The following is a 71,894-nucleotide window of genomic DNA, read 5'->3' as shown; positions in this document are numbered from 1 at the left end:
CCCTACTCCGTTTCAGAGTTTCTATCAGTGTCTGCCTTCTCTTCGAGAGCCCTGTTTCAGTGGGCATCTTCTCGAGCCGTAGGTGTCTTCCAAATCATCCCTGTCTTCGTTCCTCTGGTCCCTCAGAGCGATATAGGTTAGTTCCAGCACCTTCATCCTTCTTCCCACCGCCTAGGGACTTCTTCTCTGTCACTATTTTTTGCATCCCTCCGAGTTAGTTTCCTGTGGCCTCTCGTCCCCCATCCTGTCTGTCTTCTTAGGGACCTTTAAAGCCCTCCTTCGAAACTACCCGAAATGTCGTCCGGCTCTTCCGCTCCCTGCAGTTTCAGGAGCTCTTCCGTCCCACACCCCCAGGTCCCCTGCTCTGTAGACGAACCTGCGTCTGGGGCTGGGCTCCGCCCGGTTTTTGCACCGGGCGCCATTCCATGTTCCCTGACCTCGGAGGAACTCCTTCTGATAAGGGTTCAGTATGGAGTTCCTCCGGAGTACGACCTGGAGCTGCCTGGCCCTTCTGACCGGGCCAGCACTCCCCCATCTGGTCATTTTTGTTTGTACCAGGAAGCGTTCCGTGCCGGACTCCGGCTTCCGCTTCCTCCCTTTGTTGTTGCCCTCTTCCGCTTTTTAGACATCTCCTTGGCTTCCGTGGCCTCGAATTTTTTTAGGTTTTTGATAGGATTTCTCTCCCTTTGCCACGTAGTCGAGGTCCAACCGTCCCTCTCCCTGTTTAGGCACTTCTATACTTTCAAGCACTATCCTTCGGCGAAGGACTGGTGGTACTTCTCCCCCCAGTTCGGCAAGAAGGGGTTGCTGAAAGGCGCCCCTTCTTCAATCTACAATTGGAAGGAAAAATATCTCTTCGTCCACTGTCCGACCTTGAGACTGGGCCTGCCCCATTGGGGCTCTCTGAGGAATTCTGTCCGTCGGGCCACCAGCCTGGGGAAGGATGACCTCCAGGCTGCCCGGAAGCTTCTAGCTTATTCCGCTCCTTCCCTTCCCAATCTTCTGAGGGAGCAATTTCTTTTCAACATCGGCCTGAGTCCCCAGGATCCAGCGAGTATTCATCTTTTACCTTATCTTCTCTTTTCATGCCTTTCTCCTTTTCCTTTCTCTTTTTACCTATTCTTCCTTCTCTCTATTTTTTCCCTCTGTTTCTTTCTTTCTTTCTTCCCCTTTCTTCTCTCTTTTTTTTTCTTTTTTTTTTTTTTTTGACTCTTGATTGATTGGTTTGCTTTTTTTTCTTCTTTCCTTTTCTCTCTCTTTTTTTCTCTTTTTCTTCCTTTTATTTATTTTTTTTTTTTTAGGAATGGACGTCGAAGCAGCGCGGATGCTTGCCAGGGGCCTTAGGGTCCACAAGAGAAAGGGCGCTGCGACCTCCGGATCGGTGAAGAGGGCCAGGGCGGAGGAGTCGAGCTTAGCTGCACCCGTCCAGGTGGCTCCGGTCATCGACATTCCCTCGGATGCCGAGCCAACGGCTCCCCGGGCCTCCTCGAGGAGCCCGCCGACTGGGGCCCCCATTTCGGGGGTCCGCTCCACGGAGGCGCCCATAGCCGAGAGGAAAAGAACGAAATCGGTGGCCCGCAAGGCGAATAGCCGCCGAACTGCTGCGGACGAGTCCCTCTGCTCTGAAGAGGGGTCGGAGAATCCCTTCAACGATAGGGACTTGATCAGGCGGCCGATCGACGGCTGCATTCTGCCTGACGTCGTTGAGAGGATCGACCGCGCCGATCCTGAGCAGCGGGCCTGGGACTCTTTGGGGTCCTTCCTTGAGGTAAGCGGATCTTCATTTACATTGCTATTCGGCCTTTGTTCTAATTCCCTAGCCGTCCTTGCAGATTGGGCACCAGCTCCTCGCCTATATCGAGGCGGTGAGCCGTGCGAGGAGGGACATCCTCCAGGTGGAGGAACGCTGTCAGACCGAGGTTGCTCGCCTCCAAGCAAAGACGGCCGAAGTAGTCGCCCTCCAGAAGGCCCTGGAAAGAGAGAAACGAGCCTGGGAGGAGGAGAGGCAGACCTTGGAGGAATCGGCGAGAAAGACGGAGGCCGAGGTCGCCAACTTGGCCGAGCAAACTCCGGCCCTGGTCTCGGAGGCCAGAGTCCTTGCGGTAGAGGAATTCAAGGCCTCCGCGGAGATGAGAGACCTGAAGGTCCAATTTGGCCAGGAAGCGTTCATAAAGGGGTTCGAGCTCTGCCAAGAGAAGGTGGCCAGAAAATTTTCAGAGCTCGACCTCAGCTTCCTAGGCGAGGAGTTCCTAGGCGAGGAGTCTGAAGACGAGATCGGTCCCTCGCCAGCCGCCACTGCTGTCGCAGCCCCCTTGCCGGGGACGTCGAGTTCTCCAACCCCCGCCCCCGAGGTCTGAGACCTCCGATCTTGTACCTTTATTTCATCGCAATTTTTCTTTTCTGTTTGTCTTCAAAAATCATCCAATCAATAAAGTTGAATTTCTTGTTGCGGACGGCTTCTCTTCCCCCCCTCTTTCTCTCTGTTCTTTTTTCTGCAATGAGTCGTGCTTTGACGCTTTTGCCTTCCGATGGCAGTATCCTGCAGAAGCACTCCCCCTGCCCCTAGGGGTCCCGCTGAAATCGACGATCCAGCGGCTGAAGAAGGAAGTCCTTCACCTGACAAAGAAGTTAAAGAAGATGAAAGGTGAGCTCCGCAGATTGAGAGAAGGTCATTCTGAAGCCACCGCCGAGGCCACCCACTTTCGGAATCTCCACGTGAAGGAGATCATGGAGTATAGCCGGAGGAAGGCGGACTTCGCGAAGGAACTCGAGGAATGCAAGAAGAGCGTCAGCGACCGAATTTGGGCCCAGGCCGCCAGGATCAGCGCCCTCAAGGTGGAACTGTCAGCTGCGAAGGGGAAGATCGGTCAGCTGGAAGGAAATTCATCCCGGCTCTTGGCCCGGGTCGACGGTGACCAAGAGTGGTCGAAGAAGGTCTCCGACCTTCAGCAGCAACTTCAGGACGCCGAGGTGAGCCACGACGTGCATCGGGCTAGCTGGCACAGGCAGGTGGAAGAATATAAAGGGAGGTCCAGGGCGGCGGCCGACAAAGTCGTCCGTCTCCAGAGGTAGCTGGCTAGCAGGGCACAGCTTACTTCCGCCCGAGATTCTGATGAGCTCCAAGCCCTAAGAGGCACCGTTGAGGAGATTTCTGTCTTCCTCGGGGAAAAGATAGCTGAGCTGCAATAACTGAAGATCCAACTGGCATACGAGCAGCGGGCCGTCGCGGACGTGGAGACGGAATCCGAGGTCTTGAGGAAGAGGCATCGAGAGGCGGAGGCCGAGAGCCAGCAACTTCGTCGGGCGCTCCAGGATGCGCTGCAGAAAAGGGAAGAGCTAGAAGAAGAAATTGAGAATCTAAGGCAGTCCTGGTTAAGGGATGGAGTAGATAATTCTAGGTCGGAGGGAGCAGGGCCTCCTTAGAGCTCTTTTCGTCTTTCTGTCTTTTCATGTATTTACTTCCTTTTTTGTCGTTTTGCCTTTCTTTCCTTGACCTTCCGGGCTTTGTAGCGTGTATATCGGAAATGGAATGAAAAGGGCATTTTGTGTTACCTCGTCCGCGCGTTGTACTAAATTGCCGTCCGCCGAACTTTTCTTGTCGTTTGACTTGTCTGATGTAGACGTCGTTGGGGGGTGCCCGGTCGTCGATGCGTTAGCTCGCCTTTCTCATCGTACATGGCTGCAAGCCCGAGCTTGGCCGTCCGGACTCCGCATTATTTCGGGGATGTCGTTGTCTTCCTAACCGGTGTCGAAAGTCTTTTTAGAGGCCAGGGGTGTTCGGTAGGAACTCCCCGTTTCAGTTGGGACGAAGTCCTTTAGGTCTTTTGGTGCGGTTCATTCTTCATCTGTTCCCGTCATAGTTCGTCATCCTTCCTTTTTAATTTTTCTCCTCTTCTCAGAGTGAGGGCCCTCCTCCCGCTTTTCGCGGGGTTGCATAGAAGCGAGGAGGTGCCGCTGAGGGGCTTTTTTCTTTCATCCGATCTTGTTGGACAGCCGGGTTTCGCCGCCATCAGCCCTTGCTGCAGAAGTCGCGGGTGGAGCCCGGCTCCCGTAGGAGTCCGGGTGGGGTCTTCTTTGGCGTCGTGGACGGAGCCCGGCTCCCATAGGAGTCCGGGTGGAGTCTTCCTTGGCATCGTGGATGGAGCCCGGCTCCCGTAGAAGTCCGGGTGGAGTCTTCCTTGGCGTCGTGGATGGAGCCCGGCTCCCGTAGGAGTCCGGGTGGAGTCTTCCTTGGCGTCGTGGACGGAGCCCAGCTTCCGTAGGAGTCCGGGCCTTCTACTTTGCTCGAGCCAGGGCAAGGTTCTCCTCCCGTTTCTGGCTTGGCTGTGGGGGTGCGTTAGGGCACTGTAAGGCCTCTCCCCCCATCCGGTCTAAAAGAACCGGGCCTTTGACTTTGCTCATGTCAGGACGAGGTTCTCCTCCTGTTCTTGACATGGCTGTGGGGGCACATTAGGGTGCTGTAAGGCCTCTCCCCCCATCCGATCTAAAAGAATCGGGTCTTTGACTTTGCTCATGTCAGGATGAGGTTCTCCTCCTGTTCCTGACATGGCTGTGGGGGCACATTAGGACGTTGTAAGGCCTCTCCACCCATCCGTCTAAAAGAACCGGGCCTTTGACTTTGCTCATGTCAGGACGAGGTTCTCCTCCTGTTCCTGACATGACTGTGGAGGCACATTAGGGCGCTGTAAGGCCTCTCCCCCCATCCGGTCTAAAAGAATCGGGCCTTTGACTTTGCTCATGTCAGGATGAGGTTCTCCTCCTGTTCCTGACATGGCTGTGGGGGCACATTAGGGCATTGTAAGGCCTCTCCCCCCATCCGATTTCGAGATAGTCGGACTTTCATTTTAGGTATGTTAGGACGGGGTTCTCCCCCGTTCCTAACATAACTTTGTTTCAAGCGTTTGGAGGGGTCATATCCAGTCGTAACAAATCCACGCCAGATGGGAAGAGTACGTCAAGTAGAAAGAAATTTAGATTCAAGGTAAAATCGTAAGTGATACATTTACAGATTTTTCGAGTTCCACGGTCGCGGGTGGTCCGCTCCTCCTTGAGGCCCTCCGGTGATGGAGTCGATGGTCCCGATGGGAGGTCGGTCCCCGGGTTGCTCCTCCCTTCTTGGCGGTTCAGGCTGCGGAAGGGCCCTTGGCCGATCTCCTCTACCCTCAGGCCTGCGTCGGATGAACCTGTCGAGTCGACCTCGCCGAATGAGCTCCTCGATCTCGTCCCGGAGCTGGATGCATTTCTCTGTGTCGTGGCCGTGGTCGCGGTGGTAAAGGCAGAACTTGTTGGGGTTGTGCTTCCCGGGGTGTGTGCGCATCCTCTCCGGCCTAGGGAGCTGCTCCCTGACCTCCATCAATACCTGAGCCTTCGAGGCATTGAGGGGGCCGTAGTTGCGGAATCTCCCTGGTGGGGAACCCCGCCGAACCCCGCGATCCGGGCTTCTCTGCCTGCGCACCCGGGGTGGAGTATGGGCGCGCTTATGCCCAGAAGGGGATCGAGAACGCAGCCGGACTTCCTTTGGCCTTTTTTCAATTGCGGGCTTACTCGAGTCTCCCGCTTGCCGCTCCCTCGTCATCTCTTCATCCTTCATTTTGAAGGCTTCTTCCGCTCGGGCGTATCCTTCGGCCCGGACCAGCAAATCAGTAAAATTCCTGGGATACTTCTTCTCCAGGGAGAACAAAAGATCATTCTTCTGAAGGCCACCCTTCAGGACGGCCATTGCGACTGATTGGTCCAAGTTTCGGACCTCCAGCGCCGCGATGTTGAAGCGGTTGATGTAGGCCCGAATAGACTCCCCTTCCCTCTGCTTGATGTTGATGAGGAACTCCGAACCCTTCCGGGGGCGCCGGCTGCTGACAAAATGAGCCACAAATTGGTGGCTCATTTGATCGAAGAAAAAGATGGTACCCGATTTCAAAGTCGAGTACCAGTTCCTTGCCGCTCCCTTCAAGGTGGACGGGAAGGCCCGGCATAGAATAGCATCAGGAGCACCGTGAAGCAGCATCATCATCCGGAAGGCCTCCAGATGATCAACCGGGTCCGAAGTCCCGTCGTAGCTTTCGAACTGGGGAAGCTTGAAGTTTGGCGGGATCGATTCCTGCATGATCATTTGGGAGAAGGGAGGGTCAGTATAAATATCCTCACCATAAGCGGGAGGCGCATGGCGGAGTTCTTCGATCCGTCGATTCATCTCCTGGAGCCTCCGGTCCAGGAAATCCTCTCGACTTCGAGTCTCGAGAGTCCTCTGGCAGAATGGGGGCAGAGATCTTCCAGGGGTGGAGTCATGGTCTGATTAAGGGCTCTCTACCCTCGGGTTCGTTTTCCCAGGAAGGACGGGGCGGCTGGCCCAGGTGGCCCGCCCCGCCGTCGGATTCTGGTGTTCCGGGGATGCCCTTTCCGAGCGTACCGATGCCTGCGGCTGCTACTGCTGCATAGCTTGCACAGCTTCGGTGAGGCCTCTGACCTGCTGCGCCAGCAGGTCAAACTGCTCCGCGCCGACCGTCGCCGTCGGAGGAGGAGGAGGAGGTTGAGAAACAGGAGGGGAGGTCAGAGCCTGAGATCTGACCGCGGAGGCCGTGGACCGTCGCGTTGACGCCTTGCGAGGAGGCATCAAGTATGGATCCCGTGGGGGAACAAGGAGTGGGTGTCGGAGGAGATGATCGGGGGCGGCTCCGTTGAACGCTCCTTCAAGAACAAGGGTACTGCGAAGACACAGTCCCTTCCTCTATCGTCAATCCTGTTGGTGCAAAAATCCGCTTGCGCCTGAGAAGCTAGAGTCGAGGAAGTCGCGGTCGCCGCCGGGACCTGTAAAGGAAGTCTAAACCGAAGGTGGGGTTGCTCCGGTAAGACCCTCCGACGCTCAAGTCAGTTCTCTGCCTCAACAAGAGTGGAGTGCTCGAACAGAGAATTTAGCAGAGTTTTTAGATGAAAGATGAGAGCTTATCGAATAATGTATCTGGAGCTCCCTTTTATAGGCAGAGAGGGCAGTAGCCTGACAGCGACATCTGTAATCGTCTGGCAGTGGGCTGCCCAGGGTCAGGCGGAGTTTGCTGCGAAGAGTAGTGGAGTGGACCCGTGGCTATCATCGGGGTGTGCCACGTGGAGTCTGTCGCGGGGAGTGGAGCGGCGTCTGTTGCCGCGACTTGCCAGCGGTGGGAGAATCGCGCGGTATCCGTCACAGAAAGTGGAGCAGGATCGTGGCCGTTATTGTGGCCAGCTAGGGAGTAGTGGAGCTGCGCGAGATCCGTCGTAGGAAGTGGAGCAGTGCTGTGACTGTGACTGCGGCCTGTCAGGGAGTGATGGAGCTGCGCGGAATCCGCCGCAGAAAGTGGAGCAGGATCGTGGCCGTTATTGTGGCCTGCCAGGGAGTGCAGATCCATCGGCTGAAGTTCGGCAGCGGTCGGAGCTGATGATGGAGTCTGGCTCCCGTAGGAGTCCGGGCGGAGTCCTCCTTGCGGTTGGAGTCGTGGGCGGAGCCCGGCTCCCGTGGGAGTCCGGGCGGAGTCCTCTCGGAGTTGAAGTCGCGGGCGGAGCCCGGCTCCCGTAGGAGTCCGGGCGGAGTCCCCTGCAATCAAAATCAGGTGCGAAGTCCGGCTCCCGTAGGAGTCCGGACGGATCTTACCGGTAGTCGAAGTTGGCGACGGAGCCCGGCTCCCGTGGGAGTCCGGGCGGGGTCCCCCTTGAGGTCAGAGTCGTGGGCGGAGTCCGGCTCCTGTGGGAGTCCGGGCGGAGTCTTCTCGGAGTTGAAGTCGCGGGCGGAGCCCGGCTCCTGTAGGAGTCCGGGCGGAGTCCCCTGCAATCAAAATCAGGTGCGAAGTCCGGCTCCCGTAAGAGTTCGGGCGGAGTCTACTTGCGGTTGAAGTTGTCGGCGGAGTCCGGCTCCCGTAGGAGTCCGGACGAAGTCTGTCTGCAGCCGTTGGAGTCGAGGACGAAGCCCGGCTTCCGTAGGAGTCCGGACGGAATCTTCCTGCAATTAAAGTTAAAGGCGAAGTCTGGCTCCCGTAGGAGTCCGGACAAGGCTTACCGGCAGTTGATGTTGAGGACGGAGCCTGACTCCCGTAGGAGTTCGGGCAGAGTCTACTTGCGGTTGAAGTTGTCGGCGGAGTCTGGCTCCCGTAGGAGTCCGGACGAAGTCTGTCTGCAGCCGTTGGAGTTGAGGACGAAGCCCGGCTCCCGTAGGAGTCCGGGCGGAGTCTTCCTGCAATTAAAGTCAAAGGCGAAGTCCGGCTCCCGTAGGAGTCCGGACAAGGCTTACCGGCAGTTGATGTTGAGGACGGAGCCCGGCTCCCGTAGGAGTTCGGGCGGAGTCTACTTGCGGTTGAAGTTGTCGGCGGAGTCCGGCTCCCGTAAGAGTCCGGACGAAGTCTGTCTGCAGCCGTTGGAGTCGAGGACGAAGTCCGGCTCCCGTAGGAGTCCGGTCGGAGTCCTCCTGGAGTTGATGCTGCGATCGGAGCCCGGTTCCCGTAGGAGTTCGGGCGGAGTCCTCCTTGAGCTGATTCTGCTGAGGACTTCGGCTGTGGGTATTTTATACCCAACAAATATATTTTATTCCCAAAGTCTTGTACTTTATTTTTGGGACATTTCGAGTAGGTTATTGTATTTTGTAATCCTTTATGAAATGAGAAAAATTTTCTCTAAGTTGTTAGTAGTAATGATTATTATAAGTGCTACATTGTTAATGGTACAACATACTTACAAGTTTCAATGAACACCCTTAACATTTTACTGCTGTTATGTTTACACCCCTTATATTATCAAAATGTTGAATATACACCCTCTGTTTTTAGAGAAAAAAAAATGAACAGAAGCATAATATCTTATGCAATTTCGAGGTACCTGTAAGAACTTTTTTAATCACACACATCAAAATATCACAATTTTTAACAAAATTTCATAGAAAATATATAAAATTTGACTGACAAATCACAATGTATCAGTGCATAGATAGAACAATCCAAATACACCCAAGTAGATTCAAAAAGATATATAGAATACAATGAAGTCCCTGATACATCTAAAATGGCCTTGATACAACTAAAATGGCCCTGATACATCTCATAGTTGAGATGAATGGGATGCTACTATTTGAGATAAATGATCTGCTCTGACTGGGAGAGAGCTCGCTATGAGAAAAAATGAGCAGGTTGAGATGTAGTAGCTCCTGACTGGGAGGACAGAGGCTGGAAGAGAGCTAGCTGGTAGGAAGTAGCTCCTAGTTGTGAGGACAGAGATTGGGAGGGAGCTGGCTGGAAGGATGTACCCACTAAAGTTGCTGTCTTCTTTCTTCTCCCACTGTCATTAGCCTATAAAAAAAGTGCAGAAAGATAAGTAAATGTTTGTTAATTTCAATATTAAATATAAACGTACATGTGATCTCTCTTTTTTCTTACTAATTTGGCTCCCAGTTTAACTAGATGCAGTGGTATCTTATTTCATCTTCGTCTTGTCCTTCCTTGGGCTTTTGCAAGTTCTGGAGTTATAGCCCCACTGTTGGTAATTCTTGCACCTTAAGGATGTACCCCTTCTTCTGTATCTACTAGAATCTTTTGGCTCATCCTCTTCTTTTTTTCTTGTCTTCTTGGGTCTACCTAGAGGAACCCTTAGGAGAGGAGAGATACAATGGAGTATTCTGTCCTTGGCCAAAATTTCATGCTTGGTACCGGCTCAATGATATGTTCATAGGCCAATGCCCACGTTGCTTTTGTGTGCCATGCACTAACAAAATATTTTGCTTCCTTCCTAACATACATAATAGCTGCTGCTGCATGGTAGCATGGGATGCCAGTTAAATCTCATACCCTATATCCATGTATACTCTCCTCTAAATCAATAATAAATCTATCATTGGGATGCTCAACTTCAAATCTGTGGCCTCCTCCCCATATGCAGTGGTAGTCCATAGCCTCCAACTTTATTTTTTTCAATTTTCTTTGAATCTTAGGACATAGAGATCCTATAATTTTCTACAAGCATTGTCTTTTGGATTGAAACTGTTGCATTAATAGCCTCCAAATAATCTCTATCAAGGTGATAATAGATTTGTCTCGAGCATCAATAATATACTTATTAAATGACTCGTAAATATTGTTCAAGAGTATGCTAGACTTGCTTCTAGTGTTGGAAGCATGCCTCGACCATAGCTCTGGTGGATATTGTCGGAGCCACTGCCATACTGTCTTATCGAACTGTCGCAACTCCTCTATGGCAGCCTCAAAGTCTGAAAGTGTGTTTGCCCTGGCGCACTTTCAAAGGGCATCTCTATAGTTTTTGCCCTTAAATCTAGTGGTTTTAAAATTAGCATGCAAGTATCGCACACAAAAACTATGATCAGCAGTAGGAATAATACTCTAGAAGGTCTCTATAAGACCCTATAAAAAATTGAAAAAAAAATACATTACATACAAAATTAAATATATTAAGAGAATTGAATAAGTTTTTTAACAAGACAAACAAACCTTCTATTTGTCAGATATAAAGGTCCATCCATGCTCTGTTAATGGATCAATATCCTGTAGTAAGTAAGTTAAAAATCAATTCCAGCTGTCTTTCATCTTGACCTCTACAACGGCCCATGCAATAGGAAAATATTTTCATTTCCATCCTTCCCCACTGCAGCTAAGAGCTGTCCTCCAAAAGAGCCCTTCAAGTGGCAACCGTCCAAACCAATGATAGATCTACAGTCTTTGATGATGCCCCACCGGCATGCTGCAAGATAACAATATAACCTTCTAAAAATGGGCTAGCTACTCTCATCGGGCCTACTAATATCCAATAACATCATGCTCCCAAGATTAGTTTGTCTGATTATCTAATAGTATTTTCACAAATGGGCATACTGCTCCCTGTGGCTATCTTGAATAATCTTCAATGCTCTGCTTTTGGCCCTATAGCACTATGCCCTCGAAACAGAAACTTTCACATCCCTCCCAACTTGCTCTCGAAAATTCTTGATATTCTATTTTATGTCATTTCTAATCTCATCAAGATACTTCTCTGCTAGAAAGGTGGATATGACATTGTGATTTTCAAATTGCCATCCCCAGTCATGTATAGGTTGGAATGTTTTTATTTGATAGGTGAGCTCCCTCTATACAAGAGAAGCATGAATCCTCCACCCATATGCGAGCTTACATACAGCAGTTATCTGATTGGCCTTGTTCTTCTTGTACGTATAATCAAAACCCTCATGTATACTATAAAGTTGCAATATTTTTCTAAACTGTGTGGCATTCCTGAAAGTCATTCCAACTAAAAATTTAATATTTCTCTTAACATCTATGGGTTTATTAAATTTAGAATATTCAAAACTTTGAATACTAGTATCTGAATCACTGTCATTGCTCAAGCTGTGGAGATGAGAGCTACTACTACTATCGATTCCCTACCACCAGTAAGCTACTGCTCTCAAAAAAAAAAAGCTCCCTCATGAGATGGAGAATGATGTACCCAAGATCTCAACTCGTCAAGTACATCTCTATCTACATAATCATCGAAAAGGTCATCGTCATCCGAATCACTTAGCTGACTAAGTGATTCATCACTACTGCTTTCACTGGCAACTATAGACTTTGAAGTGGCAGCTTCAACTCCTTTCAATTTCTCATCAAGTTTAAACCTAAAACCATCTACACTTTTCATTGTCAATCTCTTTATCCGAGGTCTTGGTGTTGATGCAGTTGTATCTTATTTAGTGGGCATCTCCTCCCCTATGACTGGGATATACACCAACGGGCTCTGTTTGCGTGTTTCAGATGAAGGAACATCACCTGCATCTGCTTAGTGCTCAACATAGACCTCAACCATATTAGCACCTCGCATTGAATCCAACATCTCCAATATGTTGGCATCACACCTTAATTCCCTCAAGCCATTTTGTAATGTCTGTCCTGGCATTAAGTGATAAAAGTGGATACAATTTGTGTACCTTAACTGGCTCATCGTGTCCTCTATCTATGTAATACTAAATCTGTCTTTATCACAATTATCAAAGTATCGACTACTGTCCTGACTGTAATGGTAGATTGGATGGTATTTGAAAGATCCACCAAGTGATTTATACGGTAAATAAGTTAGAGTCCATCATTACACAATGAACAAGAGACACAAAACACTAAAAAATATGTTATGAGGGTCATAATTAGTTCCATTGGCTAACATTTGTCAATTAAATAAGTCAGAGTCCATGAGAGGTATGCTACAGGAGAATCTGACCTTTTTCTTGATAATTGGATTAATCTGATATAATAGTCATATGGACATATACAAAAGATAGAGGACACTAAAAAATACTTGGTTAATCAGAGTCTATCCCTGCACAATAAACAAGAGACACAAGATACTAAAAAACACTGCTTGGCTAAACTAAAATATTTCTAAAAAGGGAATGGCATTTGACTGTGAAAGGCTTCTTATGGATCCCATCTGTTATGCTCACGTATATCAAAAACAAGACCATAAAATATGCGAGGATAGAGGGACCACAAAAATTAGAGAAAAAAATTTTAAAAGTGTCGGTTTACAACTATAAAACTCTAAAACTATCGATCGGCTACTAAAGAGACATACATCGATAGAATAATCACCATAATCATAATTTTATATGAAAAATAAATTGTTAGAAGATGCATTACTGGCAAAAGAAGACGTAGGACTCATCCGCGGATGGAAATAAGGTATTCAAGAGACTATCACACTCGTGCACGAAAAAGGTAACACTGCTCGATCGAAATGGAGAGTGAGATGGAGGTCGTCGTCAGAATTTCGTCAGAAAATAATAATCGAAAGTAAGAGATGCCAAACAACAGATATTGAAATAGAGAGAATCGGTATCTTAACAGATTTTGAAGGAAGAGATGGGCATTTTCATCTTTTCGAAGGATAACATAATGGCCTTATCACTTAAATGGATAGAAGGGGCGTATTGAGATATTTCGATAATTTAAAAAAATTAATTAAAATATTTTAAATTTAAAAAATATAAATAAAATAAAAATAAATTTGAAATGATGTCCATATAATTTTTTTAAAAAAATTATCTACCTGCAGATATCATGCAAGGGCTTGCATCCCAAGAAACCATGGAGGAGTACATATCCGACACCGAATCGAGTTTATAGGCAAAGAAAAGGACCGACCTTGGATAGAGCCAAAGTCCAGAACTCTGAAAAGAAATGAAAGTGAGGTCACAGATTAGGGCTCTAAGCCTCACGCTCGGCTTCTAGAATAAAATATTTTTCAACAGCGTAAACAAGAAGCAGTTGATTAATAAAGGACGACAATATTACATCATTCTCAATAAGTGGGTATACAACTAAAGCGAATGCGATATCATGATTTATGATTTTTTTTAAAAAATTTTTTCGAGATAAATTTAAAATTTGAATAATAAATTTGAATGTGCTGGCCAGTCAAAATACAGAGGCATCGGAGTAAGAGAATCTTTATTGCATTGTCTTAATTGCACATGACATGACTTCTCCGATTGGTACACGGCAGTGTTTTTGGGGCGCATATTTTGTACCGCATGATCCAAAGTCGCTTTAAATAAAAAAAAGATTCCTTCCGTTATCACTTCAGCGGTCGGCAAGGCCTCGTTCAGAAAAGCTAATTTAAAATAGTTCACCTGAAAGAAATTAAGCATTATCTTTTCAATTTATTAAGTAGGTATATATGAAAACAAGCAAATGAACAGCGAATACCTGTCCAGATGTTTACGTGGTGAGGCACAAGTAGCTGGCCCCGCATAGTGACAGGGCTGAATGGCTCCGAAATTAGAAACTGAAACTCTCCCCTAGATTAGGAAGTTAGGCTGATGCACAATGCAAGGATAATTAATTAATCTGTCTTATATATATAAAAAAAAACTATAGGTGAGATTAATAATTGCACTGGGTTTTTCCTTAGAAACAAAACGATTCCCCAATTTCCTCCTATAAAATTAACAAAAAAAAAACACAAGATTCGGTAGGCTACTTCTCTATTGCCTTTTCCTGTCAGGTGAAGTATTAAACATGAAATGGAACTTGCCCTCTGTCTCTCTAAATTCACTAAATGCCCCTAGAATCTCATGCATAACCGCACATGAGGGTGAACTAGCGTATGAATGCGACCTGACGTTGAGATCACGGCTTAAATAATGCTACATCATGGCGTGGGTCACGGCTTAGCATTGCACGCTCTTGGACTGGGTTCAGGATCATAGTTCACACATTTCAATTGACTTAGTTCGGTAGGTATAGGTGCCAATCGTTCTTTGAATCGATATGTTCTAGTACCAAATTTTGCTCGCCTCGTCTAAAGTTCTTGAAAAGCAAATGAACAAAGATACATAAGAGAAAAGACAACTTGGTTAAGAGAAAGGAGATTACTGTGACAGGACACAGGTTACAGGCAAGAGATTCTGACAAGATATCCAATTACAACTTTTCAGTTTAAGACACTCTTACCATTGCACCTAGTCATGCAAATCGGCAACTCTGCCAAATCAAGTGACGTAGGTACATCCGACCTTACACATGAAAGCACTTTTTTTTTTTTTGTTTGGTGGGGGACCCAAGGTTGATTGAAGCCACATGGAATCAATATCAGGAGTTTCTCCGTTCGCTCTCATCAGAAATTAGACACTATCAGAACATGTTTCTTATTTCACAAATAGGAAACTTGATGTCGACCGTCCACCAAATACCCACAGCCCAATTGAAGAATGACTACCTCCATATCCATCACATTATGTCTGTGTTCTATGTATGCCCTTTTTCAGGTAAACTCCGTGTATGCCTTTTCGTAGTAGCCAATTAGATGCACATGCAACTGTTCTGGAAAGGTTACAATCTCTTGGCAGGACAACCAGAAACTCGCTCCACCACCTTTCATAATTATCTTCCTTCGTTGCCATGAGCGAATGGAAATATATCTTAAAACCCACTAACAGGATGTGACAACGCCTCCGGCTACCTCATTCGCATGACATCCTGTTCGCAAGGTGAAACATGGTTTTAACTTTACAATAGACTGTGAAAGAGAAGAGACTGAAGAAAAAGGCTTGAGGTACCAGAGGGGTCATCCATCCTACAATAAATCATCAGCTATCTGGAACAGGGATGTGTTGGATGGGGACGTGGTTGGAGCCTTTATGGCTCCAATTCGAAGTAAATGACTATATGTAACCTCATCACACCACTCCAGAACCTTAGTTGTCCAGATATGGGGTATATTCCGGATACCATGCGGGAATACTGTGGAAGCTCCACCAGACAATATTGCTCCACATCCTACAGGCTCCCAAGCAATACCATCTTGGTAGCAAAAGAATATCAGAAATCATCCAGTCTGCACTAGTTCCGAATCAGTTCCAATTTTCCTCCCTTCAATTTTATAAATGCTGCTGCTACGTGTCATTCAAGCACAAACACCCGAGAGCTCCGTAAACGAGTGCGAGAGAACAAGTGCTGAACCTGTGCAAATGAGATTTGTTTGAACCGGTAAAAAGATGCCGTAATAAATCATGAAAAGAGATGTAATTTTGATGATATAGTAGAGGTAAAAATGTGTCAGAATAAAACCAAATTGTCTATGCTAGCAGAGCCACTGCTGACTTGATGTATCAACTGAGAGAGGAAAAAATATATGATTTTATGTTCTGCATCAATGATTGCAGATCTCCTATCGGTAATTTCTTTACAAGAAAATGACATTTGGGATAATATGCTAAAGAAAATACAAGGGATTTAATGGTTCGAGGAGACTGAGGACTTAAGCAGGAACGAGAATCGACCGTATGACAAAAGGTTCGTGTGGAAACAGTTTAGGAATAGCATGGCATGTTCTGAAAGTATCCATGGCACAGACAAAGCTGGACTTAAACAGTGTTTGCAGACTGAAGGGCTAGTTTCTCACTATCCACCCATTGCCAGTCATGTCATCTCATAGGAGATTCGGTAAGGCCACTGGTGACTGATATTACACAAAAAGTTTAAATTGTAAACATCCAGGTGCACATGAAACATTCGAAAAATGGTTGCATTAACTTGTCTGAGTAATTTTAAGCTATGATCCCAGCGGTTCTAAATTGAAGCCAAAGCAAGTGGAGTCCATTTATTCAATTGCAACAGCATCTTGAGAAACATAGAGAGAATCTTACTGGAACCGACTGACAGAAAGATAAGGAAACAGTGATGCCAATCCTGCACTCTAAACTTTATGCCAGGCAATAATTGAAATTTGCAGGAACTTTGAGTTACTGTAGCATGAGTTGACTATAAATTGCTGTACTTGTATGCTTAACAAAGAAGAAAAGAAAGTAAGGAATATGCATATCTTTAGCAGAGGCTGGTAAAGAAAGAGGCTTGACAATATGTTTCATAAAACCAAAAAGAAAAACAAGAAGGTTATCAAGCTAAACTTTTATGAAATCAGGCATAAAATAACACCATCAAAAACCAGCATAAGCAACAGAAAGCAACTTTTAGACAAAAACCTTGTCCAGCGAAGGGTTTATACATGTACAACAGATTCTTTGGTATCACATCAAATAGTTTGTTACGTAATCAATTACAAATACAGATTTTGTTTTTACTATCATTAATATTCCAGTTGCACATTACCCATCCTGGTTATACAAGATATAAAGGAACTTGTGATGCTAATTCAGATTATATGGCCTGTTTCTTGACACTTTGATTGGAATTTCCTTGTCCCAAGGACCAGTTTGAATTAAAAAATGCAATACTTCAACATTAATAATATAGCTTTCTTCATGGAACTTCCACAAGCAAAAGCTAGCACCACATAGACAAAGACAGTTGCCAGTAAATTCTGATAATATGCACTGATCAATTCTATAATACCGTCATGGGAGTCATTGGAGATACAGTATCCTTTTTATATAAGATTCAACATTTTCATATAAATACTTTGGATTCAAACCCAACATGGCGGATCAGAAAATGGTGTTTATGCTCCTGCCACAGATTAAATGGGCAATTACAGGCTCTAGGAAACCAACATTGTGTGGGTATACACCTATCTACTACTCTAAACAAAAGATAGAGTGGATAAGGCCTCAAATAACCATCGCTTGTGTGACTGATGAAGCACTAATAACTGACCCTACTTACTGATAGGGTTGGCCGGCTCAGAAACTAACACTGTTTCTACTCTACTGAGATGTGAAAAGTGATGCAGTGAACTCTGCCGTTTGCACACAAAAAATCACAAGTTTGAGTATGTGACATAAGACTATTTGAATATGTGACAGGAGGCCGTTTTTCCAAAAATACTAAAGTTGTGTCCGATTCTTCAGTTTGAGATGCATATCTGCCTAAAACTGCAGCCTGCTCGACTTTGGTCCAGGATTATAATTCATACTTTTCAAGTGGATGAGTTTAGTAGAAGTGTATCATTCTTTAGATCGAACAGTTCTACTACCAAATTTTGCTGCAGATGATCTGCTCAAACAAAGTGATGATAATGATAGCAGCACAATTGAGATGTTGACAAGAATTCCAACTTTAAATTTTCAGTTATATGGCACCAATGCGTTCCCATTGGCAACTCTCTGCAGGATATGGTGAGTTCTCTAACCTGGACATTGCCTGTTAGAGGCATCTAAAATCAAGACATCGAGAAGCTTTAGCTTATCTAAGTTGGTTTCAAAGATGTCTTACCAGAAGCAAGCAAGAGAAGGCTAACAAAAAATTGTTAAAAAGAGTTTGGGCACTAAATCATACATCTGTCTCAATAAAACGAGTAAAAATAACAAGTCAACACAAGCCAGAATATGTTGAGTCCAAATTTTTCTATCGCAATTCTCCTGGGAAACCAGGTCCACTAGCAGCACAGATTTTTCCTACCAACTCATTTCATAGATTAAGCATCTCATGTGGGAACATTTTGTCAACTTGATGTGGACCCTCCACCTAATCCAACTCGACATCCTCATTGAAAGAGTGGCAACTTCAAGATCTGCCATATGTGGCCCTATAGAAAAGAAAATGTTCCATGCAATTGGACTAAGAAAGTTTACATGGTCTCAATGTGCTGCCAAAACTCATACTCCCTGTTGGGGATATTTTTGTACTAGCCGAAGGCGTAGAACAGATTCCAGCCACAGCCGCGTTACCCACCATACATATGCCTTGGGTCATTTGGATCTGACAAGAAGCATTAATGCCTCTCCCCCTCTTGTCCCATCATGGGCAACACAACAAGACAATGGGAAAGAGGAAGAAAAGGGAGCAGATCCACCGGCGTGTTCGGCCTCCGCTCGCGAGTGGCCCCACTCCCCACACGCATCCAACCTCTTCCGCACACCTCCGATAGTACCGAACCTTGCTGGATCCATGGATTCGAAGCTCCTTCGCGCACCCACGCGCCTCCCCAGCACGGCCGAAGTTGCTGGCGACAACGAAGCTTCCCAGGCCTTCCTGCGCACTTCCAGTGCAGCCGAGGCTGCACCCCAAAGTAAGCTCGATCGAGGCCGGTCCCCCCGCACGTCTCCCGTGCAGCCGATCCTTCCCCACACGGCTGATCCTTACTCCTAATTGTGTGTCACATCCGTGACTATTTTAAACTATTATTCTAGAGAAAGTTAACCCTCTGTGTAGTCTTATCAGGCCACATAACTTTACTACGCCACCCTCAAAGTCTTAAGCTATCAACTTATGATATTAATAGGGATGGCCCTTACGTACTGTGAAGTAACAATACTCACCAACTCTAAAAGCCATAAGGGCCAGACGTAGTGCTCAAGAACGTGACGAGGTGCAAAAAGGTCCTTTACGACCTTCCCACTCGTCAAGGCTCCCACTCCATCTATAAAAAAGTCATCCGGAGGCCCCAAAAAAGGTACGCAACCTTTCTCTCTCTTCAACGCTTCCTTTTTTCACCTAATGGCCGGATTTCTGACTTGAACGTCGGAAGGTCCCCGCTGGAGCCACCTCCAGTCGGAACTTTTCTTGTAGGTCTCACCCCCGACGGTCCGACACTCCACCGACTCCAGCTGCTCCGACGCTCGACGAAAATCTGCATCAACAAATTGACGCTAGAGGAAGGACTCCATGTCCATTTTTGAAAAAAGAGCACGCCGTTCAATACATGCCGGTTGGTGGAAGCTCTGGTCGGAAATCATGCCCCGCACTAGCTGCGAAGGCATCTCCACCACCCTCTCTACTGGCTCCCATGAAGAACCAACACCAGTTGAGTGCTCTTCCCATCCGGACGCGGGCACTGACTGCAGCGGTCTACACTGTCTGGTGATCAAACCAGCATAGGAAAAAGGTGTCCACCCGCAGATGGTCCTAAACTCCGTGGGAACCATCGGATCCTTGATGCCCTTCGGGAGACACTTGAGATCCCTGCGACCATGAACGACACAGAAGTTTGAAAAAGAAAAAGGAAAAAGATAAAGGAAGAAAGGGGAGAAGAAAAGCCCCCCACGCATCTGACCTCGGCCAAAGTCACCTATGCACAGCCATCCATGTCCTGTGCGAAGAAAAGGTGCCATATTATTCCTTCATTAATTCTTGATTTGCATGTGTTATGTGAATTGCCATGGGCCACTTGTGCATGGCATCCTCCCTCCTCTTGTCCCATCCTGTCACAAACGACAGAAAAGATGGGAGGAATAAAAGAGAGAGGGAAGCGGGGCAAAAGAAAAATGAATGAAGAAAGAGAAGAGGATGGGAGAAAGGAGAAAAGAAATGGAAGTCCGCGAGCTCCCTCTCTATGCACGTGCCATGCCCCCGTACAGAGGCAGCCCGCGAGTGGTCGCACTCCCTATGCACATATACCGAACCAAAGTCAAGCTCAAGGCCAGACAAATATCATCGAAGTAAGATCCAAGGCCGAGCCAAGGTGGAGAGCACATCGAAACAAGGCACGTGATGAAAAAGCCAAGAGCCTTTCATGATGACGGACAGGACAAAAAGAAAGAAGTGACGCTCGAACCTACAAAAAGGGGCGGTTTGGTCTTTTCTCCATCTCCTTTTTTCTTCTCCTATGCTGCCTCTTCTTTTTGTTTCTTTCATTGTTTCAGAAGAAAATGTAGCAGCCTTTGGATGGCGTTAGAGAATCAATGGCCCTTATGTGCCCCACCGGTACTGATTGGAGTAGATCAAAGTACGCTTTTGGAGGCAAAAGCCAAAATCCACTGCTCGGATCGTCAGCTGAGTCGGAGTAGGCCAGAGTACACCCCTGGAGGCGGAAGTCGAAACCCATCGATCGTCAACTGAGTCAGACTAGGCCAGAGTACGCCCCTGGAGGCGGAAGTCAAAACCCACTGATCGTCAACTAAGTCAGAGTAGGCTAGAGTATACCCCAGAAAGTGAAAGCCAAAATCCACTGTTCTGATCATCAGTTGGGTCGGAGTAGGTCAGAGTACGTCCCAGAAGACGGAAGCCGAAATCCACTGTTCAAATCGAGATGGGTCGGAGTAGGCTAGAGTACACCCAGGAGGTGAAAGCCGAAATCTACTGGTCGAAGATCCCACTCTTCAGTAGGGGAGAAGAAGACCTCACTCTTCAGTAGGAGGTAGAAGACCTCCCTGACACAAAACTTAAGCATATTTAAGCTTGAAATACAACGACACATGAAAATCGAAGCAATGGATATAGACATAGGAGCGATTACACGAAAAAAAGAATAGAGGCATCTCCTAGTCCGACCTCAGTGTTATTCACATGCGGTCCCCTGCGAACAGCTTCTTCTGTACACGTGAGCACCTACAAGCAGGTCCGATCTTTGACGATGCAGAAGCCTCCCGCATGGGGCCCTATAGCTCCCCCCCATCTTCATGACCATCGTCATCGAAGTCACCTACGGATGGTGCCGAAATTATCGGACTCGTACCATGGAATCCACTCTCAACACAGAGCACGTCAACATTCTTTATTGCCTCCACATCACGTGCACCAGAAGGTCACTGATGGTCGGAAGGGCTTCGTCCACCGACTGCGAGACCTTCGCGCCCATGCGGGCCTCCGATGGGTCCAAAGCCCCTTGGGAGCGGCTTCGAAGACCCCCCACGTGCTGCACCTTGCCTTCATAGGCACCGAAGCCAGCCACGGCGGGTGCGAAGTCTTCTTCCACAGCACCAGCACGTCATAGGTGCCAAAGCCCCCCGCACTCCTATGCACATATCTGGTAGGATTAAAGGCCCCGACGCCATCGGATCGACGGCCCCAAGGCCTCTGCACGTCAAACCGGCAAGATCGACGGTCCCAACCCCAAGTCCCGCTTGCCGACTCCACTCGCCTTTGTCGCCGCCAAGATCGGTGGCCCCGAGTCCATGCACCTGTGCCTCCACCAATCCTCCCCGACGTGCCTCCAGACGACCTCCCGCACGACCAATCCTTTCCCACGTGCTTCCATGCACGACCAAAGCCGCCTGCAGTGGTCCTGAAGTCCGACGTTTTCGTGCATCTCCCTCATGGCCGAAGCCACCTGCGATGCCACTGAAGCCCCTCGGACCTCCTCCACGCACTCTCTTGATTGACCTCCGTGCGTCCCTCCTCCCCTCGGAGACGTCCGCGCACGTCTCCTTCAACCGACAATACCTCTGCACGTCCTTCCAGTCGAGACCAGCTTTGACCGACACCTTCGCGCATCTCACCTTCAATCGAGCCCCTTTCGATCGACACCTCCATGTGCACCCTTCCATTCGAGCCCTCTTCTGCCGATGCCTCCACGTGCACGTTCCTACAGACGAGGCCGACTTCGTTGAGGCCGACCCCCCCCAAAAGAGAGAGAGAGAGAGAAGGTAGGAGAAAGAATGAAGAAAAGAAGGGACAAAAGAGCCTGATCCGAGGCACAAATCAACCCCAAGTCGAATAACAAGGAGTCGAACATAACTCACAAGCCTTCAAACAAAACTCATGGTAAAAAGCTCTCAAGATACCATCCACTATTCTCTTTTTTTCTTCTTGCAAGACCACAGGACACCAAAGTCAGATCTGAGCAGAGGACAAAAGCAAAACCAAGCAAAGGAGCAGACCAAGGCCGAGGAGTGCCAACAAAGATCCAAAGGCCTCTCACTCTTCAGCGAGCAGCACCAAGGCCTCTCGCTCTTCAGCGAGCAATGCCGACGAAGTCCCAAGGCCTCTCGCTCTTCAGCGAGCATAGCCAAGGCCCTCAAAAGCCACGGTTAAAAGGACGATCTTGGCATGTCTTTGGCAAATTTGTGATACTCCCTTCGTCCGATCCAGTTATGAATCAAACTCGGGAGTGGGGGGCTAATGTTGGGGGTATTTTTGTACTGGCCAAAGACGTAGGACAGATTCCAACCGCAGTCGCGTTACCCACCATATATATGCCCTGGGTCATTTGGATCTAACAAGAAGCATTAATGCCTCTTCCCCTCTTGTCCCATTATGGGCAACACAACAAGACAAAATAGAAAAGAGGAAGAAAAGGGAGCGGATCCACCCACGTGTTTGGCCTCCGCTCATGAGTGGCCCCACTGCCTGCACGCATCCAGCCTCTTCCGTGCGCCTCCGATAGTACCGAGCCTTGCTGGATTCATGGATTCGAAGCTCCTTCGTGCACCTGCATGCCTCCCCAGCGCGGCCGAAGCCACCGGCGGCATCGAAGCTTCCCGGGCCTTTCTATGCGCTTCCAGTGCGGCCGAGGTGGGTCAGGCCGAGGCTGGACCCCGAAGTAAGCCCGACTGAGGCTGGTTACTCTGCACGTCTCCCGTGCGGCTGATCCTTCCCCGCACGACTGATCCTTACTCCTAATTGTGTGTCCCATCCGTGACTATTTTAAACTATTATTTTGAAAAAAGTTAACCTTATATGTAGTCTTACCAGGCCACACCACTTTACTATGCCACCTTCAGAGCCTTAAGCTATCAACTCATGGCATTAATGAGGACGGCCCCCGCATACTGTAAGATGACAACACTCACTAACTCCAAAGGGCATAAGGGCCAGGCGTGATGCTCAAGAACATGATGAGAGGCAAAAAGTTCTTTACGATCTTTTCACTCTTCAAGGCTCCCACTCCACCTATAAAAAAGTAATCTGGAAACCCCAAAAAAGGTACGCGACCTTTCTCTCTCTTGAACGCTCCCCTTTCCCACCTGTTGGCCTGATTTCTGACTTGAGCGTCAGAGGGTCCCCGCCGGAGCCACCTATAGCCGAACCTTTTTGGTAGATTTCGCCCCCGGCGGCCCGGCGCTCCACCGACTCCAGCTACTCTGGTGCTCGACGAAAATCTGCATCAACACTCCCATTTATATATTTTTTTTTAAAAAAAAAAAGAGAGAATCAAATTGATACCTAGCTACCTTATTTTATGATATCTTTTTCATGGCAGAAAGCACATCAATTTTAAAGCTCATGATTCAGTTGACAAGAGGAGGCAGAGGAGGGCTGTATTTGGAGTGATTGTAAGAGCCACAGGACCTACAGTTCAAGATCTGGGACACCAATAATCACCACAAAAATGGAACAGGGGTATTCTCATACAAGGATGCAGCTAAACTCTCCAACTCCAACTTGATAAGTATATAGATATCCTCTCCAACATAGCATTTAGAGTCTCTCGTCCAAATTTGGCATACACAAACACCTCTGAATCCTTCGCAGGATCCAGTCCAAAGCTATCTCACCACCGATGCAGCAACGAAGTATCAACTATCATTCAGACTGCCCCATAGTTTTGCACAAACACCTCTGTCTCAATTGTAACTTGTGCTGATGGTTCTCATGAAAGGACAAAAGGCAGTATTCTCTTACTGTTACATGAGCAGAATGTGCTGAATTTATATAGTTGCAAATACAATGTAAGATTAGTATTAGTTGGTACTAATAATGGAAGACAAGTAAAGATTTATGACAACAGACGGTAATTTGATGAACTTGAGTTAAGAGAAAAATATGGCTCTCATACTGGCACCTGTGCCAACTCTAAGTAATAATAAAGCAAGGTAATAAATTACAAGTTCCAATTCATAATTTTTCTTGCAAGAAGAGAAGATAGGGATTTTATCCTGAAGAAAGTAGTACAGATTTAATAACCAAAGGACATGAAAAATTCAAGAAGAAACAAAAGTTGGCCATGTTATAAATGACTGGATGCTGTATATGTACATAAGCAATGTAGCAAAAGTAATTTTGCCCTTTGTGATAGTATCTACATCAGAAATGTGTTTATGTACATAAATGTGTGTACATATTTATGCATGCATATATGTATGTATTTATGTATGTCTATGTACACATATGCATATATACACATATGTGCATGTGCACACATACATGCATCATTAGTCATAGTGGACAATGAGGGGATTTGATATGCTCGGACTGATTTTGATAATTATTTTAAACAATAAGCTTATAGATACATTACCTGAAATATTAAAGAGATAATAACATTAACTCATTACAATAATCCCGATCTCTGATTCTACTAATCATGACTTGAAGCCTAAGTAAGAAAAGATGCAGCAAGACATAATACCATTATCATAGAATTACTAAGCAACATGCTTAAACTCTTAATTTGTCTACTAGATTTATATCATGAAAACAATAGAGATGGAATTCAAATGAAAATTAACTGACAGAAGCATAAGGCAACAACAGCATCCATCCAGCTCTTGAAGATAGCATAACAGGCAATACTTAGCATGAATTGAATAAATTGCTTGGTTCACATGCGAAACGACAAGGCAAAGAAAGTATGCAGTGGGTGCATCTATACCAGAGACAGGTAATAAAGGAAGTCCTTAAGTTTGTTACAACCAAAAAGAAATCATCATATCATTTATCGAGATTCACTTTATGAGATCGTACATAAAGCATCACAATCAGAAGACAAATATAAGCAAGAAAACAAGCAATATTTAGACAAAAACACTTATTACAGTGGTAGGTTGATTACATGTACCCACAGATTCTTGGGTTTATGATGTAATTAATTAAAAATTTAATTATTGATTTTCTATAGCATTAACACTGTGATGGCTCATCATTCAGCATGTTTATATAAGATAACAAGGAACTTCTGATGCTGATGCAGACTGTATGGGCCTGTTTATATTAATTGCACTTCCAGTTTACCCAGCCCACAAACCAATTTGCATTAAAATATAATTCTTTGCTAAACTTTAAATAATATTACTTTATTTGCTAAAATTTGGAAAACATCATCATGCACAAGCAACAGCAAGCACCATGCAGACAGATGTTTGCCAGTAAACTCATTATTTAACAGGTGCAATATTTGATACTCTCAGAAGACACTAGAAATCCGGTTTCCCTTTTCTATAGCATTTACATAGTTAAACCATACTTGAATGACCCAAAACTCAACATGGCATTGTAGAAAATTATGGAATTCATGATACTGATAATTATTCATGGAACTGCTACTCAACAATTTAGAGCAACATATTGTATCTTTGCAAAATCCTGGGCCCAGCAACCAGTTCAAAATAAAAAATAAATTCTTCATTTATATTTTGACCAGACATCCCTTTTCCAAAATTAACCAAAAGCTTATAATATCTAGCAACCTCACTTAATTCAGTCTTGCTTGCGTAAGGAATGGCTTAAGTATCATTTCTGCAGTTCTGTTCACAAATTTCTGGTTCATGCTCTTGCCCAACTCAGGATGCCAATATTCCTTCTTTATCCATTAATTTTCATAGAAATGAAAAAAAAAATTAATTAATTAGGGACCTGAATTTTTTCGCAAGTACTATACAGATTCTAAGAGTGGGGATTCCAAGAAAGTTGAACTTTACATGAAAATAATTCTTATTTCATGTCTCTTATTTTTTCTCTCCCCATTTTAGCATAGCATATAGCTGGAAGAAATGAAGTCCATACAAAAGGATTGCAAGTGAAAAATCTCATAAGGTGGAAAAACTAAGCCCTACTCAAACCAGAACACGAGTTCTCCACCAACAGGTCATACACCAGTGCCTACTTCTCCTTAAAAAAACATCAACTGGCAGATCTTAGATATCTAATTGCCTTGAGCCAGGAACAATCATCCAATGTAAGTTGTTTGAAAAGTGGAGGATGAAATGCATTTGTAGTTAGTAATTCTACCATTTCTTTCTCTCCAAACACCACAAGGAATCATAATAGAGCAGAATCATTACTCCACTTGAGAGGTACACTTTAAAGATAGCATAGCCGACATGCTAAGGTGTTTTCTGGCTTATGAATGAAGGAATACTCCAAATACAATTAGCAACAAGTAAACCTAGGCATGAGTCATGCTCCATGTAAAAGTTAGCCAAAACTAAAAAAAAAAAAGACTGTGAAGATAGCTATGGTGCATTGTAAATCACATAACCTTAAAAATTGCCAACACCATGCATGGGTTGCTGACAAGATTGTTTCCAATATATCGCAATCCCTATCCAATGGTGAGTAAAGACATAGGATTCTGTTAGAGCAATTATCAAATGGTCATTTCATGAATAATTGCAGTTTGCAGTCGCTAGCATCTTGATTTTAAAACTTTGTTTTCCCAAAAACTAGAGTTAACATCAAATTGTATCCTAAGAGTTGGCATAACTTTGAGGCCTAGCCTCAACCAATTTAGGCATAACAGCCAAAAGTTGGTGGAGTAAAATTCAAATTTACTAACTCCAAGTATTGGACTCGGTATAGGGTTCAGACCCAGGTTCAAAACGCTCATCAAATGGTAATATCCGATTTCAGCTCTTTCATATCCAACAAGATATTGGAGAGCTTCCTTTATAAAACTCAAGGTTACAAGAGAGCAAGCTCTGTACAAGCAAGAGCTTGGCGAAACCATTGCTCTACCAAGGATTTACTTCTCAAAACAAAACATCCCAGATTTGGTGCCAGAAACCTTCCAAAATGGTTGGGTGCCATTCAGATCATCCCATTCTGGTGGTATTTGAACCTTGTACTCAACCACATCTAATTAACTTTTCATATAACCAAAACACCGAGAATCAGCTGACCTAGTATCTGCAACCTTCTTATTTTTTCTTGGAAAAACAACCTCAAATATTTGCATTTGCATCCAAATAATCTATAATACAATCATATCTATGATCATTTTTACTTGTTTGGGTTAATCATAAACCGTAATCTTCATATAAAGTTTTCAGTTCAACTAACTGATTATTGCACTGCAATAACAATGGCTGCAATTTTGTAATGGAAGCCATGCAAACAAAAATGGAACTACTGCAAAATAAAAAGAGCGATACAAATGCAAACATTCATTTCTTTTATTTATTTTTTTTTCTTAAATCATTGGACGACCAAAAGATAAACTATTAATCTGCACAAAACTTGTCAACAAAAATGTAAAAGCAAACCCTGGTCAGCTTCAGAATCTACTTCACAGGGCCTAAAAATCCATCTCCATAAACGGGGAGCGTTCATAGAACTGCAATACCAAATCAAGCTGCAATTGAAGCAAATAAACACGATTTTGAATGGCTTTAACTACGATTTCAACCTCCAAACACCGCAAAATTTTCTACATCTCGTAAAACCTAGTCTGGATTTGGCTCGAATGTCCCATACCATGACGGAAATTGAAGACAACTTTAGGTAAAGACCAGACTTACCTGCGTTCATCACCAAATAGCGATCGATTTTAACTAATTTTTTCAAATCGATTTTCAATTCGTAGCGAATCACAGAGACCACTTATCCCGAAGATGGAACTAAAAATGGAGAAATGATGCCCTACTTATCCCGAAGATGGAACTAGAAATGGAGAAATTATACCCTACGCCTGGTGTACAACCTAAGCCGTACACCAAGCCAATCCATTTTCACCACGTGGCCATTCCGACCACCTCAGCTTTGGGGAAGGGAGGGAGCACTCAAACGAAACCTTTGCATGTCTCGGTGGGCGAGGTCCCTGGCCTCCATGGGTCAATTCTGAAAGAGATCGGATCGGACGGTCGTTCTAAGTCCCAGATTTTGCATTGGTGTTTCAATGAAGTACAAAGATGATTTTATATAATATTATAATAAAAAAATAATTAAATAAATTAATGATGAATTTTATGTATTGTTTAACGAATATATTTATAAAAAATTATTACATATAAATTAATTTTTTAATAATATTTAATATTTAAAATATATTAATTTTTAATTAAAAAGATCTTATTTTTTTCATTTGGCTTCGGGTCTAAAAAAATATCTGCCGGCATGCCCAGGTGCAAATGGACCGCGTCAAATCCCACGGTGGATGACACGCCCCGCTATTCCTCGTATTTCACCAATTTTCAATTGCACGCCAGCCACCGCCCCGGTTTACTTGCACCTGGTGCATGCAATAATTTCTCGGTACCCTGCCGGTAGGACTTGACGATCGCCTCCAGCGGCGGGAGCATCACCGCAGCTTCTAGAGTGAATTCCGGAATACAGTAAAATGTCGCAGCAAAGTTAAAGAAACAGTGCATAGGACCATTGTTGAAATAGGAACAGCAGCTTATAAGTAAATGACAGACCCAATCCAAAGGATCCTTGGCTAAGCAATATGCCTTCATGCGGAAGTGTGGTGCCAATAAATATTAACTCGTGTGATGAGAATTGGACAGTATCCCAGCTGATCGATTCGAATAGAACTTGGAATATAGACCTGCTGAACCAATTGTTTTCAAGGGAGTTTGCAGCTACAATCATGACCGTTCCCATCCCTATAAGTCAGCACATTGTAAACTCAAGGTGAAAGATGGGTATGTTGATATATGAATAACCATGATATCAATCCAAATCAGACTTTCAGCTGGATATGGCGCCTAAAAATTGCTCCCAGAGTTGAAGTCTTCTGGTGGAAAGTGTGCTGGGGCCGTTTGCCATGTAAAGCTGTTCTTCTTTCAACAGGGCTCATTCAACAGCAGGCTGGCATTTGTGATGGGAACATTGAAGACATGGAACACTGCTTATTTACCTGTCCCCAAGTATCACCAGTTTGGAGTGAGATGAGACAGAGATACCATTCAATTCTATGCAACAGATCATTGAGTTCACTTCGCTTCGAGGTAACATGGATTACTAGAAGAGCCTTATCTGCTATACTGCATGGACTATATTGAACTCAAGAAATGCGCACCACTTTCAAGGCACCCGGCATGATCCTATCAAAATTTTTAATTCAGCTCGGTGCCACACCGACGAATACAGTCGCGCAGCTCTGAAGGTTAATAAAGTCATCGTGAGGCAGTCCTGGGGTATCGGCAGCTCCGTGAGCTCAGAAACATACTCCTCAAGGTTAAGTGTCTTGCGTAGCCCCACCCTGGTGAAAATAAATTTTGATGCTTCTTAGTCTAAAAAATCGGTTGGCTTGGGTTATCTTATCAGAGACCATATGGGAGTTGTTCTTTTTGCTGGGTCTACAAAATCCTATGCCATATCTATTCCGGAGGCTGAATCACAAGCTGCTTGGCAAGGCCTTTCTATTGCCATTCAACAGTTTGGATTCAAAAGGATCTGCCTTGAAGGGGACTCTCTAACGGTGATTCTTTGGATTTGCCAACTACATGAAGCATAGTAGTGTGGCAATGCCTTTCCAGCCAATCCACCCTTCACTCCTTGATATTGTTCATTGGGCTTCAAACTTGGATTGCTTTCTTGTCTCTCATGTCTTTAGAGAGGCCAACCAAACCAACGTGCAGATGGCTTAGCTCATCTTTTGAGGAACTTGACATTTCTCTCTGCTTCTGCTCTTCCTGATCATGTATCTGCTTTTATCAGGGCTGATATGTTGGGCACTCAGTTTCCTCGCTTATGCTTGTACTTCTTTTCTTCTTCCTTTGGGCTTCAAGCCCCCTATGTAACCAAAAAAAAAAAAGACCCAATTGTACGGTAGGTGACACTCCCAAACCAAATAGTAAAGCCTAGAAGCAACCCAACAAGCAATGACCCAATTGATAAGGCAATTAATAAGCGGGAGCTACGACCAGTCAGAGCCATTTGTATGGTAGGTTTCTATTTCTCATTGCTTGGAATAAAGGGGCACGTTGAAAGAAAAGGATTTGTGAGCCAACATTGGCATGGGATCCCTTTCCAATAGCATGGTATAATCCATTGGCATGGGATCCAATCGAGGTTAAAATAATCCTTATTACGAGCAACTTTAAAAGAATTAAAGTGTTTCGATTTCTTATTCTCAACTAATAATCAATTGGCATGGGATCCTTTTCCTTGTTCCAATGGATTTCAATCTGTTACAAAATTTTGATCTCGACCCAACTCATAAGGTTTGGGCCAGGGCTATTTGTGAGGTGCAAGCACCAAATTGGTTGGTCGACTGGAAACCGATCCAACCCAATCCATAGTTTGTGGGCTCGCCTGTTAGGTTGGGCTTGTTGCTTGACTTGGATTTGGATCAGTAAACGGGAACATCATTTGAAAGCCGCACTGGATTCTAATATTAGAAGGCTCATACAACGGGATCCAATCCATAACTGACTTATTTCTAACCGACTTATTAACATGTTAGACTATAATACTTTTTTGTACGGTTCAAATTATTATATTTCAATGTTACAGTATCTAATTTGCAATTGTGCCGTAATATTCCACACGCCTTACCATTTTCTCTCTCATTTTCATATAATTTATAGCCATTCAACATTGAGTGAGAAATGGATAGTATGTAATCTTTCATGATTTTTCCTTTTTAAGATGTAACGAAGGTTCACCAACCAACCATTTTATTAAAAGTTATAAACACTTGTGTAATTTTAGATTGAATTCTCACTCTTCATACCATTTATTTTTTTCTCCTTTTTGTTTATCATTTCTTATACTTCTTAACAATCTAACGCTGGATTATGTTAGACAATTTGAGTTAGGATGGGTAGAACAAGTTGAGTCAACACAAGATGGATTAGGTTGGCAATTTAAATTTAGGTTCTAATGGCCATAACGTATCAAGTCTAGCCAAGACAAAATGGACTAAGATAAATTGTTTGGTCAATTAGTTGACTTGACTATTGAGTGCTAAGAAATAAATTGGATTGAATCAGATATCTTGGAAGGTTAGGTCAACTTGAGTCCTTAAAAACAAGTTGGATATTTTGAAGGTGCTATGACTTTGGAAGCAAGGATGATATTGGTGACTTAGGACAGTTTGGAAGTAATTTATGTTTGGTCAAAAAGGTGATTAAGGAATTACCTCTAACCAAATTCAAGTTGTATACAAAATAATTTTTTATTCTATTATACCATATCCCGTCTAAAGTATTATTAACCAAAAAGACTATTATAGCATTTTTTTTTAAATTGTGATTATGATAGTTTTAGTTTGTTCCATCCGTCCCTTCTTATTTAGTTACAATAGCAAAAAAAGGATTGCTAATATTGGCTATTATTTATTAGAATAATATATTATTAACTTATTATAATGTTGTACAAATGACTATGCAAATAACTCAGCCACTAAATTAGATTTTTTTTTTTTTTGAAAATAAATATAAATGACACTATGTTATGCTAAGCTGAATGAAGTTAGTTCAAATTGATAGTAAAAAATGCTATAAAAATAAAAAAGACAATCTGTACTATGGTAAATATATTAATAACATAATCTACTCTAGCATTATAATAGTGGGAATAATTACCAAGTGAGTAAATTGACCAACTATATCAATTTTGTGCTAAAATTGTCAAATATAATATCAAATATAATAGCATAATAAAAGTCAAGAGATCGATATAGTAGATAGGCATGGAGTATTCAAAACCTTTGGATAATTACTTCTAGTATATTAGCACTAAAATGTAGCTTAAAGTTGAGGTTGATATGATCTGATCTGATATGTCCTTAAACTAAAGCTTTCGCATTGACTATTGGTCTTGGTTAACAAACCATCCATACCACCCTACCTGGAATATTATGCAAATGAACAACTCTCCTCAATTTTATAACCTTGATCTTTCATGCGATCCAGTGGATTATATCCAAACCTGGACTGGAGTCATTGCCTCATCCTTTTTTTTCTCTATCATATGACTTTAATAGCCCGAATAAAAATAATCGCAATACAAAATGTTTAATATAATATAGCAAAAAATATTTTAATAAATAAGAAATAATAATCATATTAAAAAGGAAGCAAATATACATCACTGTCAATTTTAAATATACTGATATAAACTTGACGAGACATAAATGATCACAACATTAGTATGTGTTTGCCAAGCATAAACCATGATATAATCATGAATTCTATAGTTCAAAGCAACTGGCTTTGCATTATGGAACAATGTTAGTTATCAACTCCGTCACATGTAAAAAGAAATAATAACTATATAACAATATACAAAACATAGAAAAGCAATTAATTTTAAGCTCATACCCAGAAAATCGAACTTTTCATGAAAATTGATCTCAGACATACACTTATATGTACTTGAGGCAGTGAATGCTTATTATAGCAACATTCAAGGATGAGGGATTTTGTGATGATAAAAATGTAAAATTGTGGATCGAGAAAGTGAGAAATTTGCCGAGCTAACATGGCACTTGAAAATCAAAGTATAAAGGCTAAAAAATCTTGTTTCATTTTATTTTTTTATAGAGAAAAGGGATTTCTTTGCACATCTCCCACTTTCTTGCTTTTCTCATTTAGTTACATGATAACATACTAGAGGATGAATGGAATTTTTTTTTTGTTTCTCTCACGTCTGGTTTATTAATTGGACACTCGTAGTCAAATCGACACAACTCACTCACCAAGGAAAAGAAACGAAAAATTTGCAATTGACCCTCCAATCATATATCAGTTGACCCCGTAACTATTATGTTACAGAAGAAGGCCGATACATAAACCTTCCAAATGTCATGAGAGTCCAAGTCAAACAAGATAGAACTACATGGGCGAGTCAAACACTATGTTCTAAGTAGTTGATTCGGATCACTTCTCTTACAAACTACACTACGGAGCATGGACGGGCCCTCAATCCCAAATTGCCTCACCGTTGTTTGATTGAAGCAAACTATGCCTCAATTCAATCATGGTCATGTATTTACTCTCTCTGGCCATCTGCATGTACTTAAGAGTGGCCGTCCCCATCGACCATTGTCTTGTCCCCCACTTGATCTGTTAAAGACAAAGGATTTATTGAGGGCCAAAAGCCTCCACAACCCATTCCTCATTAGCTTGGGAGACTTTCAGGTGAGGTGACTATTTGCGATCATCAAGTCTATTTCATTTTAGGTGAGGTGGTACTTGATTCGCCTTCTCATCACCGCATTTCCACTCAGTCAATTCGAGTTCGACATGTTGAGCACCGGTATCGTATAAAATATAAATGGAATGGTGGCAGAAATAAGCATCACTGTTGGAGCATACTTGCGACTAGCTTATAGAAAGCAAAAAAACTCTTCCACCTTGGTCTAATGCATGATTGCCATTATTTGTTTCACAAATATGGATCCACCGTATCACCATCCTCAATGCTTGATTACAATGATTTGAAGCACTGGAGATAAGGATTACTCGAATGAAATACTTGAAAAAAAAAAGAGATGGCAATGCATAACCATGTAACTCATTTAATTTGTTTCAATTTTTTATCAATCGAACTAGTTTATCTATTTAATAAAATAATTAAATTTATATTTATATTTTTTAATTTATTTAATAAATAAATTTTTTATTTATCATTTATCCATATCGATGCCTATCTTTCTCAATCTGAATCATATTTGGCTCGATCTGCCATTCTAGCTCAAAGATTCTAATTCGAAAACTGCTTAAGCTCCCATATATAGAAAAGATCCAATCTAGTATAATTTGCATGGTCATTTTGTGAATCATTCTTTCAATTTTGTCTCTCACAAAATCAGCAAAAAGAAATTAAAAAAAAAAAATCAGACTACCAAAATGTCAATCTATTCCAAATTATTCAACAATAAAAGTAAAAATATTAAAAAACAAAACAACAAAATATGAGCTAAGCAATAACACAAACTCACAAGCAATGGGTGATCACATGGTGATACAGTGTACCACACCTAGGTAGAAGTCAAGATTACATGGGACCCATCTGACATGGCTTCCCGAGCAGCCTGACACATGGGATAGCCAAATCATATGCCACAGGAATCACGTGCCGGGGATACACCAGTAATGGAACAGTTGCAGACAGAAACTGTCAGCAGGTCAAGCTATTAGACCCGATCACAGGTCACACCAGATCAAAGGCCATTTTTTAACCATTGTGGCAGCCCGTGATTGCTGGCAATTATAGGCCACTTATTGGCGTCCCAATGAGAACACAGTGGGGAGAACCCCCCTTGTCCCCCAAAATTATAAGACACCTCAGAGCAAGGCAGGAGACATCATAAAGGCAGGAGCTTCCAACTAAAGGGTCACATGAGCAACTACAGCCACAAGCAATAACAATAACAAAAAAAAAGAAAAAAAGAAGAAAAAGAAAGAAAACTACAGCCACAAACAATAACAAGATAGTACAAGCAACCAAGGCACCCAGTTTGCTGGTGAGAAATTTATGTTTATTATTCCCAGATGGGATTTCTAGAATGATCCGTGACTCTTCTGCTATTCTTCTTCTTCTTCTTTCTTCCCTTCATTAATTATGTGTCTGGTGTTTTGGCATGAGACAGCAAGTTAATGTTGGATTCCATTTGTTTTTATTCCTCAGGTGACAAGTAGCATGTTAAAGGGAGACTATATTAATTTAGCAGAGAACAAGGGAACCAGCCCCCTTATCACTTTTGGACAACGCCTGATACCAACGGGAGATGATTTAAAGCTTCACATGTGTTGACAGAGTAATTTTCAAATTAGATTTCACAAAATATTTTCTAATTAATTATAGTTTCGACGTCTAATACATATTCTGCTAAGTGTAGCTCCATTTTTATTTATTTACAAACAACTGAAAAATAATTATTTTATGCTTCTTCTATTTCCATTGTCTTGCAAATCTACCTAGGTCTTGATGATTTTTTTTTTTTTTTTTAAGCTGATTCGTTTTATTTCCCTTGGACCACAACCATCTATACCACCTATATCATTGTCCAACTCTAATGCTAAACAATGGTAGAGTATTGCAGCACTCTACTGCAAGGAGGCATCGATCCATGTGAGCTATTGTATGATTCTTGATACAGAAAATTTATGGCTTCCAACGAACTCAAACTCGAAAAACAACTTTTTGTGCATCAACCCACGCTTGACACTTATGTTTTCATGAAGGCCTCAACCAATGTTTATATGATTCAGTTCTATCTCACATTTGTCGAGGTACCGAGTGCAATGCCTGATTGAGCAATAATTTGCTCCAAAAAGCATGGAAAACAAGTCCATAGAGATGCAAAAGAATTTTTCTTCAGGTATGTGTAAGGCCAAGTAGACATGGTTTCAACATTCCTCTTTAAACAAAAGCGCTAATAGCTAGTTAAAGGTAATATGTGCTTCCTTCCCTAATTGCACATATCTTCACATAAATGTGGCACTATAATTGGCGGGGGTTGGAGATGGGATAACCAACATCGTAACTAAAGTTCCTCAAAGATATCCAAATTTGACAAAGAAATTTATCATGACGTTTTATTTGTAGGTGAGAGGAAAAGAAAGGGCACAATTGAGGAGATTATTTTCTAGAAAGCGGAAAGAAATAGGCAAACACTTTTCTCATGTTTTATTCTGTTTGTTTCACCAAGAAAAGAAGTTTCAAAAATATACATCAAAGAAAATGACTAAGCATTGATGTCGTTTCTCTCAACCAAGATTTTAATTTGAGAATATGTCTTTTATATAAAAATATAATTAGGAAACACGTTCATATTAACAAATAAATTACCTGTTTCTTCAATATACTAGATACATGATTTGCCAAGGAGACAACCAAATAAGTGTCACCATAGATTCTTCATCAATTATTGAATTCCCCCCCTTAAATAGCTAGAGTTTGGAGTTTGCATCATAAGGACAAAGTCTCCACCCTTAGTTATAATTCAAATATGCAAATGTCCAAGAATCCTAGCTACTTTCAGAAGTCCAGAACTCTTACTTCCAAGGACATCATATTTAAATTCTTCAGCTAGAGGAAAAAGGCACATTTTCTACTGCCTAAAAGCAAGACCTTAACTTTTCTCTCGTTATATCACCTAATCCAAGATCAAGCTCTAGTCTTTCCCTCTCTTAATTTGTTTTCTTCTCACAGCAATGAGTTGGAATTCAAAACCAAATAGTTTCTTGAACAGAGTAGGCCTCACACTTGCAGATGCAACAACAATCCAAGGCACGGGGAGCAGCAACTCTAACAAACCTTAATTACTTTATGCGTGGAGTTCACGAGGGTCGTAGGGTTCACGAGCTTTGCAGCACTAAAAGACGGCTCTGAGGCCCTTCTTTCGAAGAGGTCCATGTCGAGTGCATTGATGGAGGTCAGCACCAATCAAAAATCCCACAACCTCCATTCAAAGGGAAAGGGGCCGGCGTGGTGCAATGAACTAGAATTTCGCTTATTTGCAAATAAAATTTCCTGAATTCTATTAGATAAACCCATCTATCATATTGATAATTTTTTATGAACAACTAGACAGATAGGATGATTTTTAAGGGTTTACATAAAATTGTTATGCTTACAATGTATCTTTTGAGATTAATCATAAGTATTGTAATTTAAGATACTAAGCCAGCCTTATCACTGGTAGCATTATAATTGTATAGCTCATTTTTTTCATCCAAAGAGCATCACACCCTATATGTGGTAAACCACGTATTGGCTTCTAATACTTTAAATTACCTTTCATTTGCATAAGTACAATCTCTTTTTGTGTGAGCTCTATTAAAAATATAATAGAAGCTCTACTGCTATTTGATGAATTTTATCATTGAACAGTTGTAATTTGGCAAGGATTGAGGGTCAGGAAGTTTAGTTGCTGCCATCTTTTTTTTTTTTTTAAAAAAACAGTTTCTCAAAGAAATTTGATACTGCCGTGCATGTATGGATATATGTTTCCATTTTTTTTAGTTAGGGTATTTCTAAAATATTCTTTCTTTGGCTTCCATGTCTCTTATCCTCGTCATTTTTTCCGACGGATCCAATGCTTGCTTGTCACAGCTAGTATATGTCACACTCAATGATTTTAGCTAAATTTTATGCATATAAATGTATATATAAAGTGGAACTATATAGATGAAAAAGAGCCATGGATCAATATTCTTAGCTATGATTCAAAACTTGGTGGAGATTAACCTCCTCTTTTTTTCTATTTAAAAAAACACACTATTTACATCGCTTATCATACATAATTTTTCAACAATTAACAGAATATGATGCATTAAAGACTTCGAGATTCACGTCTAGTACATGATACTACTAAAATTGTTAGTGGAGCCATGAGCAAATAACCATTTGCTTTTCATCGTCATTTTGCAAAAGCGATATCCATCATGCATCGCATCTTGCCAAGTGGAAATTAATATCGTGTTTCACTGCATAACAAATTTGAATCGCAGTCTTTATGGCATCATCATCATTCTTGTACCTGTGAGACTACCACATTCGCATGAGAAAAATTGTCATACATGCATGGATGTGATGGACTTCAAAAACAATTTTATACCCACGTTAAAATTAGTTTCTGCGGATGCTTCAAAGTCGCAACACTGTTCTTGAAGATGAGTTTCTAATTTTCGATGCAGGCTTCAAGAAAGTAGCATTTTTAGATATGGTGATCTCCTGGCATTATTCTTACAAGAACTTTTGTCTTTCTTGCTAAATTAGTAGGAGTATATGGAGCAGATGATTTCCACCTTGACTTTCTTACCACTCCTTATGAATTTTACCGATATTATATATGTCAAATCTTGTTTAACCAGCTGAGTTGATTTGATTATGATTTTGCAAACTGATGGTGTTTATTAGTATAAAATTATGGATTTTGGTTTGATTGCTTTTGTCCTCAAACTTATTGATTAATATCAAATCTTTCAAATGATGATCATAAAACTGGTCCATCAAAACTTATAGCATATAAAGAATTATTATTAACAATCTAAAAGAGCAAATGAATGCAGAATATATTGCACAATTATAATAAAATTATTAACAATCTAAAAGGGCAAATGAATATTGTGGTGCCATTCTGAGCTAAATTTGAGGGAGAGTAATTTCCACCACTCTCTCAACACACATTTACATACACATGTAGAGTACACGCAGAGGGTGATGACATGCAACCATAGAGAGATCACATAAAGCCCATGGATGGTCTGGTCCAGGTTATAAGCTGAAACGTTCCTAGTATGATGTATTCCGTTTTTTTTGGGAAAACCATAAACGATACAACCCTTAGTGCGAATCCCCTACTCCCATGGGTTGTTACCACTCATATTATATGTTCATGGTTGGTTCGGGCATGGGATCTCATGAAAATATCGGCCAGATTAACCGTGTACTCGTAACATGGTGGTAACACTACTGCAGTCGCAAAGAATCCGAGCTCAGGTAACCCCACGATCCTACAAAAAGGTGTCACAGTAATGTTCTTCGTATAAGCAGTTGTTTTGGGGGTGACCCACCAATTGGATGAGCCATTTTCTTTAGGGCATGTTTAAGGTGACTTGATAAAATTGCACGAGATATGGACTTAAAGACTACTACTTGACTGCTTATATGGGTGAAACTTATAACGTATATCTGCGATTAACAATCTTAATTGAAAGATTAGTTGGCGGAGTTCTTTTCTCATTAATGATTAGATTGTGGTCCAACAGTTTAGAGAATCAGATCTTACAAATTTACAAATTTTGACCAACAGTCTATGGGCTTAACCTCCATATAAAAGAGGTACGAAGAAAATCCCAAAATAAGCAAGTTAAATTAGAAGAAGAACTAGGAGAAGCATTCTGTTCTTCCACATCCTTTCTTTTTTTTTTTCTTTCTATTCTCAAAGCTTCAACTCATTTAAGCATCGAAAGATTCTCCATCGAAATACCTCCAGCAAATGTGGATTTTAGATTCTTCAGCTCCAGCTACATCAGCATCTCTCCAAAATTTTATGGTAATAAAAATTATTTAAATATTTTTTTTGAAAGGAAATCAGATTAATCAATTAGAAAATTTTTTGCTTCCTGCAGCTTCAAAGAAATCTACAGAGCATCCACAAGTCTAATAATGAACAAACCAAAAAAACAGAAGCCTTGGCTTGGATGGAACTGAATTGTGTCAAATCCTTGCCTCATCCAGAATATATATATATATATATATATATATATATATATATATATATATATATATATGTATGTATGTTTAGATTTCGAGACAAAACAAAACCGCTTCAATGTTTAATCTATGGGTGTCCAAAACCAGGGCACCTGCACCTCTTCGTCGCCTGCAATCTAACATCAGGACTCTGCCATGCGGCCAAGTAACGGGACACAGGGGGTAACCAGAATACGAACCTGAAATGGAAAATGCCAAGGGCTTGATCGTTATGACATTCACATCATGCACGATCTGATCACCTTCTGATGGCTGTACAATGATTGGGATGGGCTTTAAAAAAAAAAATTTCACTATTTTAAATTGGGCCCCACTATCGCAAACGCTGGGATCCTGTGGATACGGTGGATTTAGCTGACGTGAAATTATATCCAATATTATTAGCATTAGTTTTTCAAGTTGCTAAGATATCATGACATCCTTCACACCATAGGTTGGCACCTCGATTGCTCTCTCTCTCTCTCTCTCTCTCTCTATATATATATATATATATATATATATATCCACGAATTTGGATATAAAAATATTTCCTCCTTTTCTAACAAAACAAAAAAAAATGATGCTGTTGATAAATATTCCACATAATTGATATATTTTGTCATGTTCGCGTTTAGCTCTAGGCATATTTTGTGATGAATAAGTAGTATTGCAGATGCTCATAGCATATACATATAAATTAAGGTCCTTATAATTTGGCTCATGGCTAACAACTTAAATGAATATGCTCATTAGTTTGATTTTTTCATAAGACTAAATATGATACATGTTAAGGTTATCCTCAAGAGTTAGGGAAGAGGAGAAATCAACAGAGTTGATACTAACTTTTTATTATTTTTATTATCGTGAGATTGATAAAGTTGTAGGACTAAATATAGGCTCCTATCTTCAATTGTTTCTTACTTTCAGAGAATCCACAAAATTCAATTCAACTAGTTGTAAAAAGGCTGGATGATTATAATTATGATTGATCTCAGTCAAAAGATGAATGAGGGTATCATTTTTTATGTTTCCTACAGAAAACATTTGAAATGCCTATCCCTTCTACTCCAGCCCTCTCTTTCATTTTTTTTCTTTTTTTTTTGGGTATGATAGCCCTCTCTTTCATTGATGATGAAGGATAAAACAAGAACCCACAATTAACGAAGCCTCCCCAATTAACTTAGTACTCTAAATGGAATCAAGCTAGCTTGGCGCTTTATCCTCTTTGGGAGAGCCTTCTCATTCCTCTTCACCAAACCTTGTCCTCATATTGATTGAAGAATTGGGTTGGGAGCTCTAATTGTACGGTGGTTGGAGGCATGAAAGGCGATCCAGTTGGGCCCCTCTCCCCTCCCTTTCTGGCAGTTGCCGGGGGGAGACAGTACGATACTCGCGCCCGTGACCGTTGCATGTGATCAGGAGGAGCTGTTATAATCTGTGCCCTCTAAGATATCCCATGGCCCAAACACCCACTCACGTGTCCTCCTTTGGCCTTTCCAACAACAGGAGCTGCAAAGAAAAAGGAGATTAGGAAATAAAACTAAATGGCGACCTGTAGAGACTTGTGCACACGAATTAATCTAATAATATTACTCTTCAGAATAAAAGAACAGCACCATGACATCATTTGTGTGAGAAATTAATGCCTAGAATTTAAACACATGATTTCATATAACGATTAGGGTTGAGAATGTGGAAGCATGTTTAGACGTGACCTTCTATGGATTGCAGCTAGTTATCTTTGTATGGGTTCCAATTAATATGAATGTTGCTGATTTTTTTTTTTTTTTTTTTTGAGAAAAAATAGAGGCTGTAATTCATGGAGGAATGCCAAAATGTTGCCTAGTTGCACCATAACCTCAATTTCAGAGTATATGTGATAGTTCAGCAAAGTTAGAAAGGTGTTTCTCTTTTATATTAATAACTCAATTCTTTTCATAGTTTTACTGAAAATTGAATGATTTTGGCTTGTTTTGGTTGGATAATATTATATAAGAGATTGAAGACCTCTTGCACAAGTGGCAGCAAGGGAATAAACTACTCCATCCAATTGTCACAAAAAGTTATGTAAAGGGTCCATAAAGAATGAACTTGCGTGATAACAAAAGGAAAAGTGAGGCAGCATAGGAATGGGAGTGGACATTTAAATTCCCTGGCAATTATCCCCCCCCCTTTTTTTTTTTTTCCTTCAATGAATCATCGAGGGTCCAAGTTGTTGCCTATGTGGGCAGTGGGTCAGAGGCTGTGGCTATTTAAACCCACCATTCCCTCCTCTCTCTTCTCACCATTCACTTCCTCGCCCTCTCTGTTTCTTTCCCGTCCGTCACACTCATCTCAACACGACGCGCATATACCAACACGAAGATGAGTAGCGTTAGTCTAAAAGGCCTTGGGGTGCTTCTTCTTCTTGTCTTTCTTGTTTTGTGCTCCACTTTTGATGTGTGTGATGGGAGGAGAGGCAAGCATTGGAGGCAAAAGAAAGCTCCAGCTTCCTCCTTGGCACAGAAGAAAGGAAAGGGCAAGATCGGCGGAAGTCACCACAATGGTGGCGGAGGCCAGTCGAGTCCGAAACCAAGCCCAAAACTCGGTCCAGGCGAAGGATGTCCAGTTGCGACGCAAGCAGTGATGTTTAATGTGCTTGATTTTGGAGCAAAGGGTGATGGAGTCAGTGATGACACTAAGGTGGCTGACATTATCTTATCTAACTTCTTCTTTGGAATTAACTCAGCATTCTATAACTTTGGAGATCTTGGTTTCTTTCGGTGACTATTAGTTGGGGCCAAGGCCATAAAAATGCGAAATAACCAACCAGCATTTTTCTGTTTACTTGGCATTTTCACAAAATTCTAGTCAGTATTCCTTTAGCTTTATATTTCTCTGGATAGCGGCAATGGGTATTTGCAGCCCCAGATGTTTTGAGGTTTGGTGTTTATCATCATCATCATCTTGTTCTTCTTCTTTCCCTTTTCATAAATCCATGTGTAAATCAGCAGGGTTTTACATACAAGAGCCAGTCAACCATTTATTAATATTTGTTTATTTTTTTCTCAAAAAAGATAGAAATATAGTCTTGTTGCAACTGCAACCCTGAGACAAAAGGTTAGCGTCCATTTTTAATGGGATGAGATTTCTTGCTTCTTCGTTTGCTTCTCTGTTTGTTTGTAAGAAGTTGGCAGCTGTCATAATATTTCATATCCTCTGTTCTGCTTCTACCTCTTTTTAATAAACCGAATTTCAAAATAACAGGTCGATATTTAATTTTGATGAGATAAGCTTGTCGTTTATTTGCATGTTTATTGAAAAGTACGTATTTGACAAGGATGTGTTCTTTGGCCAATTTTTTTTTTCTATTATAAAGCAGAATTGAAATGTCTGAAATCAATTGGTATTATTCGTATATCATGAAATGAATCTTAATTTCGCATGCACAAGCAATACTGGATTCTCATAATGGTTTGCAAATTTGATCCCATCGAATTCAGGCATTTGAGGCTGCATGGGCTGCTGCTTGTAAAGTGGAGGCTTCTACCATGGTGGTCCCAGCAGAATTTCAATTCCTGGTTGGGCCAATCTCATTCTCAGGACCTTTCTGCCAACCCAATATTGTGTTTCAGGTAAGAACATGCTTCTGCAAATCAGCTATTTTTTAGTGGGCCTTTTCGAGAATACTTGGTTACCAGGGTCTCCTCTGTGACACCTTATTTCCTGCTTGTAGGGTTGTTAAATGAGTAGGGTCTTGGTCTAGATCATGACTCAGGTCTAATTATAGTCCAGATCTCACTCTCTGATTGATTCATGTCCGAGTGACCCACTTGTACACATGTTTGCTGCTTGTTTTAAACTGCCTTGCGGCTGACACCAAGTCAGTTTCTACTCCCCATGAGAGTTACTTATTGATTTCAGACAACAGGCATATCAACCATCACACGTCCACCAAGGACCTCTTTGGTTTAGGTGGCGGGAAGCCGAGGGAGGAAAGTATGGCCCATAAAAAAATAGAGACATTTTATGTTTGATTGGAGTTTTTAAAAAAGAGAGGTCATATAATGTAGTATTTTTATAAGAATAAGATTTTCATATAAAATATGAAAGAAAAAGTTACGTAGGACATTGGAAAGTCCAAATATATCCTTAAGGTTTTAGATAAAATGATGTAAGGTATTTTTCTTTGGGGGCATGACAGATATTTTATACAGCTTCCCAACAAAGTAGAGATCCAATCAGATATGAGCAATTCTATAATATGTTATTTTTTCATAGTTAACCAAATATGTAAAAGTTATTTTCTTAAATATAATATACCAACATAAGTTTCTTAGGAAAAATATTCCATTCAAAGAACTTTTTTCAATGTACTAAATGAGTCCTAACCGGCAGTAATCTATAACAAGATTAAAATCATATCAAAATAAGTGAAACAAACATTAGCATGCTTGTCCGAGAGTGAGTATAATGCGAGAGACACCAACATGAATAACAATGCGGTCTCTCTTGCAGTTGGATGGGACGATCATTGCTCCTACAAGCTCCACAGCTTGGGGTTCAGGCCTGCTGCAGTGGCTTGAGTTTACCAAGCTCAGAGGAATAACCATCCAAGGCAGCGGCACAATAGAAGGGCGAGGCAGCATCTGGTGGACAGGCTCCGAATCTGATGTCGATCCCGTAAGCATCATATTCCTTCTTCCATGCGCTTGGTTGCAAGGTCTTAATACCACAGTAATTCATGTGATAAAAACCCACTGAAAACGTTACTGACCATTATTATGGTTATAACAGCTGTTATTTGTCAAAAACTTGCACGAAATGAGAATTTTTTGACAGAAAAAAAAAATGTTACAATGACTGTTCTGTGCCATTATGATAAAAAAGATAGTCAATAAAGGAAAGATAAGGCTGCCGTCTGTCCAAATCTCCATTGACTGAGTTAAAAATAATCGACTCTTAACTGAATAAAAAAATAATTTTTCCAGCCGTCACACAAATTTGATTGTAAATATATTTTTAATAAGTGAAAAGGAAGCAAATGGTGAATAACGGCCATTATTTTCTCATTACATAATGGCTGTTATAATGGAACAATTGTCAAATAGCAGCCGATATCTTCATACCCGTTATTGATATTTATAACCAAAGAGCCTCCCTCCAAAATCATTAGAATGGCCATTTGTAACAGCCACTAATTTAATTAACCTTTAAAAAAAATAAAAAGAAAACAGAAAAACAATTATCGAACTCCATCTTTCACTTTAAGCATCCAAATCTGCCGGCAGAATACTGTGTAAATTGTATCAGACATATGGGCTTCCCCAGTTCCAATTTCCACTTGATGTTCTAGACTCATTTCTCAGATTAATGACTGGGACGTAAAGAATCATACTTTGAATACTGACCTGAAAATATTTAACTGCATTTATTTGTTACAGATTAATGCTAGGCTCAGTGCAAAAATGCCACAGATCAAACCAACAGTAAGAATTCTTTTCTGGGCAGCTTCTTTCTTTTTTCCAGAACAATAAACAATGTTTCCTGTGAGAATGAATAACACTGCGTTGTGCACTTTTTCCATTTTGTTGCAGGCTCTGAGGTTTTATGGAAGTTACAATGTAACAGTCACGGGCATAACGATACAGAATAGCCCACAGTGCCACCTTAAATTTGATTACTGTGAAGCAGTTCAAGTCTTCAACATGACCATCTCTTCCCCTGGCGACAGCCCCAACACAGACGGAATACATCTCCAGAATTCCATAGATGTATCCATCCATCACACCGACTTGGGTTGTGGTAATTCCATTACCTGGTAAAAAGTTCTCACCGTATCACAATTTCAAAGATCATGCAGGCAACCGTTGACCACCATTTACTGCCAGCAAAATTTTTATTGTTCATTTGTACCGAGAATAGTTGTATAGGGGCCTACAATAGACTGAAATAGGTCCCTCACTGCCCAAGGGAGGGTGAGAAAGAAAGAAAAGGAGGACCAAGAGGAATCAGCCTCACAAGTTCCACTTGGGCCATCTTTAGCTTCCCCTCCTGCATTAAAAATAAGAATTCTGAAGATTCTTTAGGCTGTCTTGCGTCCTCCCATTTGGCAGCCGTGCTTCATGCACAAACAAGACTAGACGTACCTTTACCAAGTAGAGATGGATCTGCTACACTCCCTTGAGATTGAAACGAGGCATAAAACATCATCAAAGATTGTTTCTGTTCCTCACCTACAACAAGGAAAGGAAATAACAAGAGGGGAAAAAAAAAAGGACTCCAACATTTAAAAAAAAAAAAGGCAACAAAATTACCTTTCCTTGTATAGATCCACTGTATAACACAACACATACTGCAGTGGTCAAACAAGTGTGAAAATCCCATATGTTTGCTGACATTAGAGTTTTGGCTTGTGTCATACAGGTGATGACTGCATCTCCATCCAAACAGGATGCTCAAATGTATACATACACAATGTGAACTGTGGACCAGGCCATGGGATTAGCATAGGCGGACTTGGGAAGGACAACACCAAAGCATGCGTCTCCAATATAACAGTAAGGGATGTCAACATGCATAACACGATGACTGGTGTCCGAATCAAGACCTGGCAGGTAACAAACTTCTCACCTCCAGAACAGACTCCATCCATTTAACAACCTCATCAAATTCCCCCTACATACCAGAGTACTTGTGAAACAAGACTAGTTCTCTCCTTCCAAGATTTCTTAATGATATAGCATCAAGAATCCCATTGAGAATTTTTTCCTTTTACCAAGGCTGTTGTACAAGACATAGGATATCCTTCAAGTCTTTAAGCTACCTGGAAATGTTACTTGCTAAAGACTAAATTGTTTCCATAACATTCTAACTGCAGGGCGGCTCAGGCTCTGTTCAAAGCATAAGATTCGCAAACATTAAAGTCTCAGAGGTTCAAACACCTATAATTATCGACCAATTTTATTGTGACAGAAGGTCTTGCAAGAACCAGACAGCAGCAGTGGCACTGTCAAGCATTGCATATGAGAACATCAAAGGGACATTCACGGTGAAACCAGTCCATTTTGCATGCAGTGACAGCATGCCTTGTTCAGACATTAGCCTAACTGAGGTAGAGCTCGAACCACTGCAAGAACAGTACCACATGTATGAACCTTTCTGCTGGCAGGTGTACGGGGAACTGTACACCCCGACGGTTCCTCCAATTTTTTGCCTGCAAACTGGGAAACCAACAAGCAACCGGATCCAGTCTGATCATGACTCATGCTGAGTTTGCTGACAATCTCTCAGTCAAGTGATATTGGTGTACAAATGTGTGCGGTTGTGATTCTTCCGACCCCTTCGAACCATTAATCAGAGCACATATATATAAGTTCACATTAGCAGCATAACAGTTAATACAACAGTTTACATGAATTGCCCAATCAAGGAATACGCTGCCATTGCTGAGCCCTAGGATCATGCTGGTTCAGCATCTCTATAGTAGTGCATAGAGATAATGCTTGTTATGGTGGATGCCACTTTCCCATATTTGGGGAATGTAGACATCACTTGTGCTAGATACTTAATGGCTCAATGTTTGGAAAGTACAGAACAGCAGTGTCCATTCTCCATTTGTAAAAAAAATAAACTACATAAGCATCATGGCTGTTTCAAAGCATTATGGATACACCCACATCTCGATTTTTCAGATATGGCTACTTTTGACAGTAAAAACATTTCATGCCAAAGAAGAGAATACAAAATTACAAACAGAAACTGGAAGTTGTCCAAGAGTAAGTCGAGGCCTTAAAAAAACTGTTGCTTCAAAAAAAAAGATTTGATATGGAAAATGACAGATCACAGCAGTTAATAGAGTAAATGCATGCCTCATTTTTCATATCTCAGGAAGTTAAGCACACATCTCAAGCAGATGGGATATTCAAGGAAAGCTTCCATCTTAAAGGATCAAAGAAAACTAATCGATAACTTTTGCAAATAGATAAGATCTATAAAACTATGAATCAGGTGCCTTGCTAGAAAACCTATGAACCATAACCAAGAAGCCCGATGACGTAGGAAGACTGATGGTTTTGCTAAATTAAGGCTTTAGATTTTCAGAAAGGGTAATTGTTTTTAAGCATACAAAACGAATTCTAGCAAATCACTTAGATAGGAATAGAATTTACATGTTGCTGACCTTAACTGTAATCTGGTTAAAAAGGAACTACCACATAAATCATCTAAGAATGTGACATCTAGATGAAAGGACGAGGTAAAGAGGAGAATGACCTAATGTTAGATCGAAGTTAAAGAGTCTTGGTTGAGATTTTTTTTTTAGATAAGAGGTGAAAAGTGATCCATAACCAACAAAAGCTTAACTAATGATAGAATCATTATCACCAGCCTTGAGATCATCATGAAAGGCCCTCATGCAGTCATCAGCATGAGGGGTAGAGAGCATTGGAAAGGAAGGGTATTTTGGTTTATTTTCATGATATCATGTGTTTTAAGAATGATTGTTATTTCCTTTTATGTGATTGTCATTGTAGCAGTCTAATGTTAAATGTATTGTTACGTGTCATGTTAGTTGAAATGATACAATGCACAAAAGAGGTAGCCAGGAAGGCGGTTTAGTGGATAGGTCTCAAAAGAACCATGCATGGCAAAGAAGGCGCACTTGCCTGTGTGCTTGTCTGGTGGGTAAGGGGGTTCTGACAAGAGGTTTCTCTTGTTTGGAAGACTTCCATCTGCCAACGAACAATATTCTGGAAAAATGACTACCTAGGCTGGCGATAGTTCCACAAAGTGTTGAGGAAAGTGCGTATAGGAGTTAAAGAATCCAGGGTTATTTCTCTGATCAGGTTTTGTGTTTTGAAAAGAAAAGCATCACTTAATTAAGAGGATGCATGATCCACAAATCCCACGAATACATTGAAAATATGAGTTTTGCTATCTATCAAGACTCGTTTGTGGACTATCCAATTGTTTGGATAACAGTCCTGAAAAAAACAATTATAATCAACAAATGTTCAAGATTTAGTATTCCTGGTGTATGATCCATTATAAAACATGTAGGCTCTGTTTGTTCTTGGTATTCCCCCCCACCCCCACCCCTCAAAAATCCACCCGGGAGAGGGCTTTAGCTATCTTTGATTGTGATAAATTTGGTAGTATGATGTGGTTGTATAGGATATTTACATCCACTTCAGAAGTTCTCCTTCATTCCTACATCATCAAGAATCACAGTTTTACTTAATAAAACTTGTTACACAGAGACAATTTCTCAGAACAAGGACCCAACCTATGAAGAAATCAGCAAGTTATTTTCCTTTTTTAACAGACTGCTGTATTTTCAGGTGTACACGTTAACTGTTTCCTTATATATATAGGAGTAGGCTTGACCTTACTGCTGTTTTTTATTATATTTTCAGCTTCTTTAAGAACAGATAATCTCAACATTGATATTTTTTTTATAAAATCTTGCAATTTCAGAATAAGCTTCCCTTTCTGAGAAAGAATCATGACTTAGCATTTCTTGAAATAGGCTCAGACTATCTGAATTCCAACAATATATCCAGAAATACACATTAGGTAACTAATGAATAAATTCATTCCATATTTAGCAAGTTCAGAAAAGTTAAATTTTCCATCTTTTTGTCCCTTTTTTTGGGAGAAACACTTTTCTTTGATTGCAATTATGCACAGTGCAGATGTAAGGCTTCAGAAAATGTAGTGTTCTTGATATTCAAGTCTAATACAGAACATCATCATTACATGTTCTCGACAAAATTATGCTGTGCAAGGACAACATACTAAGCCAAGCTGCAATCTTGTGAATTTATAGTCATGGGCCCCTGACACATGTAATCATCATAATATGAACTATTCCACTTGGTGATCAGACAACCTCTACAAAACGTGTTTACCCTCCTGTAGGTACAAAAACCGAAGCAAATCAATATTATGGAAGATAACACAAGTGGATATGACTAGATAATTAAATCTGCGATATCTGAGTCAGCAGTAAGAACCTGCAGGTAAATCATGTTCTAGCAAAACCAGCAACCTCCTTTGTTCTTTCATATTTGTCAATGATTTCAGGGCTTGGCAGTCCAGTTCTTCTTTCATATTTCTTTTCTAGAGCCTATTGTCAATGCAGTAAAGTTTATAAACCCAAAAAAATTAATCAAGAAAAAAGAAGCATGATTATCAAATTAAGAAAACAATTCATAGTTTTGTTGTTTCCATGTATCAGCATGCTGCAAGCATTTGACATACAAATATAGGGTTTTTTATTGCACATACATCTGTCGAAATATAGCTTCTATTTTGCAAACACACCCTTAGATGCCCCTGTTGTCAGGTTCTGTCCTTGTTCGTCTGACATGACAACTTGACCTGGGAAACAGCTATCCAAAGTTCATATCTTTCAGATCCACTCATTGGGAGGCCTGAACTTATTCTGCAGATTCCCCTTCTCCTGTTTGACCTCAATCACTCAAAAACCCAAGATATCTTTCCACATAGTTTCTTGGAATCAAACACCAGAATACTTCCAGTTCATTCATATCTTGCAAAATCCATGTTCAATAATAAAATCCTTATCAGAATTCAGACTAAGGGAAAAAACGAACAAATATAAATCATGCATGGCCCATAGGTCAATATCAAACACAACTATAAAACCAACATTGGTTTTGATTAGTTAGGGCTGTGTTAGAACATTTTTGCTTTTGGTTTCAATACTATAAAACCGACATTGATCTTGTAGTAGTTCTGGCCTAAGCTGGAACATCTTGGTTTCAGTTTCAAAGTCTTACAGAAAACAATTGCCTCTTTGGGGCAAATATCATGCGGTCATCCTCCATGTAAACAAGTTCTGTGTTGCACTTGTTTGGAATGTCTCAAAGAGACAAACCCTGCATCTGAGGATCTCCAACTACCTTTATGGTACCCTTGAGAAAATACCAACTCTCACTCGTCCACTCAATGTAATCCAAACACATTCCTTCTCCTAAAACACAAGGTGCTCATAGTCTTCCCACACATCAACAATTCCAGTTCCAAATAGCATATTTTCCTTTAAATTTCTTCCCAGAATACTTCTTAAAAAATGTGAAACTCTACTGCTCTGCATAAGAGTGCACCTTTCAGGTGCCTGGGAAGCTTTTGTTAAATGTGATTGCCAAATTTAGTGATCATGCTGGTAGAAAATTTTGTCCTCATTGCTAGTTTCAGATGGAACTTTTCCACTATCTTGTCTCTATTCTACATGCTCTAATATTAAAATAGGCAAAAAAATTGCTATTTCATACAACTGAAATCATTCTTACCCTTGCATTCTCTTCTCAATCATATTGTGTGATCAGCAACCCATCTCTCAGAGCATCCCAAATATAATATTCCAGGTCCCCTTATTCATGCATATATTTTCTCAAGTAGCAAGATGAAATTCAACTACCATGAAGCTCTTCTGTGACATGCCTTGCTGTAGAATCCCCAACTACATGAATCTAAAGTTTAAAATATGTAGATAAAGTAGCCTTCTCTTCCCATTCCCAGTGGTGATCAATAAGACTATACTGAATGGGAAAGTCTTGATTGCCTGAACCACCTCGCAAAGCTAGAGTGAGAGAAACTTTAGCAATGCAGAGACTGATCATAAGGTTTCATGGCAAGTGCATTTTCTTGAACAAAGTTGTCTATGATAGGAATGGACACCAATTAGTTATCAGAGTCTCCTTGAAAATCCATTATCATGAAGCCAGAATTATATATATATATATATATATATGGTCAGCTGGTTAATTGCTGTTCATTTTCATGCTTAATTTACTATTAAAACAAAGGAGAAAAATTATTACCAATCATTAGTACTTTCTATTGATGGTGGAATCATCTCAAACCGCTCGGTTAGGGGTGTACTGAACCATACCAGCGGCCAACCAGGATGATTTTGGTGTTTGAAATGAGATATCGACGGGGACAAGGGGATGGAGAAGGAGAGAAAAAGAGAGAGAGAGAGATGGAGGGAAGTAGAAAGAAAGGCCGGAGAGGCTGCAGGAGCTCCGCTCTCCTCCGAAGAGGAGGGAAGGGAAGGAAAGAGGGCAAGGAGGCTGGTGGTGGCCGCCGGAGGGCCATAAAGGCCCCTGGATGATCGGACCTCCCTCCCCACCCTCCTCTAGATTGAAATAGCGAAGGACCCCGAGGTAGGAGGTCCGATCATTCGGGGCACTCTCCAGTCCTCTGGCAGCCACCATCGGCCTCCCCATCCTCTCCCTCTCCTTCTCTCCCTCCCCTCTCTCTCTTTTTCTCTTTTCAATTCTCCCTCTCTCCCACTCCTCTGATCATCCAGAGCCCTTTACGGCCCTCTGGCAGCCACCGCCAGCCTCCCTACCCTCTCCCTCTCCTTCCCTCCCTCCGCCCTTTCTCTCTTTTTCTCTCTTCGGTTCTCCCTTACCCCGCTCTCTCTACTGTGTCGGCTCAAATCTGGCACAGAATGGCATGGGGGCAATATACTAAACTATACCACCGGCCAATCAATATAGGCCCCGATATCAACACATCCAACCTTGGTACTATCCATTAAGAAGGCCAAAACCAACAATACCCCTCTCCCCACCCAACCCCTTTCTCCTCCTATCTATTCTAGGAAAGCTGGAACAACTTGAGCTAAACAGAGAAAAAAAGATCTCAAAAGTCGAATCCTTCAAGTTTGCCCACATGGCAGTATGCATTTTAAAGGATAATTCAGAATTATCAAGCATGATTTCTCTCTAACAAAGAAACTGATTCCCCACAACCTTGGTGAAGTAACAAGTCAATAAAAGGAACCTCATGGTAATGCATGACAAGGCTTCACACATTGCCATACAAAACAATGACAAGATCCACTATTTTTCAATTACTACTAGAAGATTTTATAGCTATGCTTTTTCTAAGACCAGCTTTGAAATGTGAGATTGCTCCAAAAGGCCAAAGGATGAGAAAATCTTGAGGTAATAAAAAATTAAATATTTTGCACATTTTTGAGCAAATCTGCATAAATAAATAAATAGAAGATTTAATTGATATCTACTCAAAAAGAAAATAAAATGAACAACAATAGCTAACATACAGGTGCAACCTTCAGCATTATTCTACTAACCTTCAGCTCTGAACGAATGCTTTCAAGAACATCTTCAGTCATCCTATCAAAAAAGAGAGTTCCCTGCACATCCACAATCCAGCTACAAGTCTTTGTAACCAGTTACTTAGCAAAGCGTGAAATAGGAAAGATCTGAATAAAGCAATAGAGACAAGGACTCGAGAGTGCAAAGACTTTTAAACATTGGCAAAATTTATACAGCTCTGAGAAAATGATCTTGGTTTGAGGTCTGTTAGCTTCAAACATACTTTATAATCTTGGACTGAGGTTTGTTAGCTTCAACAATAACTATTTGCTTTATTTTGGAACGTATAAGTAATTGAATTCTCATGCACTGATTGAAGCCATGCTATATGGTGAAAAGAAGACATCAGTTACGTTTATTTTTCTTCTTTTCACTTTCCTCTCTGCTTCTTATTTTATTTGAAGTACATGATATAACCAAAGTATAGAGAGAATGTGACAGCTTGATAGAACAGAAGAAAACCTGCAAATGATCGAATTCATGCTGGAAAACTCGTGCAGGAAGACCAGACAGGTTAACTTTAAACCTCCCACCTGTTAGATCTCGAGCATCAACCTTGACAGATGCAGGCCTCTACAAGAATACAACAAAAAAAAAAAAAGTTATTTGAAGATCAATTTATTTTAACACAGTATCCATACCAAATGTGGCCTGAAATTATAAAGAAAAATGTTCCATGTTGAATTTTATTTTGGAGACACATTGAAAACCTCCCAAATAAGAAATTAAAAACACTGTCTTTAAAAGAAACTAGTTAGCCACTAATACTATTAACTGCCGATGCACTAATGCTAATATTAATGCACAAATAGTTAAAACAATTGGATTGGTTGGGATTAAAGATGGTTTAACTCAGTAGAATTGATGGTCCGCATTCAACCAATGCTTTGACCCACTCGGACAAAACCATTCTAGATTTAGGTCATCGGTCACCAATTTGAATACAAATCAACATTATAACCTAGTCCTCCACTAATTCCCATCTTATTAGCCAAGCCATCCACCTCCACTCTCTCTAAACTTATGATCCCCCTTTATATAATTGCCTTTGTTTTCTCCCGGCATAACCAACCCCTCCGGCTCCTACACCTTAATGACCAACCCTCCAAAATCGATGTTCAACCATTTAATTGCTTCAAAATCAAAATTCTAGAAGCACGAACTCTTTTCAATTGGTTCCATGTGTCACAGTAAGGGGGGTAGAATCAAAGTTGCAAACAAAGCATGACTTGCAGAGTCAACCACAACTATGCCTTAATGGTAGGTTTTAAGGTATTGCCAATGGATAAAAGATAGGAGTGGATTGGAACAATGGCGCACCTATAGTAGCAATCAAAAAACTATCTTTTAAGGCAGTATTATCTTTTTCCCACATTGACGGCATGCTCCTGTCCTTCAATGACAGCATCACCTTCTCTAGAAATGTCTTCCAACTCTAGCAAAGAGGCATCCTCCCCTTGCAACCATGATAAAGAACAAGAGGGAAGTGGAAGTAGTGGCAGCTACAATAGAAAAAGAGAAGGAGAGGCTAGGAAATTATGGTGGGGACGTACAACTTTTTTGTCTCCCTTCTAGTCTTTAAAACTAGTTTGCCTGCCTCCTTATTTTAATGGGCAAAAACACCCTCAATCAATTTTTTTTCTTGATACACACACACGCACACATATATAAACTTGTAACGTAACTATTCCAACACAGCATACTTGTTCCTGCTCCACTTTTTCTTATCCCTGAACCAAAAATAGCCTTCAGTATCACAATGAAACTATTGAGGGATTCAAAGTCCAAAGTCCAAGCAGCTGTATAAAGTTGATAATTGGGCACAACGCAAGCAAAAAAGACAAGTGGTCAAATCTCACCTCTATATCTGCATAGATTCCTGGAAATGATAAGCAACCCTCATTGTAAAGTATAGATCTTTTTGAGGTTTTGTAGACTACTGGGTTCACAAGAACAATTTCCTCTCCTTCACCATGTTCACCAGCAGGATTAAATACCATAAGTTGAACGTTAACCCCAACTTGGGGTGCTGAGAGTCCGATGCCATCAGTTCTGTGGAGAAAAAACAGATATTTCTCAAATTTAAGTTATTATCAAACAATCCTAATAGGCCTACAGCAGAACAAGACTAATCTGAAAACATATCCAGTTCTAAAAAAATATATTCATAATAAACAGCTTTATCTGAGGAATGGTTTTTACAGATCAGCGACAAGACATATAAAAAAGCCAAGAGCATTTGATCAAATTATATGACACGCCTAAAACATTTCACACAATCCATTTTAAGGTTTCATGCTTCTTTCAAAAAGTCTTACATTTAGAAAAAGAAAGGTCAGAGCAGAAATAACAATTTAGTTGTCCGACTAATATTATTAGGATTCTTTTTCCAAAATTATCAAAAAGACTAATGATCTAAATCACTGATGTGCCTACTAATTACATGTTTAAGAATATTCCATATATCAAATTAAAAATGAAACAATATTTTCAGCATGAGTATGGATGGTGCACATTTTTTCTACAGCAAATAATCCAGTTTTTAGAAATAAACAAATAAAAAAACAAATGGTGAGTAAAACTGGCCCAAGCATGCATTGATTTGGCAAGGCTCATAGAGTACATTAACCAAACTTGAGTTATCTATAATGCTTCATTGACAAAGAAACTTAAATAAGATCACCAAACTAACAATTTTTCCTGGTATTCAAGTTAATTGTCCAATGTAACAAACAATAACTTCAATCAGTATATATGGATGTCATAATCATAGGCACTTGTGCATTAGAAAATATATAAATCACAACACCGAGCATAAAGCTCTGAAGGCTTAGAAACAAACATCACGCCAGTCTTAACAAAGACCTTTCATTCATCATGCAAGCAATTTTGCTCATCTACAAGCATGGTACCTCATTTCTTTAACAACTTTGCATTCCTTCCTATATACCTACCCTGTAAGATTAATAAGGTATTCTGCTAGATGCAGATGCATGAAGGCACCATTATGGCACATCTTGAGTGTGAACTTGATGCGCCAACCAGTTCAATACAGACAGGCATAAAGGGATAAAAGCAAACAAAAAGGCTTTGTCCAACCATCTCGGTCAACTTTTTGGATCCTACTTTGACATTATCTGGCCAAGGCTTCTAAATAGGAAAGTGTCTTTAAAATTCTCTTGCTATCTTATCAAGGCCTTGCAGGTCGTGACTGTGTCCTCTGTTTGTTATAATTTCTATACCCAAGACTAGAAACCAAAAAGACACACTCTTAAAGTTGTTTTTGACCTGAATTGCATATCCGCACCATATAAACTATTTGTAGGTTATTCTAGTAAGCTTCTTATTAAACAATTGTGATCCTTATGAGTCCAGAAAATATTTCAGCCAGAAATAAACCCCAAGGGCTCATTTGGTAATTTTCTCTCACTAGAATATTTTTCTTGGGAATATGATGCCTGAGAAATTTGGCATATTTAGTTGGCCATAGGAAAGTGGCACATTCCATAGTGATTTATGTTTTATTAAGCATCTACATTTCTGAAAAAATTGGATAAAATATCTATTATACCCTTAATAAAAGAAAAGACCTTACCCCATTTTATTCATAGCTTCAAGGGCACTTTTGAAAAAAAGAAAAAAAAAAGGACCCCAATTCCCGGCTCATGGGGAAGCAAAAAATCCATCTCCTACATGGATTTTTTTTTCCATGAAATATGAGAATTTTATTCTTGAAATTGCCATTTCCAATCTCTTTCCTTTGAAAACTCCAACAAAACAAGAAGTTTTTTTTTTTTATTTTTCTGTTGACCATACTTTTCCTCCTCTTCCCATGAACCACACAAGTCCAACATGGGTGCAAGTTTAAAAGGTGTCGTGCATATGCCAATTCTCTCTGTCTCTTTATACTAATTTTAAAGATATAGGGTTTTAGGCTAAGCATTGGTTTTGGCATTTAAAAGTGATGGTTTCTTACTTTCTTTCTTCAAAAAAAGGTGGTGGTGTCTTCAGAATTAGGTAAAAAACATAGCAATGCAGTAATAATTTAAAACCACTCATTGTTATGTTCAACATCACTATTATAGCAAGAGTTTCCCATAAAGCAACATCCTTGATGCTTCAAGCTAGGGCCTAGCTTGCACAAAATGAGCTGCTCATTTTGGTCAATTGTGCCACTAATAGATGTTCTACAAGGGTACCAAGTGTGAGGTCTATTGAAGTGCCTAGCACTTCTATCTCTAAAAAGCCCAAGAAGGGAATGCTTCAGTCAAATACAAAAGACATGTATATACAGTTATACACATATTTACACATGCACACACACCCAACCAGCACACAAATGCTGAGAACCATATTAAGGAATAGTATTCATGATTGTTTACATTAAACAATGTTTTTTTCCACATAATGATATTTTTTAGGGGAAAAAAGAGTCCTAATAATTTACTAAAGCTGCCCAAAATAGGTTGGAAACAATCTTATCTAGCACTCAGAATGCTGAGGAATTATAAACAATTCCAGCTGTGCATCCCTGATAAAACACTCCAAAACTTTGTGCCAAAATTGAGACTGTGACAATTGACACTTTAAGTTGATGTACATGGGATATTGTGTCTTCGAATTGCCAAAAGTGCCATGTTTTATCATGTCCAAGTATCCAATTCTGTTACTTGGAGTCCAAAATTTCTTAAACTGAGGTTTCGAAGTAACAAAGTACCAATACATACAGTGGGTCCAACAAGGATGAGAGCAAGTTGAGAGAATTCATTCTAGTAAAAGTAATCTGAGGCTTTATTAGTCCCATTTAACCGATAGTTTTGATTTAAAGAAACAAAACAATCACTTCAACAGTGCAATGTACCACCACTGTGCTTAGTTCATTTGGCCTTCAAAAATTATTTAATGAGTCCAATATTGCGTTGTTTCCAACATCGGAAACCCATAATTGAGAAGCAAAGTTATGGAGTTAAGCAAAACAGTAATACTAAAGTCACATGCATTGTATTAAATGCATCAAACCAGCCTTGCAGAAGCACATATTCTTGCTAACATTCATGCTACAAATGAAGGGTCATGTGCCTGAGTGGAGTGCCCCACTATGGGCAGAAATTCCATTGGAGATCTCCAAATTAGCCCAGTTGTGTGCTTTCAGAGAATTGGTCTTCAGCTCTTAACCAGGGCCAGTTTAGATACTCTGTTGTACCACTCTACCTGACTGAACTTCCAAACCCTCATGGAAAGCCTCATCTATTCGTTCTTATATGTCCATCAGGGCCTTCATGAATCCCCTTTGACAAGCATTGAGGTTGTCTTTGTCCATCAATGCATACAAATATCCTACTTCAAACAACTACTTAACAATTTATATCTTTTATTATGTTTCAATGGGAATAAAATCACACACACACTCTAAACTTCCCATCTTTCACAACCACTTCCAAATTTCCACTATGCTCTAAAGTCTAAACAGCATTCCACTGCTGCCAGCAGTTAGCCAACACGAGACATGGACAGGCAACACCAAGATGCTCAGCATCTAGCTAGGTTCCATTCATACATCTCATCCAAAAATTTGATAGAATTACTAGGGCAATTCAGGCATCAGCCCTTGTGGAAACCAAGACACAAACTATTTAACAAATAGTAATAAACCACAGAAGAATAACTCACCTGTACATAAGATCAAACATCTCTTCAACCAGCTTCTTCAAGTTCTCATCAAACGTATTGATGCGCTTGTTCCTCGCTCTCAGGATGGGATCGGGATACTCCACAATCTTTAACGGCGACTCGAAGCACAAATCAGCAGCTGGAGTCCAAAATCATACATAATTGCGAAATAAAGCATCAGACAGACATAAGAATTTGATGCGCTAGAAAGAGAGAAAATTTTGGATAAAAATCCAAAAAGAAAAGTTCATGATGGCCCAAGGGAGAACCAGATATCGATATTTCGTCCGAATACAAACCATATACTCGTATTTATCTCCAAAAAGAAGGGGATGCGGCTTACGTGAAGCGAAGTCGCCTTCTTGGAAGGAGAAGCCGCGCCGAGCCTGCGCCGAGACCTCCATGAGCGGGGAACTCAGAGCAAGTGGTTTGGAGCAGAAGCGGCGGAAGCTAAGCGATTTTCCGGTGGCGGAAAAGCTCGAACGGCAGGAGAGGAGGGGGAGGAGGGCGGAGAAAGATATGGCGGTCGAGGCCTGCAGCCGCCCTGCCATTTGGTTTTTGTTCCCCTTTGCTGTTTCCTGTTCTCACCTTATGTTCTTCCTGAAAGAATGGTGCAGCTGGCCGACCATTGGGCCTCGTATTGCATGCACTAGATGCAATTCGACCGCATCATATCCCTCGGTGGATTACACGCCACGCTACCCCTTCCATTTCACCAATTTCCGATTGCGCGCTATACACCGTTCATATGCTCCATGATTTGCCCTGTTCACTTGCAGCTGGTGCATGCAATAATTTCTCGTCTATTAGGCATCGGCGAATACGTTAACCATCCGGTTTGGAGAGGTTATTGGCCAGAACGGTTCTAACCTACATCATTCAAAAACAAATCAGTACATCATTCAAAACAATAAATTTTTTTTATTTAAAATAATAAAAATTATTAAATAATCAATCATAATTATTAATAATTTTTTTTTTCATTTAAAATTTTCAACCAAATTTAGATGGCAATGCAACTTATTTCAATAATAGATGATTTTCTAATTTATTATTGGATGGTATATAGTAGATATGATAGAATTATTTTAATCAATAATTTCTTCTTATCTCTTATCAAAAATAATAATAATTTCTTTCTATTCTCCTCACTCCATCATCCACACATCCAACTCCATCCCACTATGAAAATTTAATGGTTGAATCAGATTCACCGTATCATTTAAGGCTAAGCCAACCAAAGCTCAACATGTAACAAATTGAAATGAGGGGAAAAAAATTGCCAATAAAAGAGAATGAAATTAATCACAATTTTTTTGGATCGTAACCCCTTTTCTATTTACTGATGTAAATGAAAAAAATCATATTTTTTCATTTGAGGAAACCCTCTCCCCATTTTGGCGGATACTTTCTCGACCTCTATTAGTCTCAAAAAAAAGAATACTCCTTTTGAGTACTGCTCCTCTAGTGAGAGATGACATCTTCTTTTCTTCTCTCGTGTCTCCTCTGAAGGATATCTCCACCTTGTCTTCTTTAAGGTCTATTCAACCCCCTGCAACTATCGCTGATGGCTGAGTCCTCAATACGATAATTTTGAGCTTCTATATATTGTCCACTTTAGATTTATGTATATCATCTATGTCCTTCTAATCCAACCCTAGCCCCCACGCCCCACCCAGGCAAAAAGCCTGGGCTCTTTGCAAGCCAAGCTCATGATATCGGGATTTAACATAATCAGAAACTGAAGTAGATGAATACTAAGCAATTTAATTGTGTCTAAAAGAATTTGGACCTGTACTAAGAAGAAGGGGAAAAAAAAAAAATGGAACTTTGAGCGGTGGGGAGCCCCAATGCATTATGAGGCTGGAATTGTTGCAGGTGTAAGTTGTTCACTAAAGTAGTGCCTCCATTCATGTGAATTTAGGTAGTGATAAATGGATCGATTTGGCAATAGATAAACTATTGATAAGGGGGAAGAAAAAGATGGTTTGACGGCTTGAGATGATGAAGAATTTATGTGGATATATGATTGATCGCCGAGCAACAGTCAATGAAAGTTAAATCATGATCTTCTATGGTACATATTATACACTATAGAGAGTTGTACAGTCTTAAATAGTCCTCGGATAATTTCTTTTAGAGATGGATGGCTCTTCTTCATCTCTGTGATGTACCATGTCTTGTGGTGAAGATTCTTATTTCATATTCTTAGGATGAATAAAAATAGCTCTTTTTTATATGAATGATATGGTGGCCATTCAAGGCTATACAAATTAGTAGTACAAAAGGAGCATCACAAAGGATCCATACTCAAAAAAAGTTGTTAGATATGGCATCAAGAATTTGAAAAAAAAATTCTTTGTTGGTGAAAGGTTTAAGGGAGCCAATGGTGTTGCATTTGAGCTACATTCCATAGTTATGTTGCTGCAAATATGAGGGTGCAAGTGACACACACACACACACACACACACATATATATATATATATATGTGTGTGTGTGCGCGCGCGCGCGTATATATTTATATTTTTATATTTATCTACACACACACACACACACATATATATATATATATATATATATATATATATACATATACATATATATATACATATACATATATACATATACATACATATATATATATATATACACACACACATATATATATATATATATATATGTATATATATATATATACATATATATGTATATATATACATATATATATATATATATATATATATACATATATATATATATACATATATATGTATATATATATATATACATATATATATATACATACATATATATACATATATATATACATACATACATACATATATATATATATATATATATATATATATATGTGTGTGTGTGTGTGTGTGTGTGTGTGTGTGTGTGTGTGTCCGTCCGTCCATCCGTCTTCATAAAATATTTATTTCACATCCACACCTCTTTTTTTTTTTTTTTTCTTTCTGTATTTTTGCATCTGTATCTATCCATCAAAATAGTTAAAAAAATCATTAGTTTAAAATTGAAATAACTCAAATACTTTTGTTGGATAAAGATATAAAGAAATATTTATAAGAGATACATGCAAATGATATTTTTCTAAAGGTATTCATATAATTTTATATATTTAAAATGATATCAATACATGCAAAAAAATCCTTAGATTTTTGCACGAATACTTTTAAATATTGAAAATATATGAATATCCTTCCAAAGTATTTATATGTATGCATTTATAAAATTATTTTTTGTATGAATACTTTTAATGCAACGGTTTAACTTGCATCATCAGCCATATTATTTTTTTAAATTTAAAATTAAATAAAAAAATAAAATTATTTTTTACTCATAAAATAAATAATAGGTTAACGGATCTTCCATGAGTACAACCGTAGCAAATAAGCATGACCATTGCATTTTATCATTTATCAGTAGGTAGGGGTGTAAATACCTCAGGTTGACTTGTGATCTAATTTGATCCAATTAGAACCATTTTAAAGGACTTTTGGGCTGCATCGAATTCTAGAAACCAGACTGTTCCATTTTTCGGATGGATTTCGTTTTAAAGAAAAAATTTGATCCTTTGTTTCACCTTTGATTTTGCCCTATCATTTTCGGCAACCAAATCAGGGTGGGAAAAGGAGAGTGCTTGTACAAATCTGATGGCAACAGAAATTACATCTCAAACATACATATCTCGGTTGAAAAGATCAGAGCCGTCCAAAATAATTAATTTTTAGAACACTTTATCCTCTTCGCGAAATCGGTCACGTCTCTGATCGAACCGCCTCAGTCACCCAGGGTCAAAATCAGCTGAAAGACGTCAGAACAAAAACGTCTAGCAAACCAAACTCGCGTTTGCCACGTCACCAACAGATCAAGAAACTCTTATATAAGACATCCAAGCCCACTCTTTATGGCTACGTGTTTGTTCGTAATTTCCCGATTGTACGTTTATGTTCCGTTTCTCAGCGGTGGTCTTCACCCTCCTTTCCCACCGCCTTTTCTTCCCTTCCTCTTGTCTCGGTCCATCCCTATGCGTAGCTTTTTATTATTTTCTTTTCCTCCTCTCCTATCGTTACGGAATACGAAGACGCATCAATCGAGAGATTCCCATCAAGAAAAGTTGCTCGAGAGAGAGAGTGGGATTGGGAAAGGAGAAGGGGAATCGCAATGCTTAGGGTTGGAGCGAGGAGGCTGCTAGGGTTAGGGGTAGGGCATCGGGTCTCGGCCCCTCCAGCGGCCGACGCCGGCTCCACGGCGGCGGTTGTGGCGGTGAGGGGGTACCACGAGAGGGTGGTGGATCACTACAATAACCCCCGGAACGTGGGGTCCTTCGACAAGAACGACCCGATGGTGGGGACGGGGCTGGTGGGAGCCCCGGCCTGCGGTGACGTGATGAAGCTCCAAATCAAGGTCGACGATGAATCCGGCAAGATCGTCGATGCCTGCTTCAAGACTTTCGGCTGTGGCTCCGCCATCGCCTCCTCCTCCGTTGGTCGATTCCTATTCCTCACTTTTTGTTTTTCTCCCAATTTTTGAAATTTATCGTTTGGTTGATTCCTGATGCGATGACTTTAATTATCTCCAATTAATGTCTTAAAAAAAAAAAAAAACTAAAAAGCTGTTTTTTCTCGAATCAATGCTGAAGGAGAACCTGATTGACACGAACTTTTGTGGGAATTGTGGTGTCTGGAAATTGATAATGTTCAGTAGTAACGTGACCGCACTGAGGCAAAATTACTGTCGATTTTATGATCATATCCTGTTGTATTTAATAGGAATAGGTTTTTGATATGAGAAATTAGGTTGAATTCGGTCAATTTGATGTATCTGATTACTGATGTTCGAACATCTGGGTATGATCTGCTGAATTTTCAGAATTTATTGGAGGAAAAAAGCAATAGAATTCATAAATAAACAAAATTTATAGGATTTAAATTACATCTTTCCAATACTGTAGCTTCCTAAATAAAATGACGACAAAATAGCTTGCCTAGCTAGATATATATATATTTTTTAATCAAAATGTTACAGTGTTTCTAATTTCCTGTTGAGGCAGGCCACGTTCTACCTGACTGTGGATTATGATATGTCATTGGACTAGGTTGCAATCCAATTAGCAATTCTATAGAATATCCACTTTATGCCTTTCAGTATATACTTTGTGTTTGCTGCACTGTTTTCTTGTCTGTCAATTTCCTTTTTGGGGCCGTTGTATGAGGTTTATTTGAAAATATTCCATAAAAGTTTATGGGGCATGGTATATTGTTAGCTTAAGATATCGGCAAATGCTTCTTTTTGCCAAAGGCTTGGAACATTATTTTATGTAGGGTTTTACTCCCATTGTAGAACGTATGTGTTTATCCATCTTTTAGTTGCCTTCATTGAGTTGATAGGTGTTACTTATCGTCTATGATTTCGCTTTGTTGCAGCTACTGAGTGGGTAAAAGGGAAGCAAATGGAGGAAGTACTATCCATCAAGAACACGTAATTATTTTTCTTTCACTGCTGTTTTGTTATATTTCTTTTACTCATCTATCATTCCCTGTTGTTCTTTTCTTATGCATTATGCTTCAGTCTGGTTAATCCTTTATGATGTGGGTTTCCTTCAATCCATTTGCATAGTTGCTTTGCTTCGCATCTCCTGTCATTTATGTCTTAGTGGTACATTGGATATTATTTTTGCCAAACAAAGGAAATATAAGGATCTGGAACTCTTAAAAGAGATCCAAAATTGACTTTGTTGTTATAGGTTTAACATTTTGGTGCTTGTAGCTAGTAATTTATCATGTGCCGTTGTTAGGAGGGGAGAGAGGATGCAAAGGGGTGCCCCTGCTCTTATTATTGGATCATATATGGTTAATTTACAGACAGCCATATATACCATGCAAAGGGGTTCCTGTGCTTTCTTCTGGGTTCCTGTGCTCTTTTGCTTCCATTCTTTTTGTTGCAACAAAAAAATTTTTTGGAGGAGTTTTACTACCTACATTGCCATCAATCTAGCTCCAACCATCATTTCGCTTGCAAGAAATAATCCAAGTAGTGAGAGAGGATGTTATTTCATAAGTAGCATTGGTTGATTGAAAATAAATGAGTGTAATGTTGAATGCATATTATTTAGGCATCATGTTCGGCTAGATGTCCCATCTTGTTATTAGTTTCCATTAGGAGCAAGTGGTTTTGACACTTTGCCATTTTCACGCATGTGGTCAAGGCCATTTTTGTTGATTTCACAAAAGGTTCTCCCGTAATCACTTACCTCTTGCCTTCTGAATGAAACAAACTATTTGCTTAGCCGCTAGTAATAATGAAAAACAGCACCTTTTTACTAAGTGTTAAGTTATTCATGAGAGAGAAGGTTAACTAGCCAAGTTAACGTATTTACTAACCCAAACAGCACCTAATTACCAAAGACAGCCTAAAGGAACCTCATGAATGTAATTTGTTGGAATGCTAAGTATTATAATATGAAAACATTCCTGGCTCTTGTTTCCTTGAATAGCTGGAGATATTTCTCTCCTGATAGAATGGTCGGCTTTGCCTTGTGGTATATGCGAGGCATATGCTGCAGAATGCTCATTTTTTAATGTTATAACTACTGAATAAACTAATGGAAGCAACCAGATGGTATTCAGTTGCAGAGAAGAGTTGTTATTAGCTTGATAGAAAATATCGTACCTTCTCTAGTTCTATACTTTAGACTTTCGCTTGTCATTGAGCAATTTCCTCTTTGTTGGAGGATGATATAGATGTCACCATAATGTTCAGTAGAAATTGAATTAGAAATTTTTGTTTGCCCAAAGAACTCAATTAATTTCTTTTTTTTTTGGGGGGGGGTGGGGGGAAATGGATCAGAAAACAATTGGAGTTTCATGAGCCTTATTGACTATGTCTAAATCCTTATTGGTCACTTCAAATGACTGCTCATTAATCAATTTCTATTGGTATGATGGAGATGTGGTGGTGGAAAAACGAAATGTCATTCGTAAGCATGTTTTTTTCCCTTAATGTCATGTTGGACTTTCACATGATATGTCATGGTTGTGCATGTGAATTTTTTTGGCCCATTCAACATCTTTTAAGCTTTGTAGAAAGCAAGATGGCATCAAATCTTATGGACATCCATACAAGATGCAATCATGCTTGAACTCAAAGGTGTGAAACTTGCGTAGTGGTTGATTTTACTGTTATTTTCTATTCAAAACAAGTAGAACTCTAGAGATTGTCTAATTTGAAGCCTTCCAATGAAATTATGCTATCAATTGCTACAATTTCTTATTTGGAAATCTTACATGTCTTTGTGCAGAAGTGCATTATAAAGCTGTATGGACTAAAATAATTTCTTTTTTGGATAATGTTGATTAATACATAATTACAACATAGTTTTTTTTTTTTTTGGGTATGTGATATTACTTCGCACAATGTGGTTAATGGAAGGTTATAAGAGAGAAAAATGAAACATGCATGATAAGAGCAGGAGAGTAGATATGGAGTTTGGACAAAAATAATTGAGGGACCTCTTCTTATTATCACATAGGGAAAGCCTAATTGGTCTCCATGTGTATAAAGTACATATCTTGAAGGCTAACCGGCCTAAAATCTCCTTGTTGAAGGTTACTCTCCTAACCTCATCGAATCTTTCTATAGACTCAAACTCTGACTCCTGTGCTTCATATGTTGCATCTTGTCACTAGGCATCAAGTGGTGTTCAGCATTGTGAACTCCAATGTCCAGTCAGTGGCAATGATTTGATAGATCTAAGCTTAAGACTCAAGCGAGGCCATCAGAATCATAGGTTTCAGAGGCTTGATCTGGCCAAGCTCTCAAGGTCTATGGTGGATTTGGAATTAGTTCTGAACCTTATATTTGTCTCCAATTTGAAGTTGAGAGCTAGATTCACTTTTGGGCTTTGGATCCAGGGTGACTTGTCACGGTCTTGTAGGACTGTGCATGGCCATTGACATGGGTATGCGGCTTGTATACTTGCAAGTGACCTGGGTGCTGGATAGCCTCGTCATCCCATGACATGCGTCCTGCTTGTGGGAGATCCAGTGGAGCATGACCGCTAGCAGAGTGGGGGTAATGGAGTGGTAGGGCAATGATGGTTATTTTCAGCCATGGTGAGAGAGGATGAGGTTTGAAAAGAGTGAAAGGGCAGGGAAAGCAGAAATGGTTTGATTTTTCTTTTTGGGATTGAAGGGAGCTGGTGTGGTGGGTTTTGGCGGTCTGTCACCATCAGTGTCGAGAGGCGGGGGAGAAAATAGGGAGGGAGCGTTGATGATATTGAGAGAGAGGCCTCTGGATGGAAAGAACGGAATTGGATAAATCTCCATGTGAGTGTTTTGGATTAATTGGCTTGTAGACTTTGTATTGTATATTGTGATAATCAATAGAACCCTCTCCATATTATCGGCCAAGATGATGTTGAAACAGCTAACATGAAAACTTTAGCCTGAAATGAGTATTATACACTTTAGACAAATAGGAATCATCACATTGCAATTTTAAACCTGAGATGACTATGGTACATTTTGGTCGATCATTTCTGGAAAGTAGTTGGTCTAATGTTGGGCATTTGTTAGTATGAGATCAATTGGTAGTTCAAATTTTGAACAATTCAATTGTGCCATATGTATTTTGTGGATTGGTGCTCCGCTTGTGCTAAGAGGCAGAAAAGAGTATTGCAAGCCATAATTGGGTACTTGTTTAAAAAAGAAGATTTTATTTGAGATGACATAGACCTCCTCTTACATATAGTTTTGCCTTGTATTGCAGAGAAATTGCAAAACATCTCTCACTTCCACCTGTGAAACTCCACTGCAGTATGCTTGCTGAAGATGCTATCAAGGCTGCCGTAAAGGATTATGAAGCAAAGAAAGCCAAGATGGCTCAACAAAATTCATGAGTCTGTACCAGCTGAGAAGGCAGCTGATGCTTAAAAGTAAATATTATGTCTAAAATCGTGTACAAGTTATGATAAACAGCTGGTTCTTCTGGCTGTTCCATGATAAGAACGGCTGCTGATGGGTTGGAGCCTGCCTGCAAATCTGAATTTGTTGTCACCAGGATATTAAGAATGTGAACCAATTATGAAGCTAGTTATGGTTGTTGTTTTTGGTTGTTTTTATGATGCCAAAAATTTTGAGTTTCATCCTATTGTGTCGATGACTATATTTTATTTTATTTTAGTACAAATGGACGCTCATACCATTCTAGTATGAATATATTTCATAAAATTAGAAAACAAAATGTCTTATAGGACTTGCGAGCACATTTGATCTTGTTGTCAAGTCTAGTCATTGAAATGCTTAGTCACATAAGAAGCGATCTAATCGTGTTATTTGTCTTCTGAAAGACATACTGAATGGACACCATGATGGAGTCACGCAAGGCAATCTATATGTCACGAAGGAAAGGATAGGCTTTCAACTGCTTCATATCGTCTAGGATTCAATTGATAACGGTGATAGAATCTTCCTTAATAAAGATCTTTTCTATCTGAAGCGTCTGTCGGGTACAAATAATGTTCGTTCAGGTGATTTGAAGTTCATCTCTCAAGACAGAAGATTCGAAGAGATGTGAGCTTTCTGATGATAAAATCAGCACCATCTCTGTCATCTCCGATGCTATCATCGAAGCTAATCTTGACAAACTCTGAAAGAGGAAGCTCTCAGGATATGAAAATCATTTGGATTACTACAGGAGTAGTATAGGAGTCTTAAGAATCGAAAGCATCAAGAAACTAGCTAGCAATGTCGAAACAGCTGTACTCTGCAGTTCAGCAAAAGACTCTCTCCAACATCCGATGAACAGAAATGATTATATTTTGTTGGAAAACTATTTTCTCTGCTATAGATGCGGGAAAATTTTTGTAGGATTTCACTAGATCTATTGTTAAAAAGGTGAAGAAGGATTGTGCCAAACCGGTTTGTTTATATTGTCCGTAGTAGCGAGGATCTGTTTGTCAAAAAGGTGGAGGACTGTGCCAGCCCGGTTTGTTCATACCGTCCGTAGCAGTTAGGGTCCGAGGCTAGCTAAATCAGCAAGCGGGATTGCCCACACACCATGTGAACCAGTCTTCATATGTGACTGAATCTTCTCTGTGGCGCCCATCTATGAAGGGGAAGGAAAATGTGGAGTTCCCAATAGGTGCTGTTCACCCATTGCAAGTGCATCGCATTCACATGTAAATGAAGGTTGTCATCGAACGGCATCTACCAATAACCACCTCTCAATTAACGTAGTCCCCGCATTTGATGCTTTTCCGGTTTCCTGTGCTTGCATAGAGGCCCAAGTGTAGCTTTTTCCATGTAACCATTTGAACCTGAGGCCTTGGTGCTCCGAAATGGTCGTGGTGAAGGCTGCTAGCCAACAAGCCGTTTTTAAGGTGATGCAGCTTCTTACACTTGTCCGTTTGCTGGTGGTTCATTGCATCCTTCAGCTGACAGAAGCCAAGCATTTGGAGGCAACAATCCTGACACACCCGGTGTCGTGAAAGGTGGGGAGTTCTTGGAGCTAGGAAATATGCGCGTCTCCCTCCATGGCCATCCTTCTCCCAAGCTCCTGGCCTGGGGGCCCCATAGCAAACCAAAACAAAAGAACGAGCCTATGGTTCAACATCGGCCACATTTTTGTCCAAACAACCAGCGGAATCCAGATCGTGGTTTATGCTTTTCACCTTTGGCAAGAAGGTATCAAGATTTTTCGTTGGTGGATCTCAGCTTTTTCTCTTTCTATTTTTTTTTATTTTTTAAATGAAACTGTACTTGGAAGCCAAGTGGCGCGTCTGCATGCGATCACATGGTAGAGGGCTCAATTGGACGATTCCATGTGTCAACATGTGATTACGAGTAGAAAGAACCCATCAGGACAAAGGCTTGATGCAGAAATATGAATTTCCTCTTCTTGTTTGAACATTATTCTACAATCTGATGCAATTCTAAAGAACCGAAAGAAAGGTCTTATGGTAGGCCCATCTTTGGCTCCTGTCCTTGCAGTTATTGTAAGGTCGGTCTTTTTAATTTTTCATTTCCGTTTTCCTTGTATTTCTTATTTATTGAATCCTTTTGCTTTTCTTCATCAACGTTTTTATGAAGTTGGAGAGTTTGAATGGAGGGGATAATATACTTTTAAGGTTCTCTGACCCCTCTAACCAAAAAAAAAAAAAGGGAAAAAGGGTTCTCTCACCCCTAGTAGAGATATCTGACTTATATTGGTTACCTTTCACCGTTTTATATTTACCTCCAGATGAGAAATTAAAGCAATAAATATAGCAAACCAGGGACTACCATGACTCCTAATTGGGAGTCCCAACTCAGAGTCGAGTAGCACCTCTTCAAGAGCATATAATTCTATTGTAACTAAAAAGAAAAGTGCCTCTAAGAACAAAGCTGTTTTACCTTTCCAGCCTCTTTAACTACTAAAAGGAAAAGCTGCACTGTCAATCTAGTAAAAGAAAATCTATAAGAATAATTACATGAAAGCAATTGATAAGATGCAGACCGGTATATCATATTAGCACACTCTTCTTTGCATAATGTTTTGAAGATAAGAGTGGTGTTACAAGACATATTTTGAAAAATATATATTACTTACTCAATTTATATTTTTGCCGATCTGATCATCGAGAAAGAAGAATTTCCTTGAATACCTTCGAACTCAAATATCTACAATTGAATAACAAAGAGTAAAATAATTGACAAAATTAGGGTTTAGGTTTTTTTTTCTTTCATTAATAATTTGTAAAACTAACTTATAGGGTCTTTACTCGTACTAATGAGGTCCTCCCTTATACATATAGGTGGGATTTTACCTTTAGTTAAAAGACATATTATAGCTTTTCTAAAATCAAAATGATTAACAAAAATAACTATAGAAAACTTAAAATTTTATGAGAGATGAATTTCAATTTCTATATTAACTTTATCTTCAGCCATTTTACTTAATTCTTTCAAGGTTGTGAGATATGCTTAGTTAAAATAACAATATCTTTACTGAAAAAAAAGTTCTTATTTTAACTAACTAATTTTGAGATCTAAATGGTAGAATTTGCTCTTGATTGGTGGGTGCCTCAAAACTTATAGGAGTGGATGAAATTTGGGATCTCAAAAAGCAATTAAATAAATAAATCTCAATCAGATATTATATAGGCAAGTTATGATCTACAGAAGTTTTAATATACAATTTGGTTTTAGCGGTGACAGATCTTGCTTCTGAGTTTTATCCAGACATTTTCATAATATCCAATTTGATCCTCATTCTAGCTGACGATTCTTCTGAATTACTTGCAAAATACATATGTATTAGAAATTTTAAATTGTATTTAGAGCATATTAAAAAGAAAAACCTAGCCAAATTTATTACTATGATCTGCAAAGATAAAAATATCTAAATATAACAACTTTATGCCTTTCTTAAGACTTCCTCCAAAACTATTACTAAGTGTTCTTTTTCATTCTCTTTTGTTTTTTGTTTGCATGCCTAGGCAGATATTAACATATTTACATGCGTGAAGGTCTTGAGGCCTTGATTTACTCAACCCACTGAGCCGTCAACCTGTGGCAATAACTATACCCGACTATGTAACATCACATGAGATTTTGATGAGCCAGCATTCTTCTCCGTTACAAGACAATATATACCACGCACATAGCATCCTCAGTTTTCTCTTGTTTTTCTCTCATAGACTTCTAGTTTTTTTTTTTTTTTTATATATTTTTTATGTAATCATGCTTATTCCTAATCAGAAAATCATGTCCATTCATTTTCATCAGATTGGGCATCTTTTACACTAACTACTCCGTTCAGGATCCTTGTATTTACTTTGTTTCAGGCCCTTCTTTCGTTTTGGGAAGGGTCAACTCATTCATGTCTTCATCCATGGATTGTTTCTTTCTGCAATCTAGATTGGTGGAATGTACAAGCAAAACTCTCATGCATGATGTACTCTTATCATCACAAAGCTACAAGAACTTTCTTGAATGGTACTGGTACTTTCCATCATTATATTACACGGAAGCATTTATAAGTCGCTCTCTCTTTTTGCTTTCAGATCTGATTTAGTTTTATGATATATTCCAATCTTTCAATAATATGAATGGATGACATTAACATCCAAGTCATCATCTATGGAGGTTGTGAGATGTCTCCACTCAGCCTCTAGTGATCACCCGTATTTCTTACATGGACGCAGGAATAAACTAAATGGAAGGTCAAGGAGTGTGTTACTCAGAAATGGATTTCTAAAAAAAAAAAAAAAAAGGTCTATTATCTCTTTTTTTTCTGTGAAAAGTTTCTAAATAATTTCCTTGGAGTATAGCATATGATGTGAGGTGCCAAGAATTATCTATGTTTAAATATCAGAAGAGATGGTCTCCTGAACAAAAATTTAGTACATGTCACTATAGGATAAAGAAACCATATATATGCATAGACATTATTGTATTAGATGATTACATATACTTACCTTCTAATAACTTGTCATGATGCCAACAAAAGCAGAAACAAATTGCTGAGGGGCTAAGGAAAAAAAAGAATTAATTAAAACTATGGCATTTTCTGTGGCTGAAGTGTTGGACATCTGGAAGAAGTTATTGGCTAGAACCGTTCTACGACATAGATTTTGGACCATCCAATAAAAAAAATCATTACATCAAATCCAAAATTCCTGTGGTAAAACAGTCCCAGCCAATAATTTATCCTCTCAGACTTTTTCAGATTTTAGCAAAGAGGCCACCGGGCTTTCTTCAAATCCTCTCTTGGGCCTCCCCTTTAGTTACTACCTCCGAGTTAAATGGCTCACACTAACCCACACTAAAACATTAGATTAGATCCTAAGTCCCCACCTAGCCCAGCTCCTAAAGC

The 71,894-nt window shown here is 40.3% G+C and overlaps 4 protein-coding genes and 1 long non-coding RNA gene across 14 annotated transcripts; 2 read left to right on the top strand and 3 right to left on the bottom strand.

Annotated features, from left to right (window-relative positions):
• Positions 1-14,327: 14,327 nt before the first annotated feature.
• On the bottom strand, positions 14,328-27,721 carry LOC105048311 (uncharacterized). Of its 10 annotated transcripts, none has more exons than XR_012139068.1 (5): positions 27,566-27,702; positions 27,311-27,399; positions 23,282-23,752; positions 23,043-23,209; positions 14,328-15,452 (listed from the first exon to the last, which is right to left on the bottom strand). It is a non-coding gene; the product is annotated as an uncharacterized lncRNA (long non-coding RNA). The 10 variants fall into 10 exon arrangements; XR_012139067.1 differs by having other exon boundaries at positions 23,075-23,209; XR_012139069.1 differs by having other exon boundaries at positions 23,075-23,209; positions 23,282-23,731.
• Positions 27,722-41,537: 13,816 nt separating this feature from the next.
• On the top strand, positions 41,538-46,455 carry LOC105048303 (polygalacturonase At1g48100). Its single transcript, XM_010927582.4, has 7 exons — positions 41,538-41,885; positions 42,686-42,817; positions 43,701-43,865; positions 44,627-44,671; positions 44,780-44,987; positions 45,609-45,799; positions 46,063-46,455. The coding sequence occupies exons 1-7, from the start codon at positions 41,568-41,570 to the stop codon at positions 46,453-46,455; spliced, it is 1,452 nt and encodes a 483-aa protein (XP_010925884.1). The 5' UTR covers positions 41,538-41,567.
• On the bottom strand, positions 44,124-48,261 carry LOC105048296 (uncharacterized). Its single transcript, XM_073252644.1, has 3 exons — positions 45,500-48,261; positions 45,332-45,418; positions 44,124-45,236 (listed from the first exon to the last, which is right to left on the bottom strand). Exons 1-3 carry the CDS (start codon positions 45,567-45,569, stop codon positions 45,082-45,084), a joined length of 312 nt encoding a protein of 103 aa, XP_073108745.1. The 5' UTR covers positions 45,570-48,261; the 3' UTR covers positions 44,124-45,081.
• A 625-nt stretch (positions 48,262-48,886) lies between these two features.
• LOC105048284 (peptide deformylase 1B, chloroplastic) lies at positions 48,887-58,621 on the bottom strand. Its single transcript, XM_010927557.4, has 7 exons — positions 58,353-58,621; positions 58,010-58,148; positions 54,199-54,391; positions 52,802-52,912; positions 52,315-52,377; positions 49,199-49,311; positions 48,887-49,097 (listed from the first exon to the last, which is right to left on the bottom strand). Exons 1-6 carry the CDS (start codon positions 58,558-58,560, stop codon positions 49,210-49,212), a joined length of 816 nt encoding a protein of 271 aa, XP_010925859.1. The 5' UTR covers positions 58,561-58,621; the 3' UTR covers positions 48,887-49,097; positions 49,199-49,209.
• A 3,346-nt stretch (positions 58,622-61,967) lies between these two features.
• On the top strand, positions 61,968-67,129 carry LOC105048274 (iron-sulfur cluster assembly protein 1). The gene is given in 4 exon segments (XM_010927541.4): positions 61,968-62,526; positions 63,464-63,518; positions 66,807-66,933; positions 66,935-67,129. Coding segments are annotated over 4 exon segments (543 nt in total). The 5' UTR covers positions 61,968-62,201; the 3' UTR covers positions 66,971-67,129.
• Positions 67,130-71,894: the final 4,765 nt, after the last annotated feature.

The sequence above is a fragment of the Elaeis guineensis genome, chromosome 2, assembly GCF_000442705.2.
Source record: "Elaeis guineensis isolate ETL-2024a chromosome 2, EG11, whole genome shotgun sequence".
Classification (NCBI taxonomy): Eukaryota; Viridiplantae; Streptophyta; class Magnoliopsida; order Arecales; family Arecaceae; genus Elaeis; species Elaeis guineensis.
This window is presented reverse-complemented; position numbering and strand designations above follow the sequence as displayed.

What these genes read in the sequence shown, in the direction of transcription:
- LOC105048303 (XM_010927582.4), top strand. Translation starts at nt 41,568, where the DNA reads ATGAGTAGCGTTAGTCTAAAAGGCCTTGGGGTGCTTCTTCTTCTTGTC. An exon ending in AACCCAATATTGTGTTTCAG is followed by an intron (nt 42,818 to 43,700) that starts GTAAGAACATGC and finishes TCTCTCTTGCAG; the next exon opens with TTGGATGGGACGATCATTGC. An exon ending in TCCGAATCAAGACCTGGCAG is followed by an intron (nt 45,800 to 46,062) that starts GTAACAAACTTC and finishes TTCTAACTGCAG; the next exon opens with GGCGGCTCAGGCTCTGTTCA.
- LOC105048296 (XM_073252644.1), bottom strand. Translation starts at nt 45,569, where the DNA reads ATGGGATTTTCACACTTGTTTGACCACTGCAGTATGTGTTGTGTTATA. An exon ending in GTGGATCTATACAAGGAAAG is followed by an intron (nt 45,419 to 45,499) that starts GTAATTTTGTTG and finishes TCCTTGTTGTAG; the next exon opens with GTGAGGAACAGAAACAATCT. An exon ending in TCCATCTCTACTTGGTAAAG is followed by an intron (nt 45,237 to 45,331) that starts GTACGTCTAGTC and finishes TTTTTAATGCAG; the next exon opens with GAGGGGAAGCTAAAGATGGC.
- LOC105048284 (XM_010927557.4), bottom strand. Translation starts at nt 58,560, where the DNA reads ATGGCAGGGCGGCTGCAGGCCTCGACCGCCATATCTTTCTCCGCCCTC. An exon ending in AGAAGGCGACTTCGCTTCAC is followed by an intron (nt 58,149 to 58,352) that starts GTAAGCCGCATC and finishes TTTGGACTCCAG; the next exon opens with CTGCTGATTTGTGCTTCGAG. An exon ending in GAATCTATGCAGATATAGAG is followed by an intron (nt 52,913 to 54,198) that starts GTGAGATTTGAC and finishes GTATTCTTGTAG; the next exon opens with AGGCCTGCATCTGTCAAGGT.